At 45.8% G+C, this 72,089-nt stretch overlaps 1 protein-coding gene across 1 annotated transcript; it reads right to left on the bottom strand.

The window, feature by feature from the left end:
• Positions 1-14,167: 14,167 nt before the first annotated feature.
• On the bottom strand, positions 14,168-49,995 carry PPP2R1A (protein phosphatase 2 scaffold subunit Aalpha). The gene is made up of 15 exons (XM_010586589.3): positions 49,849-49,995; positions 33,234-33,324; positions 31,246-31,346; positions 26,921-27,153; positions 25,488-25,635; positions 25,221-25,376; positions 24,580-24,694; positions 24,394-24,464; positions 23,790-23,924; positions 20,308-20,481; positions 19,972-20,032; positions 19,042-19,196; positions 17,856-17,998; positions 14,746-14,837; positions 14,168-14,628 (listed from the first exon to the last, which is right to left on the bottom strand). The coding sequence occupies exons 1-15, from the start codon at positions 49,924-49,926 to the stop codon at positions 14,612-14,614; spliced, it is 1,770 nt and encodes a 589-aa protein (XP_010584891.1). The 5' UTR covers positions 49,927-49,995; the 3' UTR covers positions 14,168-14,611.
• Between the last annotated feature and the right edge of the window lie 22,094 nt (positions 49,996-72,089).

Raw genomic sequence — 72,089 nt, 5'->3', positions numbered from 1 at the left:
AAGGAGCCCTGGTAGAACAATCATTAAGTGCTCAGCTGCTAACTAAAAAGGTTGGCGATTTGAATCCACCCAGCTGCTCCACAAAAAAAAGACTTCATGATCTGCTCCCATAAAGACTACAGCCTAGAAAACCTGATGGGGCAGTTCTACTCTGTCACATGGGGTTGCTATGAGTCGACAGCACCCAACAACACAGATCCCATAATCCCGGACAGCATGTCTTTCTACATTGTCAGTACATACCTGGTGTCTTTAAAATATCTGCTAGCACATCTTTCAGTGCTTTCTTTTATTCAATTGCAGTCTAATTTGATCATTTTTACATGAAAACATTTTAAATATGCTAGTCTTTTCCCATAGAATCGTATTTCAAATGACTGCTCTTACTCTAGAGATGTGATCTACAAAATTTATAAGCAGCCCCTAGTGCCTATACTACCTGAAAGTGAATTTCCCCTCTGGGTTCACCCAGGCTACTTTATTATTCTGTGCAAACATAATTTTCTTCAGTTACTTTAATGACCTTGTCTTAGTTATCTAGTGTTGCTGTAACAGAAATACCACAAGTGGATGACTTTAATAAAGAGAAATTTATTCTCTCACAGTCTAGGAGGCTGGAAGTCCGGATTCAGGACACGCCAGCTCCAAGGGAAGGCTTTCTCTCTCCGTCGGCTCAGGAGGAAGGTCCTTGTCATCAATCTTCCCCCGTTTAGAGACATCTCAGCGCATGGGACACTGGGTCCAAAGGATGTGTGCGCTCCTGGCTCTCCTTGCTTGGTGGTAATTAAGTTCCCCTGTCTCTCTGCCTGCTTCTCTCTTTTATATCTGAAAAGAGATTGACTCAAGATAGAAACCAATCCTGTAGATTGAGTCCGGCCTCATTAACTTAACTGCCCCTAATTCTGCCTCATTAACATCATAGAGGTAGGATTTACAACACATAAGAAAATCACGTCAGATGACAAAATGGTGGACAATCACGCGATACTGGGAATCATGGCCTAGGCAAGTTGACATACATTTTTAGGGGACACAACTCAATCCATAACAGACTACTTTCCATGTTGTTTCATTTTTATGGAGTTTTCCTATAATTCCACGTTGCAACATTGAAGGAGCAAAGTGGGCTAATCCCAGCTTTACTGCTGAGTGGTAAGGATTAGCATGAACCCAATTTCCACCTGGAGGTGGATCTAGTCTTTACATTCCCACATCTCTATCCCCATCCATAACTGCTCCAAGGGGCACGCTCTGTCACTCCCAGCCACCAGGTCACATCATTCCTGGCTCCCTGGGGCCAGGTAATCTCAAATGAGGAAGCTTCTGTCCTTCTGTAGTGAAATGAGTTCCTTTACATGGCCTTCTGCCTAGGTTCTTCGGAAAGACAGCTTAAGAGATTTTCCCCCTAAACCCTGAGGAGTTACCCTTGCCTTACTTTTCTACCCCAAGGAGATTGTTACTTTTGTCCAGGCTGATTGACATTTCTTGTGTAAGAAGTAAACAACTTGACTTTTTGCCTGGCTGTGTGCTGCAGCGTGCCCTGTAATTTGTATGCACTTGCAGGGATTGGTCAATAGACTACACAAATAAGGTGACTGTATTTAAAAAAAATTTTTTTTTTTTTTTTTTATTACAGCCTGGGACCTATGGACCCCAAAAAGTAAGTCCTTGTCTTGCCCACGAGAAAAGTATTACTCGGGGAGACTTGGCTGACTTGTAAAAGGAAGGCCTTTATTAGAAAATAAAAGCACTACGCAGTGGGGCAGCGGCTGAGAGTATAGCACTCTAGCAGTGTACTCCCCTGCACAAGTCTTTGTCTTGAGCTTTTACTGCTCGCGTTTTTAAGATACGGAAGTGAGGTAATAGCGAATCAGCTGCTAGGATTTCAGATAATTCCTTTTTTGGTATAAGCAGTCTGACGTGGCTCTTCAGTTCCTGATCTGCTCGTGCACTCTGCTGGTAAGATGGAGCCTGTGACAAAGGCTTCTGGGAAGGTTGGCAGCACTTATTATGGGATGTTGTGCCTGCGTAGCCCCTCCTGTGGTGGGGATTGGATTTTTGTCTCCGGTACTTGCATCAGGCAGAAGTCATCTGTCGGTCACTTTGGTCGCCTTGCGTATGTCTGCGCATGCTCCAGGGACCAGGTGGGCCGGTCCTTCTGAAAAACATCTTACAAGGGAGAACATTGTTCTTTCCTTATCACACATTCCGGGATGGGGGTTTATGTCATTAGCGAAACACATAGTATTGTAAGCACGTTGCAAGTTGCAGGTGTTGCAGGGCTCCTTGCCTAGGGGCTCAGTCCCTGTTTCTTCCCTACCTCAACGATAGTCTACTATGCAAGTGAGGTATCCGTGGCCTACAGAGAGGGGCGTGGTCAGTTTGTGGCCCCTGCTGGGAGTGGCTAAGCCTTGAAATTGACAAGAAGTTGTGTATATATTCAGCCAATGCCACAGAGGTTGGGCAGGCAGAAAGAAGCCGGAAAAGAAGCAGCAGGAAGGAAGAAGAGAGAAGCAGCAGAAGGAAAGTGAGGAGGCTAGAAAGCTCCTAAATAAGCTGTAACATGGGTCAAGGGCTGTAACACAGAAGACAGCGGGAAGCTGGAAGGGATCCAGTGGCAGAGCCGGCAATGATGGACCCAGAAGAGGCCTCAGGCAGAGTCGGTGGTGACAGATAGCAAGGCCAGGAGGAGCCTGTCCTGAGGGGGCTGAGAAGAGGCTTTGGCGGTTAAGAATTGCTGAGAGAGCTGTCCTGCACTGAAGGAGGAGACTTCGCCTACATGCTTCCTGATCTAGATCCTGAGTTGTAGTCTTGATCCTGAGTCGTACCCTGTTCCTTAATAGTCTACCTAACTGTAAGTAGAGTTTATGAGTTTGGTAAGACATTGCATCGATTTGCTGAACCCAAACGGCATAGGGAAGAGTGCTGAGGGGAGGGAGAGTGGCCAGTGTCAGAGACGGAGTGGTACAGCCACTTGGAGAATGTGGACTTCTGGGATACATCTGTCCTCAGCTTCACAGGGATTGGCTTTGTGCTGATTCTTATATTTGAAGTTATTCATACACCTTCATACTGCCAAATAGGCAAATGTTGCCTTTCCCTGCCCCCTGTGGGTTCATTAATTCCTTGGAATGACTCAGAATTTACAGAGCGTCTATATACTAGGAGCCTTGGTGGTGCAGTGATTAAGTGATCGGTTGTTAACCAAAAGGTTGTCAGTTTGAACCCCTCAGCTGCTCCATGGGAAATAGATGTGGCAGTCTGCTTCCATAAAGATTTATGGCCTTGGAAATCCTATGGGTCAGTTCTCTGTCCTGCAGGGTCACTATGAGTTCAGAATCAATGGCAACGGGTTTGGATCTTTATACGAAGGAGCCCTGGTGGCAGAAATGAATAAGTGCTCAGTTCTAACTCGCCCAGCAGCTCCGCAGGAGAAAGTCCTGGCAATTGGCTTCCATAAAGATTAAAAAAAAAAAAAAAAAACCTGTGGCAATCAAGTCAATTCTGACTCATAGCAACCCTACAAGGACAGAATAGAGCTGCCCCATAGGGTTTCCAAGGAGCACCTGGTGAATTCAAACTGTTGATTTTTTGGTTAACAGTCTGAGCTCTTAACTACTGCGCCACCAGAGCTCCCCATAAAGAAACCCTATGGGGCAGTTCTACTCTCTCATAGGGTTGCCATGAGTTGAAAATCTACTACTGCACCCAAAAAAAAAGCGTTGCCTGGCTGTTTTAGAAAAACAAAGGCACCTTGATTCCTTAATTCTAAGGGCTGTCTTTCAGGAAACCAGAGACAAAGCCAAATTGAGCTCTTTGTCCCACACCCATCCAGTTAATTTCAGAGAAAAGAAAATTTTTTTTGCTGTTTAATTCAGTGGTTCTATTTTATTTCCATGGTCTGAAATTTCTTTCTCACTCAAGAAAAGATTGATTTCTAAATATTTATCCTATCTCTTTTTGTTGTGGAGCCGTGGTGGTGCAGTGGTTAAGAGCTACAATTGCTAAGGAGACTAAAGGGCACACCAGCCCAGGGGCAAGGACCAGAAGGCAGGAGGGGACAGGAAATCTGGAAACAGGTAGCCCAAGGTCGAGAAGGGGGAGTGTTGACATGTCGTGGGGTTGTTAATCAATGTTAACACAATATTTGTGCTGTTTGACGAGAAGCTAGTTTGTTCTGTAAACCTTCATCTAAAGTAGAATAAAACAAAAAAAGGGCTTCAACTGCTAACCAAAATTTCGGCAGTTCGAATCCACCAGCAGGTCCTTGGAAGCCCTATGGGGCAGTTCTGTACTGTCCTATAGGGTCGCTATGAGTCAGAATTGACTTGATTGCAATGGGTAGCTTGGTAGCTTTTTGTTGTAAACATAAGTTTTTTCTTTGAGAGAATTGCCCTAGGGGACCAAAACAAGATGCTTTTCCAAATTAGAGCACAAGTCTTCCTGAAACGTCAGTGTGTGATAATTAAGACAGTGGCAGTCTTTTTGTTTAATTTTCATAAAAGCTATTGTTAAGACAGTGGGTTTGGCTGTTTTGTAGATGGTCTGGGTTAGTTCTTTTATCAATGTCATGTTCATCTTCTGCAGCATCTTCATCGTCACCGTCTGAGATCTCATCTCCAGCCGCTACCACCGGATTGGGCACTTTCCACTGTACCAGGGGGCTAAGGAGCTCGGCCACTCTCTCCCTCATCTGAGCCACCCCTGACAACAGGTCAGCATTGTCCACGCCTCACTAAACACCTGCAGCCATTGCCACTGCCCGTCCTGCCCAAGATGCTCTCCTGATAGCTCTGTGGCAACCCTACCCACCCACCCACCCAGTGCTGTCGATTCTGACTCATAGTGACCCTAGAGGACAGAGTAGAACTGCCCCATAGAGTTTCCAAGGAGTGCCTGGTGGATTCAAACTGCTGACCTCTTGGTTAGCAGCCGTAGCACTTAACCACTACACCACCAGGGCTTCCAACTGGCAACCCTAAGAAAATTTAGTAAGTTAAATTGCAAGTGACACACACCAAGACATCATTATAATCTCCAGATTGCTTCTGGGCTACTTTATTATTGCCCAGGCTCTGAACTTCACCACTGCAACCATTAGGAAAACTTCACCTAGTCATTGCGTAGCAGTTGTCCAGTATTCCATTTACTATCGTTATTACTGTTTACCGTTCGTTATTGCTGCAGAACCTCTGTCTCTTTGCTAGCACTTTCTTGTAATGTGGCTATTTCACAGTTGTGCTTCAGACTATATGGAGCATGAGTGAAGAAGTGACAAAACAGTGTATAAAAACAGGATAATATATAAACTTCTGATAAGACTGAAGGATTTTGTATCTCTTATCCAGGGAAAGGAGCCCTGGTGGCGCAGTGGCTAAGAGCCTGGCTACTAACCAACAGGTCGGCAGTTCAAATCCACCAGGGGCTCCTTGGAAACCCTATGGGGGCAGTTCTACTCTGTAGGGTCGCTATGAGTGGGAATCAACGACGACAATGGGTTGATTCAGGTGGCAATGGGTTGATTCAGGGAAAGAAGCCCTGGCTGCACAAAGGTTAAGCGCTCAACTGCTCACCTAAAGGTCAGCGATTTGAGCCCACCAGTGGCTCAGCAGGAGAAAAGACCTAGAAACCTGCTACCGTAAAGATAACAGCCTAGAAAACCATGTGGGGCAGCTCTGACTCTGTCCTATAGGGTTGCTATGAGTGGAAATCAACTCCACAGCACCCAACAACAATGCGGGGAAAAAAGCAGAGCCTAGATACAATGGGCCATTGTACAAAGGGGAACAAAGAGGCTGACTGTTGGGAAACATGCAATGATTAGTGCAGACATGTTCACCAGCCCGAGTTTATCAAAAGACCCAAGTAAACTTGAAAGATGGAGGAGAGGGTGGAAAAACAGAGAAAGGTGTTCACCAGGGCAAGGCTGCTTTGCATGGCCTGGTCTCAGAGGAGGATCTTATGGCATTTTCCCCTGGGGGAGATTTGTGGAGTTCTGGTCCTGTCGGTCCATAAGACACCACATCACACACCCAAAGCCCCTGGGCCTGTTTTGTTAAAAAAAGGAACAGTTTCTGTAAAATACAAGAGTTTTATTCAGATTCAAAGATTTGCAAATCGGGGAGTGCCCAAATAGAAGTTCAAAATAGCGTTCTGAAGAAGGCGCATAAGCCCATGTCTTTTATACTCAATTTTGCAGAACTTTGTAGAGTTGGGAAGAGTCGGGGGGTACATTTGATTGGTTGACATTCAACATGCTCTTGTAAGAGCCATTTATCAAGAATTTCTATTGGCTGGGGTACTCAGGAAACCCTGGTGGCATAGTGGTTAAGAGATGCAGCTGCTAACCAGAAGATCTGAAGTTCGATTCCACCAGGTGCTCCTTGGAAACTCTACGGGGCAGTTCTACTCTGTCCTATAGGGTTGCTGTGAGTCGGAATTGACTCAACGGCAGTGGATTTGGTTTTGTTTTGTTTTGGGGTACTTAACCTTAGCCAGTTTCCTGCATTGGTTCCTTCTGTGTCCTGCAATCTTCTGGATGGACCACCTCAGAATGTTGCAGAACAAGTTACCTTGTTCGAGAGTATGGCCATGGGTTACCTACTCTAAAAAGCAGAAGCAGGAGCCTAGGGCAAAATGGAGTCCGATTCAAACCAGTGTCAGCCCACTTAGCTATGTCAAGCGCCTTAGTTTTAGAGTGCTCTTTCACAGTTCCTCATATGAAGCACACAGCTGGAGAGGGAAGGCTAAAGGAGAGGTTGGGAGGGGTATTTCCTCCAGACAGGAGGGCCGATGACAAGGCATGTGCTCAGGCTTCAGATGTTTTGATGAGACCCAGGGCTGGAGAGAGACAGGGACTTCCTTCCTGCTGCTCTTGGGTAACCACTTGTGGGTTGGAAAAGGAGAAGTGGCAGCAAGTCCACCTCCTCTCTCTCTCTGCCCTGACTCCTTGACAATTTGGGCCTCAACTTCCTACCTGGACCATCGTCTGGCCTCTTCCCTGTCCTCCTGACCTCCAGTTTGACCCCAGAAAGATCTTCCCAACACCCATACCAGACTTGGTCCCTGAGGGTCAAGTTCAAGCTCTTCACCCTGTTTTTTGGAGGCTCTTCAAGATCTGGCCCCTGTGAATTCCTCATGCTCACCTGAAACACTCCGTCTCTCTTGCCCCACCCTCTATATTGAATTATGGAGTCCCTGGATGGTTTAGTGGTTAAGTGCTTGGCTGCTAACTGAAATGTTGGCAGTTCAAACTCAACAGCTACTCCGAGGGAGAAAGATGTGGCAGTCTGCGTCCATGAAGATTACAGCCTAGGAAACCCTATGGGACAGCTCTATTCTGTCCTGAAGGGTGACTATCAACCGGAATGGACTGGACGGCATCAAGTTTGGTTAAGGGTTTATGTGTGGTGCAAACAGTTAAGCGCTGAATTACTAGAAAAAAGGTTGGTGGTTTGAACCCATTCAGAGCTGCCTTGGAAGACAGGGCTGGTGCTCTGCTTTTGGAATGTTAAAATCTTGAAAACCCTATGGAGCACAGTCTACTCTGCAGACATGGGGTGGCCATGAATTGGAATTGACTAGACGGCAGCTAACAACTATACTGGTTTCCCTGAAGAATGAGGAGGAGAAGGGGAACGCTCCCCAGGTAGAGGTTCAAGTTACATCAGAAGCCTGGAGATCTGCGGGAGGTTTGCAGGAACCAAGAGTGTTTTCCAGGGAGGAGGAGGTGGTGAGACTGGTAAGGCTTGAATCCTGGTTGTCAGGGAGACTAACATGCGTTTCACTCCCTCAACCCAGGCATCACCAAGTCCCAACCTCTCTCCTTGGGAATCTCTTACATTTCCCTTTTTACTAACCTCCCTCCCTCCACTGTTCAGCTTCATTCAAAGTTCTTCTCTCACTTCTCTCACTCATTCTTTCTGGTCTCCTGGCCTCACTGTGGTTTCTCTCTGTTCAATTGTGATACTCTCGCCCCTTTGCCAAAAACCCCTGTGGCTGCTTCTGCCTTCCAGGATAAAGTTTCAATCTTCATCTTAATCCAGAGATTTCATACATACTGTGATTCCTCCACGTTAGCAGCACGTTGCTTGGACCATGAAGGGTAGACCATTACATTGATTGCCCCCCAGTGAACCACACCTCTGGCCATTCACATCCTTGCATGTCCCCTCCCACACTGACTCTAGGCCTGGCTTTATGACTTCTTTGGCTTGTGATGCAGAGGCCTGAAAAGTGCTTGCATGCTGGGGCTTGTTTTCTTGGAAGCTCTATTTTGGAGCCCTGAGCCATCAGATAGAGAGTTCTTGCTACTCTGCTGGACAGGCTGCCCTACCAGGCCCTGGCTGAGGTGCCAGACATGTGAGTGAAGAAGCCATCTTCGAAGTTCCAACCCCAGTAGACACCGAATGGAGCAGAACTGTGCCCAGCCCAGAATTCTGGGAAACAATAAATTGCTATTAAGTCACTAAGTTAGGGGGGTGGTTTGTTACGTAGCAATCTATAGCTGGAACACTGTGGGTGCAGTGAATTACTTAATATGGCCCTTCTAGCCATGGGTTTTGTGGCTCCCACACAATGATTGGGTTAGAATATTCAAATAAGGTTCTTATGGCCCACCAAGAGGGTTAGACACCTTGTTGCTAATGCAAACAAAGTACGGGGAACCCTTGTGGGGGTGGGACCATACAAATTAGGTATATGAAACCCTTATGTGCATGGTCACTTTTGTCATCCCACTAGGCTTAAAAGAGAGCCAATCCCACTGCCATCACTACCATCAAGGAAAAAGAGCCAAGAGTGGAGCATATCCTTTGGACCCAGGATCCCTGTCCCAAGTCCCACCAAGTCCCTAGACCCAGAATACAAAGAAAGCAACACCGGAATATAGCACAAGATGGTGAGATGCAACAAAAAGCACGGCAGAGAAACAACAGCAGCAGACCCAGGAGACCTGCTTGAGATGGCAGTGGGCTTTCTGGCCCACAGAGTGAGAAAGCTGAGTGTCTCCAGGCAGAAGGCTTGCTGGTGGAGTGGGGTGTCTCTGGGCACTTACAGGTGGAGATAAAGAGCTTTGTAACACTTGTCTGAACAGGCCAGAGGCCAGGCTGAGAAGAGCCTGTCCTCTAGAGGCTGAGCACAAGGACCCAGGCCCAAGCAGGGTCCAGCCACAGAGGCCTGCCTGTGGGCATGGCCAGACAAGAAGCTGTCCTGATCAAAGAACTGAATCCTGAGTTGTACCTGTTACTTCACTAATAAACCCCATAACTGTGAGTATTGTCTGTGAGTTCTGTGAGGCCGTTATCAATGAAGTAATGAACCCAGAAGAGAACTAGAGAGTGCCGTGGGAGTGATGGCTGGTGATAGAATTGGTAAAAAGGGAGAAGAGGTTATGTCGGATTTTCCACCTCCTAGCAGTCAGCCTTGGGCTGATGATGGTGATTCTCTCCTCCCGTTGTGAAGTTAGACAAGGACCTCTGACACCACGCTGTGGTTTTTACAAACACTGAGAATAACTGTAAAAATGGTGCACAGGAACCATTTGACCTCCTTTCTCTTCCAAAAAGGGAAGGAGAATCAAGATCAACAGCCCAAGGCTGATTCCTGTAAGGCAGAGCTCAGACACGCCTCTTCTCTCCGCAATCTTTACCAATTCTGATACCAGCTGTCTTTTCTATGGCAGTCTCTGCTTCTTTGCTGGGTTCGATAATTTATTGCAATGGCCACACAGAACTCACAGACAATACTCCCAATTATGGGGTTTATTAGGGAAGTAACAGGTTACAGTTCAGGATCAGGAACTCAAGGTACACTTCTTCCATCAGGACAGGCTTTTTCAGCTGTGCTCGCAGGCACACCTCTCTTTGGCCCTAGCAGTCTATTCTGCTCAGTCAAGTGTTACAAAGCTCTTTTAGCCCTGCCATTAAGTCCCCAGAGCCACCCCAGGCACTCAGTGTTCTCACTTCGTGGGCCGGGAAGCCTGCTGCTCGGCCTCTCCTGCTACCGCTTCTCACCATCTTCAGGGTTACAACTTGCTCTCTCTCTTGGTCTCCTGGTTCAAAGAGCTTCTCAGCACAGGGAGCCCAGATCCAAAGAATGCGCTCTCTGCTCCTGACTGTTCTTCCTTGATGGTGGTGGAATCTTCTCCTTTCCACCTCTGGGATGGCTCATTTCAAGCCCAGTGGGATGAAAAAACTGACCAAAGCCCTTCGTGGGCCACAACTGCCCTATTTGCGCACTCCCACCCAAGCGATCCATTGCAACACAATAACTTACTTCAGTGTTCCTTCAACAATTATTGGGTGTCTACTGAGCTTGGGAAAGCCCTGTTGGCACAAAGGTTAAGCTCTCGGCTGCTAACCAAAAACGTCGGCAGTTCAAACCTGCAAGCTGCTCCATGGAGAAAAACGTGGCAGTCTGCTTCGGTAAAGATCACAGCCTTGGAAATCCTATGAGGCGGTTCTGTTCTGTCCTATAGGGTTGCTATGAATCAGAAGCAACTTGATGGCAAGGGTTTTTTTTTTTTTCCAGGTACTGGAACTCCAAATGAATGCTTTGTGGTGCGATGGATCACTTCGTGTGGCCTTTCTAGTAGCCATTGTTTTGTAACTCCCACTCAAGCAACTGGGAGAGACTGGGCGCTAGGGTAATTGTGGCCCACCAAAGGGATTGGTCAGTTTTGCTAACCCGCTGGGTTTGAAATAAGCCATCACAGAGGCAGGAAGGAGAGGATCCCACCACCACCAAGAAATAACAGCCAGCAGAAGAGAGCACTGTCTTTTGCACCTGGGATCCCTGCACTGAGCTTCTGGACCTAGGAGACAGAGAGCGAGCTGTAACCCTGAAGATGGCAAGAAGCGATGGCACAGAAGTGGTAGCAGGAGAGACTGGCAGGAGAGACCACGCAGTGGGCTTCGTGGCCCACTGTGAGAGAAAGCTGAGTGCCTTTAGGCAGAGGCAGAGGGCAAGGGAGAGAGGTGCGCCTACAAGCATGGCTGGGAAGAGGCTGTCCTGATGGAAGAACTGTATCCTGAGCATTTCTGAACGTGAATTGTAACCCATTAATTCCCTAATAAATCCCATAATCATGAGTATTGTCTGTGAGTTCTGTGTGGCCATTGCAATGAATTATTAAACCCAGCAGTGAAGTAGAGAGTATTGTGAGAAGGACAGCTGATGTCAGAATTGGTAAAGATGGCAGAGAGAGGAGTCATGTCTGACCTCTGCCTCATAAGAATCAGCCTTGGGCTGTTGGTCTTCATTCTCCTTCCCTCTTGTGAAGACAGAGGAGGTCAGACACCATCCCCCTGCCATTTTTACAACACTAAACAGTTAAAGTCTCCCAAGTAAAAGCAGGTGACCAATATACTGGCATGGTTCTCCACAGCATTAAGGACCCAGCCTCCTACCTTGTTCTGACTTGGCCTATACTCCTGAGACCATTTTATGGCCTGAGATGGCTGCACCTGCTCCAGCCATCTAGTCTACATTCCAGATGGCATGAAGGAAGGGAGGAGAGCATGCCTCCCCCCTTAAGAATACTTCCTAGAAGTTGTACATATGACTTCTGTTCACATCTTATCAGCCAGAATTTAGTCACAAGGCCACACCAAGCTTAAAAGGATGCTGGGAAATTGTCTTGTGCCTAGCTAAAAATAGGAGCTTCTGTACTAAAAATGAGGCCTGATGGTGCAATGGTTAAACGCTAAGCTGCTGACCAAATGGTTGGTGGTTCAAACCAACTTAGTGGCTCTCTGGGAGAAAAGACTTGGCATCTGTTCCCATAAAGTTTACAGCCTGGGAACCCTATGGGCCAGCTCTACTCTCTCATATAGGATCACAAGTTGCAGTGGACTCAACACACAACATACTAAGAACGGAGCACCTGGTTGGTGCAAACGGTTAAGTGTTTGGCTACTAACCAAAAGGCTGGGAGTTCAGATCCACCCAGGGGCACCTCGGAAGAAAGGCCTCGTGGTCTACTTTTGAAAAATCAACCATTGGAAACCCTGTGGAGCACTGTTTACTCTCAGACACATGGGGCTGCCACGAGTCAGAGTCGACTTTTATTTTTTTAATACTAAAAATGGGAGAATGGATATTAAGGGACAACCGCTACTGTTTTGCCAGTCCTTTATGCTCCCTGTTATGACTCTTAGTATTCTGACACCTTCTTGGGGGCAGGCCAAGTTCAAGTCCTCTCCCAGTACACAGGCACCAGTTTACAGGGGTTCTCGGGCCACTCAGAGCTAAGCCTGTCTGACCACTGACCAAGGGCCACACACCCTGCACATGTGATGTGCATGAACTCATTTAGTGCACACAGCCGGCCCTACAATCCAGATACTTCTGTTCTTCTCCATTTTTCAGAGTACAAATCTGAATTCAGAGAGATGGGTCACCTGCTTGAGGTCACACAGCTGAAGGAGCCAGGATCAGGACACAGGCAGTCTGGTGCTGTTGTGCTATGTATTTTTACATGGCTTTTCTAGCCACGGTCTTTTAAGTCCCACCAAATGATTGGGTAAAAACCAAAACAAACAACCCAGTGGCATCGAGTCGATTCCGACTCATAGTGACTCTATAGGACAGAGTAGAACTGCCCCATAGCGTTTCTAAGGAGCACCTGGTGGATTTGAACTGCCGACCCTTTGGTTAGCAGCCAGAGCACTTAACCACTACACCACCAGGTTTTCCAGTGATTGGGTGGAAATGCAAATAAGGTGTTTGTGGCACACCATGGGGAATGGACAGCTTAATAATGCAAATATGGTGCATGATACCTTGTGGGGGATGGGACCACACAAATAAGGCGTACAGAACCCTAACGGGGGAAACTGCCATCCTGCTAGGCTTGAAATGAGCCATTCCAGAAGTCAAAGAGGGGACCGCAGTACCAGAAGAGCCGGTAGCAAAGCACGTCCTTTGGACCCAGGCCCCCTGCACTGAGGACCTCCTAGACTGAGGAGACAGAGCTGTAACACGGGAGATAAAGACGGTGAGCAGCAGTGGCAGAGAGATGGTGGCAGCAGAACCAGAAGACCAGTCGAGATGGTGCAGTGGTGGCTACCGTAGACTCGCTTACCCACGGAGCGAGAGCTAAACACCTTTAGGCAAGAGGCTTCCTTGTGAAGTGGGGTGCCTCTGGGCATTTATCAGCAGAGGCAGAGTTTTATAACACTTGCCTGAGCAGGACAGAGGTCGGGATGAGGGGCCCAGTGGCTGAGGGAGAGGCTTGCCTGTGGGAACAACTGAAGAGGTGTCCTGATTGAAGAGGAACTATAGCCTGAGTTGTTCCTGATCTTGAATTGTAACCTGTTAACTTCCCTAATAAACCCCATAATTGTGAGTATGGTCTGTAGTTCCGTGTGGCCATTGCAACAAATTTTCAAACCCAGCAGAGGAGTAGAAGGTGCCATGAGAGGGACAGCTGGTATCAGAATTGGTAAAAAGATTGAAGAGATGAGGTCTTGCTGACCTCCACCCTCACAGGAATCAGCCTTGGGCAGCTGATCTCGATTCTTCTTCTCCCTTGTGAAGTTAGAGGAACTCAAAGGCCCTTGCCATGCCATTTTTACAGGCACCAAGGCATGGCTCTTAACCACCATATACATGGCCAGAGTCTGATAAGCCAAACTACAGTTTGGAAGGGAAAGGGCAAATGGAAAGGATGAGTCAGCCGGGGCTGGGGCCACATGGTAGACAAGGGCCCTGAGCAAGGTGAGCCCTCTATGCCGACTGCACTCCTGGTGGCTCCGTGTGAATCCTTATTCTCAGGGACATACTGGGGGGAACAGGCCCAGTAATTAGGTCTTCCCCAGAGAGAAGAACCAACAAATCTGTTTTGGAGGAAGTACAGTGAGAATGTTCCTTAGAAAACAAGGATGGTGAGACTCTGTCTCGCTTCCTTTGGACATGTCATCAGGAGGGATCAATCCCTACAGAAGAACATCCTGCTTGGCAGAAGGACATCCTGCTTGGCAGAGGATCAGCACAAAAGCAGGAGACCTTCAACAAGATGGACTGACACAACGAAATGGGCTGACAAAGTGGCTTCAACAATGGGCTCAAACAGCAACAACTGTGAAGATGGTGCAGGACCGGGCAACATTTTGTTCTGTTGTACGTGGAGTCACCATGAGTCAGAGAAAGACTATAACCATGGCCCTGACAATCAGCTACTTCTAGACCTTTATTTCTCTGTGAAAAGGAAAAAAAAAGGAATAAAATAAAACGACACAGTTGACACACACACACAAAAACCACTGACAGGGAGGAAGGGAGAGAGGGAGGTGAAGAAGTCGATGGGCAAGGGGGTCCTCAATACAGCAGCAGGAGCCAGTGACCTGGGATGCTCTTGTCTCTTCCTGGCTGGGCGGGGCCCTTGCCTCCAGGGTTGTGCCCCTGTCCCGCCTCCTGCTCACCCAGCACCTCGGGAGGTGGACAGTGAGAAGTCATCCCGGCTGGGAAGAGGGCGAGCCGTGCTGGGGGAAGGGGCCTGGGGTCAGACCATGCACGGGGAGTGACAGCCAAAGGCCCCCGACTGCCTCCCTGAGGGAGGGGCGTTGGGGGAGGTGGACACCAGAGGCCGGCGTTGGCTCCTCATCCAGCTTTAGGCCAGAGACAGAACTGGGGAACAGGAAGAGGCAGGAATCAGAAGCACATTCTTCCTCTTCTGCTCCCAGTCCCAGAGCCTGTCCTCGCAGATCCCCCTCCCGCAGGGTTCCTGGGGTCTCGACTCCTTACCAGTCAGAGCCTCCTGGGCAAAGTACTTGACGTCTACATCCTGGTCCTGGGTCAGCTTCTCCAGGATGGGCTTGACCTCACTCTGCAGCGTGCTGGAGGGGACAGGAAGAAGGAAAAGGGTGAGCCAACCAGGGCTGGGACAACACAGAAGGCAAGAGCCCTCATCAAGGAGATGTCCACAAATCCAAGCACAGTGACACACAAGGTGGGTAGAGCCTGTGATCCAGGACAGACACACCTGTGAATAGGAAGTCTCTGAGGTGTAGAATACAATTTTCTTGAGCGTCAGAAGCCTGACAAACCAGGACAGAGGTCTCTGGGGCCCAGAAGTGGAACACTAAATTAGTTTTGTCAATTTTTGAACTTGATATAAATGGAATCACAGTATGTTTTCTTGGGTCTGGCTTCTGTCATGTCTGTGAGAGTCACCTTGTTGTTAGGTGTCCTTGAGTGGATTTCCGACTCATCATGACCCTATATGACAGAGTAGAACTGTTGCGTAGGATTTTCTAGGCTGTTAACTTTACAGAAACAGATCTTGAGGTTTCTCCCACAGCTGAACCACCCATCTTTTAGTTAGCAGCCAAATGCTTAACCACTGTGCCACCAGGACTCCTTGTGAGAGTCACCTATGTTGTCGCATATAGCAGTAGCTCGGTTTTTTTCAAGGCTGAACACAGGATTCCACTGTATGAATAAACCAGTTTATCTACTGTTGACAAGCATTTGGATGTTTTCCATTTTATTACTGTTATTGTTAAGTGCTGTCAGGTTATTTCCAATTTATGGCAAACCCATTTACAACAGAATGAAACGCTGCCCAGTCCTGCGCCATTCTCACAATCGTTGTTTGAGCCCATTGTTGCAGCCACTGTGTCAATCCGTTTCCTTGAGGGTCGGGTCTTCCTCTTTTTTGCTGACCAGCTACTCTACCAAGCATGATGTCCTTCTCCAGGGACTGGTCCCTCTTGATAACATATCCAAAGTAAGATGAAGTCTTGCTATCCTTGCTTCTAAGCTACCGTGAACATTCTCTTGGCTAAATACCCAGGAAGGGAAGGCTGACTCATAGACTGTAGATATAATTCACTTCACTAGATTTTACCAGTTTTCAAAGTGACTGAAATAATTTGCAGCCTCATCCACAAAGTATGCGAGTTCCAGCTGTCCTATATTCTCACCAACACTTCTGCTGTTGAATCTTTTTTAAGTTTAGTCATTCTGGGGTAGCTCCCTGTGTGTCTGTGGGAGAGAAGGACCTGGTGATCTGCTCCCATGAAGAACACAGCCTAGGAAACCCTATGGGACAGTTCTACCCTGTCACATGGAGTCGAAACGGACTCCACAGCACCTAACAACAACAACAACAACGATGTTGAGCCCTTTTCTTATGCTTACTGGCCATTTGGAGTCCCTCTTCTTGAAGTGCCTGCTCAATTCTTTTTTTGCCCATCTCTTCCTTGGGGTTTCTTTGTCTTACTGATGTGCACGAAGTATCTTAGGTCTGATTCCTGTGTCAAATATATGTACGGTGACTATCTCCTCCTGCTCAGAGGCTTGTCTTTTCACTCAATGTTGTCTTTTGATGAAAAGGTCTTAATTTTACCGAAGGCCAATTTATCATTTCCTTTGGCTGGTGGTTTTTGTGCCCTATTTAACAAATCTGTGCCTACCCCAAGTCATGAGGATATTACATTCCCCTACATTTTCTTCCGGAAGTTTTATTTTTCATCTTCCTGATTCTGGTCTGTCATCTCAAATTAATTTTTGTTGACAGACGAAGAGGGGAGCCAAGGCTCTGTTGTTCCACAAGGATATCCAACTGAACCAGCACCATTCACGGGAAACACCTGCCCTTCCCCACTGAACTGCAGTGGTGCCTGCTGTTACATGTGTGGCGGGTCTGTTTCTCTGCCCTGGATTCTGTTCCACTGGGCTATCTGAGTGTCCTTGTGCCAATACTTGTGGCATTATATTAAGCCTTGGTAAGTATTTCAAGTAGGGTAAGTAGTATAAGTCTTCCAACCTTGTTCTTCTTTAGGGCTACCGTGGCTACTCCAGATCTCTGCACCGCCATGTTAACTCCAGAATCAACTTGTCAACTTTCCACTAAAAACCTGCTGCAACTGACTGGGACTGTTCTGAATCTATACATTAATTTAGGGAGTTATCCATCCATTAACATTACATTGGTCTTCTTTAATTTCTAAAAGAAGTATTATATAGTTTTCACTAAAGGTCTTATGTATCTTTTGTTAAATTCATCCCTGGGTATTTGCTGCTTTTTTATGCAACTATAAAGTTTATTTTTATATTTATGAATATATAAATATACTGGACAGCTTACTGTGCAAATAAGGTGTATATGACTCTTGCAGGGATTGGACAGTTTACTATGCAAATAAGGTAACTGGTCTACCGATGGGATTGGTCAGTTCATGGTCCTGGTGGGAGAGGCAAGCTTATAAAAGGGCCAATCCCACAAAGGTTGAGGGGGGACCTCACTACTATCAAGAAAAAGAACTGGGAGCGGAGCACATCCTTTGGACTTGGGTCCCTGTGCTCAGAACCTCCTAGACCCTGGAGACAGATGGCTGTAACATGGAAGTCAGAGGATCTCTGATGCTACTACTAGCTTACATATATATGTAACATATATCCACCACCACCACCAGTTGCTGTCGAATCAGTTCCAACTCATGGTGACTACATGGGTGTCAGAGTAGAACTGTGCTCCAAGGGTTTTCAGTGGCTGATTTTTTGTAAATAGACTGCCACCGCCAGGCCTTTCTTCTCAAGTGCCTCTGGGTAGACTTGAACCACCAATCTTCAATTAACAACAAGAGTATTAACTGTTTACACCGCCCAGGGACTGGCTGGGAACCATTTTCTAATGGTCTGTTCCTAGTATATGGAACTACTACCTCTCCCTCCCTTCCGTTTCATTCTGTGAGGTAGGCCATGTGAATTCTCATTCTACATCTGAGGAAACTAAGATCCAAGGAAAGAATCACAGGCCACGGGCAGTGTCTTCAAAGGTCATAGATTGAAGATCGGGATGAGCCCAGAACAAGACCCTGCTGGAATCCAGCAGAGTGTCCAGGCCTCACCTGTTGTCCAGGATGGGCCCAATCTTCTGGAGGGACTTGGCCACGTTGAAGCGGACGTTGGCGACAGGGTCCACAGCCATTCGCAGGACGGTGGGCAGCATGTGCTTGGTGGTGATGTCCTGCCCACAAACCTCAGACAGTACCTGCAGGCCAGTGAGTGGCAGAGGGGGATTATTCCAACTTCATGGCTTACTCCCCAGTTCCACCTTCCCCTGACCAGGTCACTTCAGTGATCATGAGCCCTGGGTGGGGGAACTGAGCAGCATGGCGGACTCTGAGCCAAGATGCCCCACCCTGGGGGAAGTTTACCCTCATGAAGTTCCCCTCTCCCTAAGGCCCCCCTAACACCCTCCTAACACGACACCCTCCCTGGGCTCTCCCAGTACCAACTGTCCTAGTCTCACGACCCCGACCTCAGAATTCTCTTGTTCTTCTGGAAAAGGAGCCCTGATTCCCACACCAAAGATTTCTCCTTTAGTACAATGGTCTTCAAAATTGGACACAGGAAAAAATGATCAGAACACTTATTTACGTTTACTTTTAAATTCCACCCTTCAATGTCTAGTTCTGTGTATGGTTTATATACACGTATAATAGTGCAAAAAGTAATTAGAATAATAATACCATCAACAGATAGGAGCACTTCCTATGTACCAGACACTGTTCTAGGTATCTTGCGTGTAGAACGAAACAAATCCTCACAACCTGAGGAGTTAGGTACTTGATGACCAGTAGAACATCTTACAGGGAAAAAACTAAAGCACTAAGCAGTTAGATCATTTTCCCAAGGTCCATGGCTAACACACGGCAGAGCCGGAATTAAAAGCTAAGTCTCTCGAACACGCACACATAATCATTACATTATAAATACACACACATACCTCACGGGGAAGGAGGTGTTCAAAAAAAAGTCAGGAGATGACTGAATGAACAGGTCAAGTCTCCCTAGTCCTGGGTCTCCCACCACTCAAGCCCCTACCCCCAGAGAGGTCCCATGACCCTAACTCTGGGAGCCCCAATCCCTAGCCGTCAGCTCCTCAGGGATGAGTCCCTGTGCCCCCAGGTCCCCACCATTTCCCCATCCCTAAGTCAGGTGTCTCTTCTTTGGGGACTCTCTGCCTTCCCTCCTCTCCCAGGAACTCCCCGTGCCCAAGGTTCAGGCAGGTGGGCAGGAAAGGGTGCTCACGTTGATGCAGAAGAGCGTAGTCATGCGGTGCAGGTAGTTGGGGTCCCCAGACATGGCCAAGACCTTGGGGATGATGGTGGCGTGGGCCCATTCCTTCCCAAACTTCTCCACCAGCTTCTTCAGGTTGCTGGTGGCCGCCTCGCGGATGGCATAAACTGTGTAAGGATGAGGGTGGGTAAATGGAATGGTGATTCCCAAGGTGAAGGACTGACGTGGACAGGGAGTTAACAGTTATACTCCCGACTGCCTACTGAGCAATCCCTGGGTGCCAGGCCACATGAGAGTCACTACCCTCCAGCCAAAGAGAAAAGCAGCACTCACTCTGTATGATAATATAATGTTTTTTTTCTCATGCAGTATCTTCTCAACAACTCCAGGAGGAAGACTTCCATTAAGGGCTTCATTTTATAGATGGCCAAACTGAGGCTCCAAGAAGTGATTTGCCCAAGCAAGTTATTTAGTACTTAGTACTTCGAATGGTGCCTGATACAGATAAATGTGACTTCTATTCTGACCACTCTTAGTGGGAAGGAAAAAAAAAAAGCAATTCTCACAGTGGTCGTGAGAGTCTGCAGAGAAAAGTCCTATGTTTCAAAGCCTGAATGTGGGACTGAAAGATGACAGCAACTAGCTCAGACTCACATAGCCCAGAGAAGGCACCACACCCAGGTCTGTCAGCTCAGTGGGAACTCAGACTCTCCACTATACCAGGCAGCCCCTGGTTGATCTGTTAACACCCTCCTCCTACCCTGCACTTCTCTAGGATTCCAAAAAAGCAAGTAGCTGGCCAGCGGGAACACCAAACGGGATGGAAAAGTGACCTCAGTCTCCTCCACCTCCATTTCCTCTCCCATCCCTGCAATGGCCCCGGCCAATCCATCCATCATTCCTGGAGCTCTATTCTCCTGCCTTCTTGCTGGGGGCACTCACCATGATCCACCAGCCAGGCCATGCACAAAGAGTTGAGCTTCTCATCAAAGAACTCTACCCCCTGCAGGAGAAAGGAGGGAAGGGATCATGGGGGAATGGGCAGCAAGCTGTCAGCGACACCCAAGGGAAACCCACCCACCCTAAACAGACGAGATGCTTCTCAGCTTTACCTAAAGTGCTCCTTTCCCTTCTCAGTGAGTTCCACTCATTTTTTAAGGCCCTTCCCTAGACTCCCCAGGTGATCCTCATGCTGCCAATGAGCCCCCCTGACCCTGCACCATGACTGATCCTGGTGTCTTGTTCTCCGGGGCAGTGGCCCTGGGCCTGCTCACTCACCAGCTGTCCAGCCAGCAGGGGCATGTACTCGATGATGGCCAGCCGCACCCGCCACTTGGCGTCCTCGGCCAGCTCCACGATGGCAGGGAGCAGGGACTGGGACAGCTGCCGGATGCCAATCACCTCATTCACGCAGTCCAGGTTGGAGATGATGTTCAGCCGCACCTCAGGGCACTGGGGGAAGGACAGGAGGGATCTGAGAAGATGCACCACACACGGCCACCGAGGACAGAGCCACAGGAAATTAGAAGACTCAGATAAACTTGGCATGCCGAGGTGCGGCAGATTCAAAGGGAGTCAGCACAGTATAAATCCATCTGTAATACCCATTCGAGAGGGAGCTTGCTTTCTTGAATGAATTAAAAATTAACTGGATTGAGGCATAATCTGACTTAAAATGATCTGAAGTAAGGCCGTAGAGAAATCGGAACCCTCACTCTCTGCTGGTGGGATTGCAGAATGGTGCAGCTGCTGTAGAAAGGTCTCGCAGTTCCTCAAGAAGTTAAGTACAGAATTCCTATACGATCCAACAACTCTACTTTTAGGTATATACCCCCCCAAAATTGAAAGCAGGAGTGCAGACACTTGTACACCAACGTTCACTGCAGCACTATTCACAACAGCCAAAAGGTGGAAACAGTCTCGACGTCCATCGACAAGAACATGGTTGAACAAAATGTGGCACACAAACACACACAATGGACTACTACTCAGCCATAAGGAGAAACGAAGGCCCAATGCGTGCCACAACATGGATGAACCTTGAAAACGTGCTCAGTGAAGTCACTCAGTTACAAAGGGACAACTATTATATGATCCCACTTATATGAAATATCTAGAATAGGCAAATGTACAGAGACTGAGATTTATTAGTGGGTAAATGGGTAGAAAGGAGGTAGGTGGAAACTGAGTTTCTGTTAATGGTGATGGAATAATTCGGAAACGCACAGGGTGATGATGGCTGCACAAGGTGATGAACGTAATCGATGCCACCGAATTACACATGTAAAAACTGCTGAAGTGGCAAATGTTTTGTTATATATATTTTTACCACAATAGAACAATTAAAAAAAAAATTTAAGTGTCTATAAAACCAGTTAGATTTCTTAAACTGCTTGAAGACACCTCCGGGCTGAGTCTAGCGGCACATGTCAGACACGGTGAAGGATTAAAGACATCCAGGGTGGCCAGTGTAAATGTTCTTGGCGGTGAATACTGGTAGGTCTGTCCTTTCCCTAAGGAAAAGGTTAGCACAACCCAATCTAAAAGCGGAAAAATGGCATGAGTGCCCACCACGTGGAATCTCATCTCTGGAGATGAGTGAGAACTGTGTACCCCAACAATTTAACGTGACATTTTTTTTTTAGTGAAATTGAAATGCAATGCTTGTTGTTACAGTGTTTCTTCCCACTTACTATCACACTGTGTGCCTGCCTGAGCACGAGAGAGGAGAAAGAGTGAGTGGCTGGTTGGTTGATTGATCTGAGCCTTTGTGAACACATAAGCTACACAAAAAAGTCACCCACCAGGCAGATGGTCCCACCATCTGCCCAGTCACCACCAAAGCAAAAACCAGGGAGCCTGCAAACCAGCCCCACACTACATGGTCCCTTCTGCCTCCTGAACAGGCTTGGATCCTCCCCTATTTCTATGGCCTCATCTCTGCCCCTTAGCCCCAGCCTCACCCCTCCCCCAGGCTGCTGCAGAACCTTCCGGTCTCCTTTCACTGGCATTCTCTGGTTGCCTCCCTTCCTTCTTTCACACTAGCCTCAGCGTTCCTTCCTACCATCTAGAACTCTTCCAGCTCCTCCACTGCCCCAGACTCAAGTCCCATCTCCCGACCTGGCGGTCACTCTAACAACCTCTCCAGCTGTCACTCAGCCTCTCCTCCTCTGTCCTCCAGGCAACCTGAACAGCTAGGTGTGGTCAGGTGACTGGCCCTGGTTAATGGGTGTCTGGGGTGTGAACGGATGGGATGAGTGCCCTCTTCTGGGTCCTGCCCTTAAGAGGACTAGGCCTGCTTGTCTGGTGCCTTTCTACTTCATATTGGCTGAGAGATGGCAAGAATAAGAGCAGCCACCTTGGACCCCTAGGAGGCCATGTGCTGAGGTCAACAGAGTTAACCCACCAGCGTAGTACCAACCCAGGAATCCCTGGGTGGCACAAATGATTAAGCACTTGACTACAAACCAGAAGGCTGGTAGTTCAAACCCACCCAGAGGTACCATGGAAAAAAGGCCTGGCAATCTCCTTCCCAAAGGTCACAGCCTTGAAAACCCTATGGAACACAGCTCTACTCTGCACATGTGGGGTTTCACCATGAATCAGAATCAGCTTGATGACAATGGGTTTGGTGTTGGTAGTACTACCCACCTCTGGACTGTTGTGTGAGAGTGAAATAATCCTCCCTCTTGTGTAAGCCACTAGATTCTACAGCCTCTACTACCAGGGCCAGTGCAGGAAGCGGAGGTAGAGGCAGCTGGAGTCACTCCATCCCCTTGGGTGCTGGCCACTGACCCAAAGACTGGAGGTTCAAGTCCACCAGAGGTGTCTCAGAAGAAAGGCCTGGCAATCTACTTCTGAAAAATCAGCCACTAAAAACCCCTATGGAGTACAGTTCTACTCTGACTCACATGGGGTCACTGTGAGTCAGAATCAACCTCAAAACAACTGGTTATTCCATCATTTTAGTGTGGACCCTGAAAACACATGAACCCATGCATCCATCCATCACAGCACCTACAGCATTACTGGAATCACAGGATTGTCTGCCTGTCTCTCTCCACCGCTTGCCTTTGAAGGTCTATGAGAATCAAAACTGTCTTATTTTTTGCTGTCTTAATGTCCAGGAAAGAGCCTTGGTGGTACAACGGTTAAACACTTGATGGCTAACCAAAAAGTCAGTAGTTTGAACTCACCTAGTGGCTCTGTGGGAGTAAAAACCCACCAATTTGCTCCTGTAAAGATTTATAGCCTAAGAAACCTTATGTGGTACTTCTACTTTGTCCTATAGGGTCGCTATGGGTCAGAATTGGCTCGACGGCACCCAAAAATAACAACAACATCCAGGAAAGGATCCCTGGCACGCACGGTTTGTGCTAGATTGCTAAAGATTGGCGGTTCAAACCCACACAGTGGTACCACAGAAGAATGGCCTGGCAATCTGCTTCCTAAGGATTACAGCCAAGAAAACCCTAGGGAGCAGTTCTACTCTGTAACACACGGGGTCCCCATAAGTCTGAATCAACTCAACGGCAACTAACAACAACGTCCAGGAAAAAGATGAGCACAGAGAAGTGCATGCAAAACTGGTGCACGAATGAATGAATGAACACGTCGACAGTTGTGCCCACAAACATTCAACTCATCAGAGAACTGCGTGTCCACTGAGATCCCAGGAGACTCCTGACCAGTCGGGGCCAGCAGCTGACCCTTGTGTCAGATCCCTAAACCCAAAGCTCGGAGCCTTGCCAGCCCCTTACCTCATCCTTCAGCTGGGCCAGGAAGAGGGGCAGGAGGTGCTCAATGGTGTTGTCTTTGCCCAGGATGGGAGACAGGCCCATGATGACCGAGGCCAGGGCTGACTTGACGTGTTGGTTGGCGTCTGACACCAGCTCCTGGTGGGGAGAAGGAAGCGGGGCAGCCACACGGGTCAGAGCAACCCTGCAGTAGCAAGAGCCAAGTAGACAAATCCTCACAAGCCCTGGGGCAACAGCTTGCTTCTGCCCATCCACTCACGGAGCTACTGGCTTAGAGCACAATGGGCACTGTAGTTCTCACATACCCTGCCTGTTCAGAGTTAAATGATCTTTACTCCCAGCAGCCCCTACCCTAGTCCCAGAGCTCTGTGAATGAACCAAGTCAATGACCTCTCAGGCGGAAGTACTCCTACCTCCAAGATCAGCCCCACGTCTCAGATTTTGCCTGCAGTCAGGACCCTAACTGCTTCAAATCCAAGAGCCGCCTGGTCCTAAGAGGCTGGGAAGCTAACGTGCATCTGTGTGGCTGCCCCTAAAGCCCAATTTCTATTCCTTCTTCTCCACAGGCTTAGAACTGCTCCATTACTCCCACCAAACTCCCTGTTACCTTGATGCAGGGCAGGATCTGGGTCATGATCACGTTCTCCCGGCAGTCAGCAGAGAGATTTTCGCAGAACTCTAAGGGTGGGGAAGAGAGGCAGGGGTAGGTAAGCCCTGATGTCCTCGTTCCATCCTGAACCCTCTGACACCTGCCCACCCACTTGCTTGATGTGTTCTGGTTGCCAGCACCAACCTTTGACCTTGTGGGAGGCGGCGGCCCTCACCTCGGCCTCACAGTCCTTCATCAGGTTCTGGAAGGCAGGGACCAGGTCCGTCTTGGTGATCTCAGGGCCCACTGCTTTCTGGAGCTGCAGACAGGAAAAGGGAAGAGTGGGGAGAGTAAGAGGGTTTGGCAGGGACTTATGACGTATTTGAGTTACGATGACCTGTACTTATGACCGTCCTTTTTTTGGTATACATCTTACCATTATTAACATGTAGAATGTTGCATAATTTGCTGATGTTATCATTATCTGTAATTTTATATGTAATGTTTCCAATCCCCAAAGACAAATAAAGATGGGATTTATAATGGTACTGATAATAAAAAGCAATGGTAATGAAACTTAAAAAACAAGGTATTCGACTTACGTTAGAACCAACTTACGATGGAGTCCTTGGAACAGAGCCCATCGTAAGTTGGCGACTACCTGTACTCTGGGTTAATGAGGCCAAGATCAAATGGAAGGCAACAAAATTAAGAGGAACAGCACGGGCCTGGGAATCACTGCTGAGATCTACTCCTATCCTAGTTCCACATTGTGGCCCTGCCCCTTCCGTCTGAGGGCCTCAGTTTCCCTATCTGTGGGATCATGTAGATGGTCCCTCGCATACCTCGGTGAACTTGTCGGCCACCATGTAGCGGACACGCCAGGACTTGTCCTCAGCAGCCTGGCGCAGGGTGGGCATCACCAGAGCCTCCAGGTCCTCCTGGGGCAGGAGCTGGGCAATGTTCACGCACGCCTCCACTGCCAGCAGCCGCACCGAGTCCTGGGCAGAGGATTGGAGCAGGGAGAAGGCAGCGGAGCCCTGTTAGGCTCTGGACTTCCCTTCTGAATGCAGGTCCACAGCGGCCGGGGAAAGGGGTGGGGAAGAGCCCACCTGCTCGTCAGAGGCTAGGTTGGAGAACATGGGGATGATCTCGCTCTTGACGTTGTCCAGCTCCAGCACCTTGGCAAACTCCCCCAGCTTGGAGGCTGCGGCCCGCCGCACCATGGGGGTGTCATCTGAACACAGGTTCCGGAAGTACCTGGGGGTGGGGATGGGGTTCAGGAGGAATCCCTGGGGATCCCATGAGGCTGTAACTTTGAGGCAGGCATCGCTGTGGAGGCAGAGAGCACATACTGCAGCTATTCAGGTGGGCCGGTTGACCTTGGGCAAGTGACGGCCCCTTTCTGAGTCTTCATAGCCCTATAAGAAGAGCTGATCATAAGAGTACCTGCCCCACAGGGCTGTTGTGAGATCTGAACGAGACAATGTGCATGAGGCACTTAGCAGCCTGTCGGCATATAAGCCTACCATGAATAGTAGGTTCTGACGGTATCGTTATTACCATATTTGTTGTTGCTGTTAGTTGCCATGCAGCTGCCCCATGTGTGCAGACAAGAGCTGCTCCATAGGGTCTTTAAGGCTGTGACCTTTCGGAAGCACATCGTCAGGCCTGTCTTCCGAGGCACCTCTTGGTAGGTTCAAACTACCAACCTTTTGGCTAGCAGCTGAGCACTTAACCATGTTCACCACCTAGTGACTCCTATATTGTTATTATATAAAACTCCTTAACTAAGAAGCTGGTCTGGGGCCACCAAAAGGTTTTACTTCTCAGCAGTGACTGCTTCAGTCAGAGAAGTATGGAGGCCATCACAGGCATTAAGCACATGTGTACAGCTATAAACCAGTATTCTGGGGTGAGTATCTTTAGCTCACTGCCTGGCCATGATACTCAGTGTTGGTGGGGTTGGTTGATGGATGGAAGCCCAGTGGGAAGGGAAGAAAGGCAATCATGCTAACAGGAAATTTTACTCCAATTAACTCTTCATTGACTCTTCCAGAAGGCAAGTCTTGCATAAAGGAGATTTATGCAATTTGGGGTACCAAGCCAAAGGAGGGGTGTCACGTGGAGTGGAGGAAGAGGATAAAGGCTATGATGCTCTATCTGCAGAAGGTTCTGGGTCTGGGGCAGACCCAGAATAACATCAGACATCATTTGCTGGATGTGCCTGCATGTTAGATTCTGTTCTAAGCACTTCACTGTGATAATTCTCTTCTATCTTTACAATCACCACCAGGAGGAAGGTACTACCATTGTGCCTGTTTCCTACACAAGCAAATGGCAGAGCCAGGGCACACCCAGCCATATTGAGACCATGCTTTTGCCCACTTGGCAGCACAGCCTCTATCACGGCAGTGAAGGAGGAGTGGGCGCTGGGAGAGCTTGGGGGGTTTTGAGCCCAGGGTTGGCCCAAAGGGGGCTGAGGCTTTTGCAAAGGGAATCAAGTTAAGGGGGACGGATTAGGGCTTCCAAGGTGAGAACTCACTGTCGAAGTTCTGCCTTGACCGCACTGGACACTCGGGGGTAGCAGACAGAGAAGAGGCCACAGGCAGAGGTGCGGGAGGTGAACCAGTCGCCACCCGCCAGCCGCTTCACCAGCGGCACGAAGTGGGCCTCCAGGTCCGACGGTGAATGTTCGTGTGAGATGGCCCGCAAGGACTCCACTGCCTTGTCTCGCACCACCGTCTCCTCCACCGTGGCCAGCGACTCCAGGGGTGGCTATGGCACAAAGCACAAGGTCGTCCAACAGCTCCCTCCCCACCGCGCCAGCCCTGGAGCCAACCCTGGCCCTCTTCCCAGAAACCTCCTCTGATGACCCACTTCAGCCTCCATTCAGCAGGCTTCCCTAAAGCCGCTGGTTCTTATTCAGGGGTCCTTGAAACGGCTTCGGTGGGGTCCGTAAACCTCAGAATCACATGTCATTTTCTGAGGAGAGTGCTACACCCTTCATCAGTTTCTAAAAGTGCAACAATAACAACCAAACCAGTTGCCTGTGAGTTAACTCTAACTCATGGCGGCCCCCTGGGTGCAGAGTAGAAATGTGCACCACTGGGTTTTCAGGGCTGTGACCTTTCAGAAGTAGATCACCAGGCCTTTCTTCTGAGGCACTCTGGGTGGACTCGAACCTCCAACCTTTTGGTTAGCAACCAAGCGCCTTAGCCACCTGCCCCACCCAGGGACTGCACTGGAGTGGCGAAGGTTTTTAAACCTGGGGACCATGAGTCCCCCAGAGAATCCAGAGATGGGCTCCAGGTACAGGGGTGAGGGGAAAGGGCTGTGAATCTCCTAAAATTACATGCACTTTTAGGCGAGTTTTCATCAGATTCTCAAAGGGATTCACAGTCCCAAAAGAGTAGGCCTAGCACCGAAGCTACTTGGGTCCCCGTGTAATTCCATCGCTGCTACAGAGAACAGGTGCAGGAATCCAGGTCCCATGGCTGAGTCCTTGCCCAGTGTTTGTGGACAGAATGAACCGTACAATGGCCGTTTTCCATTTCTCATAACTTGATGAAATCCTGGCTAACTGCTACCTCCTCCAGGAAGCCTTCCTCAACAACTTCCTCATTCAATCTAAATCAGGTTAGGTGCCCCCTCTGCATTCTAAGAGCCCTTTCTGATTTCCTATTTTACAGCTCTGATTAACCTGTGTAGCAACCAGGAGCCCCTTGAATACAGTACGGAGGAGTGATTATTAAGAATCGGGAGCCTAGGTTCAAATCTTGGCTTTATCTCTTACCAGCTTGGGCAACTCCCTTAAACCAGCCAGTACCTTGATTTCCTAACCTGTGAAATGGGGCTAACACCATGTTATGGATTGAACTGTGTGGCCCCCCCTCCGAAACATGCTGGAATTCTAATCCCTATAGCTGTGGATGTAATCTCATTTGAGAAAAGGGTTTTCTTTGTTATGTTAACAAGGTCATATCAGTGTAAAGTGTGTCTTGAACCTACTCATTTCTGAGTGATATAAAGAGATTAGACACAGAAGCAAGGAAGCATAAACAGGGGAAGACAGATGGCCGAGAACTGAGAGAACACCTGGTCTAGAGAAGCTGGAAGAGACAAGGATTTTCTCCCAGAGTCGACAGAGCCTTAACCTACAGCCGGCACACCACATTTGGATTTTTAATCTCCTGAATTGTGAGAAAATAAATTTCTGTTCGTTAAAGGCCACTCACTTGTAGTATTTGTGTTACAGCAGCACCAGGAAGCTAAGACACACTAGTACCTGCCTCTCAGGGTTAGTCCAAGGACTCACCAGGTTAATATGCTTAAGGCACCTGGAATTGGCCCGGTGCACTCCTGGTGCTGGGTACCAGCTGTTCTGATCTGAACCCCTTGAGGTTCCCAGCACTCAGGCAGGCGCTCACAGTAGGCCTCGGATGTGTCTGCTCGCTGACATGGACATCAGCAATGCGTCCACAAGGTCACACGCAGCTGCTTTCCAAAAGGAAGTGTGGGATGAATGGCTTCCCCCCTTGTCAACACTCTGTGGGAGAAGAAACCCTGACCTGGTGGAGTAAGGAGCCCTGGGTTCCAGCCCCAGGTCCACAGCAAAACCCCAACCCTGTCTATGGGCCCTGAGGCCCCTTGCTGACACCTCAGGGTTTCTAACAATGTTTTGTGCCTCTGAGTCCTCAGAGAAGATGCTGAAAGCTATGAATTTTCTCCTCAAAAGAACTGACAAATGCCAAGGGTTACGACAGTTTCATGGAGTTCAAGGTACCCCTTCCAGGCTGATCCATGGACCTCAGTTTTCATGTTAAGTAGCCGTGTTCTGTGTAAAATGTACGAAATGATCTCATTTACATAAAACCTTTTGTCTACATACATACATATCACACATACACAGATGAAAGCTGAGATACCAAATTTGATGGTAATTATCAAGTTTCCTTAAACTTACTAGGAAAAAAAACACTATATTTGCTCAAATCTAAGACAGCAATAATGATAAGAAGCACTGTTATTTTATATACCGCTAAAGGAAAAATAAACCAGTTGCTGTCGATTCTGACTCATGGTGACCCCATGTGTGTGAGAGTAGAACTGTCTCCACAGAGTTTTCAAAGGCTGACTTTTTAGAAGTAAATCGCTACGGATTGGCGCTTCTTCCAAGGCACCTCTGGGCAAAAGGCTGCTGATGATGTCTGCAAAATACCATCAAGTACAGATGCAACCTGATTTCAGACATGACAAAGTATAAAAGTGTGTCTTTAAAGACAGTGAAACACAGAATTGTTAACAACAAACAAAAGAAACCCAGAAGGCGGTGGCAGTGTCCTGGGACTCTAAGGAACAGTGAAAACCAAGAGACGGGGAACCTCTATGCTCTTTCATCCCAGCTCACAGGACTGGGGCATTTCCCTGATGAAATGGGAGCCCACCCCCGACCCAGTCCCAATCAGCAGTTACCATATGAGGATCTGACCAATTTTTGAATCTGCAGCCTTAGCTTACACAGGGAGGCACAGGCCGGCAGTAGGGTGGGGGCCTGGGATAGAGGCACAAGACCCAGAACTCACTTACTATGTGACCTTGGGCAAGACCCTTAACCTCTCTGAGCCCCAAGTGACTTGTCTATAAAAAGGGAACCCTCACCAGTGAACTAGATGGTGTCCAGCTACCATCAGTGACTGCCCTGACAGGGAACACAACAAAGAGTCCCTGATGGAACAGGAGAAAAGTGTGGCGCAGAACTCAAATTCACGTACAAAGGCCAGACTTAATGGTCTGACTGAGACTAGAGGGACCTAGAAGACATGGCCCTCGGGTTCTCTGTTAACCCAGAACTAAAAGCTTTCCCGAAGCCAACTCTTCAGATACAAGATTAGACTGGACTATAAAACATAAAAAAATACTCATGAAGAGTATGCTTCTTAGTTCAAGTAGATGCTTGAGACTAAATGGGCAGCTCCTGGCCAGAGTCGGGATGAGAAGGTAGAAAGGAACAGGAGCTGGTTGAGTGGACACAGGAAACCCAGGGTGGAAAGAGGGAGTGTGCTTTCACATTATAGGGATAGCAACTAGGGTCACATAACAATATATGTATAAATTTTTATATGAGAAACTAACTTGAGCTGTAAGCTTTCACCTAAAGCACAATTAAAAAAAAAAAGTGAACCCTCAAAGACACGATGTCATAATAACAACAATAATAAGAACTGCAGCTAACATTTTGGCGCTTATTCCGTGCTAAGCACTGTGCTAAGGGCTTTTTAAGTCAATGATAAAGGCAGGTTTTAACGCTCCCATTTTACAGATGAGGAAAGCGAAGCACAGAGAGGTAAAGTCGCTTAGCGAATAAGTGGTAGAGCCTGACCAGCCTGACTCCAGACCCAAAACTCTGTAGGTAAGGTGCCAGGTGGGGCCTGGCACTGGTCAGGCAGGTGCCCAGTAAATGGTAAGGATGCCAACTGTATTTCTGGTATTGTTACAATGTCTCTAGTGACTCACTGGAGTCCCTGGGTGGCACAGTTAATGAACTCAGCTGCTAACCAAAAGGTTAGGTTTGAGTTCACCCAGAGGCACCTGGGAAGAAAGGTCTGGTTAGCAGAATAACCAGAACAACCAGCCACTAACAACCCTAAGGAGCACAGTTTTACTCCAACACACGCGGGGCTGCCGTGAGTCAGAACCGACTCTACAGGAACTGGTCACTGACTCACGGGAGTAAAGCGGGTGTCAAGGCCCGACTGTTCCACGCGGGTGCCTCCCAGCCTCCCCTCCATTCTCCCCTCCCGCCCCTGGCTGGTAGAACCACGGGTACGACCCCGAGGGGAAGGCCCTTCCCCGCTCCCCCAGACTCACCAGCAGGCAGTGCACGTACTCTGGGCCTCCCACCAGGGTGGTGAAGGTTCCCAGCTGTTCTGCCAGGGCCAAGAGGACCTCATCCTCATCGTAGATAGTGTCTGTGGGAACCAAGACAGACTCCGTTACAGACCCGCCGACCTCCGACTCACCCCTCGGTAAGCCAAGCTTGGGAAAAGCAGGCTCTCCCTGCTTCCGCAAACTGTCTCTCCTTACTGGGATGGAAGCTCCGGGAGGACAGGGGTTTTGTGTGACTTGGTCTCATCTCCAGATGAATGCACAGCACATAGTGGGTGTGCAGTACATAGTTACAGAATAAATATGCATTTAAACGACCGACTGAAAGGAATGCTTTAAACGAACGGTAAATTACCTTGAAGGAACCCAGATCTTTTAAATAGGAAATTCTCCTCTTTGCTGAACTTGAAGAAACTCCACGGCCATGACTAAAGGCAGATCTCACACTACTCTCCGCTGTCTCGGAACAAGGCCGGGCAAACCTGGATTTCTAAGGATACTTTTCTTTTGTGTTTACACCTGAGTCCAGCTGCTGTCGAGTCGATTCTGATTCACGGTGACCCCGTGCATTTCAGAGCAGAACTGTGCTCCACAGAGTTTCCAGTCGCTGATTTTTCAGAAGTAGACCGTCAGGCCTTTCTTCTGAGGCACTTCCAGGTGGATTCAAACTGTCAACCTTTCAGTTAGTAAGTAGCCAAGCAAGCGCTTAACCGTCTGCGCCACCCAGAGACTTCTGAGTCTTTAAATGGCAGGCTACTTCACAGGCTCATTGCAGACATGTAAGTGATTTGACTCACTTTGGAACCTACTGTGCCTCACATATTATAGCCAGAAATCTCTGACACTGGTCTCTTCAACCTTGTGGGGGACCAAAACAGAAATAACCGAACAAGTTGCACAGAGTTGATACTCACTCACGGCGACCCCACGTGTGTAGGGCAGAACTACTCCATAGAGTTTCCAGGGCTGTGACCTTTCGTAAGCAGGTCACCAGGCCTTTCTTCTGAAGCCTCTGGATGGGTTTGAACACTCAACTGTGTGCGCCAGTCAGGCACTTCTCATTGAGGGACATTATGCAGTCATTTTCCCCTCATAAAACTGATTCTGAAACGTTCTGTAGTTCTGTATGTGTGAGCTCAGAGAGGGCTTTTAGCTTGTTCTGCCTAAAACAGTTATCGTCTTTTCTGAAAGACACAGTGTATCTGCCCTTTGCTATTCTGAACATTTTACAGCACCTTGAAGCCCAAAGCAAAGATAATCTGACATCACTTGTGACTCCAATGGCTCAAAGAAATCCTTCTCTGAATCAACTCCTATTCAATCTTATCGCTCCCACACTACTCTGGTGCCCCACAGTTCCTAAATTATCAATATTATATGCAATTACGTTACATAATAAAATAACGCTGGGAGGAGCAAATGGTTAAACACTTGACTACTAGCCAAAAGGCTGGCGGTTCGAAGCCACCCAGAGGCGTCTCAGAAGATAGGCCTGGCAATCTGCTTCCAAAGGGTCACAGCCTTGAAAACCTTATGGAGCAGTTCTACCCTGCACACATGGGGTCACCAAAAGTCAGAGTCAACTAACGCCACAACCAGCAACTCACTGCATCTTCACAACTACCCTCGTATGTATCACACCAATTGTTCCCATTTTACAGCTGAGGAAAATGAAGCAGCACTCCGAGGCTGGGACTTGAACACAGGCCCACTGATGCCAGGGTCTTTGCTCTGAGCCACTGTTTCTTTCCTGACAGTCTGCCTCTGCCCTTCTCTCGCAACACAAAATCTGCATGTGCATAAGGTTTACTTTTCTACATCTCACATCCCTACCCCCCAGCAGGTATCTACAATGGTTGCCCTGCTGCCACCTATTGTATCAAATCCAACCCACCATTACCCAGCTCCCCCTGCGCCTCTCCCTATGTTCTGTCCTGTCTCCACCTGGGCCCCAGGAGTCTACCTGGTACCTGTAAGGAAGGGCAGGAGCTCGCTGCGGGTCCTTTCAACACCAAGGGCCAAGGCGATGGTGGACAGCTTCTTGATGCTGTTGAGGCGAAGCTAATGAGAAAACAAGAAAAAGAAGAGAGAATATTAGAAAATATATTAGAAAACTCAGACTGTGGGGGTTTCAGCAGTTCTGGACTCAGTCGGCTCCTGGAAACCCTGTTACGTAAGTGTGGAGATTCTAAATACAGTAAAACCTGCAAAAGCCGGTACCTGTGTACCTGTCATAGAATGAAAACGCAAATATTTTCCACTAAGGGAAAAGTGGTAAGGCTGCACCTTGTCAAAGGTGGAAAACCTGAGAGACACAGAAACACAACGGAGCCTCGGGTCTCACAGGTTTCGCTGTAGTAACTCGGCACACGTCTACCAAGTGACTCTGTGACCTGAGTGAGCGATTAGGTAACAATAACGGCACTAGGAGCAGCAGCACAAAAGCATCCTCTGGGTCTTCACAAGCCGGCACCTACTAAGACGCGCTTTCCCCGACCCCTCTGTCTAAAACTGCACCCTACTTCCCCACCCGTCTTCTCTACTTTGTCTTCCCCCTTGCACTCAGCACCATCTAATGTACTATCTGGAGTCCCTGGGTGGCGGAAGCGGTAAAACGTTGGGCTGCTAACTGAAAAGGTTGGTGGTATGAATCCACCCAGAGATGGCACGGTTTAAGAAAGGCCCGACAATCTACTTCCAAAATCAGCCACTGAAAACCCTATGCAGTCATTCTACTGTGACACACATGGGGGAACCAGGATTCGGAACAACTCAACGGCAAGTAGTTTTTAATACATAGTCTCCGACTTACAATGGGGCTCTGTTCCAACGACTCCATTGTAAGTGGGTTCTGACGTATGTTGAATTTTTTTTTTTTTTTTACGTTTTCATTACTGCCTTTTATTATCAGTATCTTTGTAAACCCAATCTTTACTTGCTTTTCATGGTTGGAAACATTACATATAAACTTACAGATATGATGACATCAGCAAATTACACACTGCAACACTGTGTACAGTGCATATTACTAATGATAAGTGCCAAAAAAAAAAAGAACAGTCATAAGTGCAGTTCCTCGTAACTCGAATACTTTGTAAATCAGGGACTACCTGTGCTGTCTAAAAGCTGTTACCATCGAGTCGATTCCAACTCACAGCGACCCTACAGAACAGAGTAGAACTGCCCCATAGGGTTCCCAAGGCTGGAATCTTTACAGAAGCAGACTGTTACACCTTTCTCCTGCGCAGTGGCTTCCAGTTAGCAGCTGAGTGCTTAACCACTGCGCCACGAGGGCTATTAAAGCACTTCAGTAGCAGCAGCCACATTAGAGCTTCCTCTGTAAGGTCCAAGGCTGAGCACTCACATGCTTGATGTCACTTAATCCTTACAACAACCCTGTGAGGTCGGAGCTAGTACAGAATTCCCAGTTTACAGAGGGGGAAGCAGGCTCAGGGAGCAGAAGTCCCTTTTCAGTGTCATGCAGCTGAGAAGGGATGGAGTGGGGATTTAAACACAGGACTGTCACCTAATAGTGATAACCAATATCAGAGTATTTTCTTAAAGCAGGAGCAGCATAAGCAGTAGTAATGATACCATTGGTGCAATGGGTTGAACTGCTGTTGTCACAGCAATCCTACAGGACAGAGCAGGACTGCTCTATAGGGCTTTCTAGGCTGTAATCTTCACGGAAGCAGACTGTCACATCTTTCTCCTGAGGAGCGGCTGGTGGGTTTGAACCACTGACCTTTCAGTTAGCAGCTGAGGGTCTAATCACTGCGCCACCAGGGCTCCTAGGTGCAGCATTAGCAGTAGCCATAACATTATTGATGTGAACAGTTGAATTCTGGCGGGGCTCCTAGGTGCAGCATTAGCAGTAGCCATAACATTATTGATGTGAACAGTTGAATTTTTTTTTTCCTAGGTGCAGCATTAGCAGTAGCCATAACATTATTGATGTGAACAGTTGAATAGTGGCCTCCCAAAGCCATGTCTAAATCCTAACCGCCAGTACCTGTACACATGACCTTATTTAGACGTAAGGTCTTTGCAGATGTGATTAGGTTAAGGATCTGAAGACGAGATCATCCTAGAACTAGGGTGGGCCCTAAATCTAATGACTGTCCTTATAAGAGACAAAAAAGGAAAAGACAGACACGCAGACGGAAAACCATATGAAGATGGAGGCAGAGACTGAGGTGCTGTGCCTACAAGCCAAGGAACGCTAAGAACCGCCAGCAGCCACCTGAAGCTAGAAGGAGGCAGGGAACGAATTCTCCCTCAGTGTCCAGAAGAAACCAACCCTACCAACACTTTGATTTCAGACTTCTGGCCTCCAGGACTACGGGAGAATAAATTTCTGTGGTCTTAAGCCACTAAGCTTGTGGTAATTTGTAGCAACAGCCCTAAAACACAAATATAGCTGGCTGACATACATAAGAGGTTTCGTGCTAAGCGTTTACATGTCAGGGCTTCATTTGGTCCTCTCAGTCCTAGGGAAGTAAGCACAACTAATGCCCTCTTTTCACCACTGAGGAAACTGAGGCTCAGGGAGGTAAAGACATCTGCCTATGCAAACACTGAAGGAGCTGGGATCCCAACCCAGGAGCAGTGATTCTAGAGCCAACTGTGAAACCCAGCCGCTGTCTTGTTTCTCCATGGCAGGGCCTCTCCTAGCTAGCTCCCAGCAGGGCTGCCAAAATGAAATGAGATCATGCATGTGAGAGTGGGAGGAAACGCCCCTGTGGGTTAGTGACTGATGGTCACAAGGTGGCGGGGAATCCTCTTCCTGGAAGGAGAACAGGAAGGAACTCTCTCACAGCTTGTTCTTTTCCTGGAGCCCACACACCTGGGATGAGGCCTGGAAGTGACCTGGATTCTAAATTAGGTCATCTGGTCCAGTGGTTGAAGAATGTCTCTGGGGTTACAGGCAATGATGAGACTCTGAGGAGATGCTACGGTGGCCTCTCCTCAGAAAAAATGCACGCACCATATTTTTCATACAATGTCAGTGGGTTTTTGGACCATGTGGGCTTCAGGGAAGGAGCCCTGGTTGCACAGTGATTAAGGCCTCGGCTGGTAACCAAAAGGTTGGCGATTAGAATCCACCGCAGCTCCAAGGGTGAAAGATATGGCAGTCTGCTTCCATAAAGATTACAGCCTTGGAAACCCTATGGTGCAGTTCTACTCTGTCCTATAGGGTGGCTATGACCTGGAATCGACTTGTTTGGTTTTTGGGGCTTTCGGGCTTCAGAGGGGCTAAAAAGCTCACCTCCCCTGGTAGTAAAAAGAACCTTGAGATGAAGAATCACAAGGTCTGCAACTTATTTTCAAAATGGTTCAGGCAAAAAATAAACTGTATAGAGAGACTGATCTACAGAAACAGGTAAAATGCCAGACAGTACAAAAGCAGCTATGTGTTTATGTAAACAAATGGGTGTGGCTGGTGTTCCAATAAAACTTTATTTGCAGAAACAGGCTGTGGGCTGAATTTAGCCCACAGGCCATACTTTGCTGGCTGTTGTACTAGTCTTTCGATTTTCCACATGTTTGAAAATGTTCATAACAAAATATTGAAAAGGTTGACCAAGCTGCCAGTTTATCTCCTCTTTGTCACCACCTCCAAGCTGGATCTTTGTGTTCTTTTCTCAGCTGGGCTACAGGGAAATGAACACCTATGCCAGGACCACAACAGGTGAGCAGCAGCCCTGAGGACAATGAAGTGGCAGCAGAGGATGGTGATAAAAAAAGACCATTAACAATAGCAACTAACATTTATTGATTTCTCACTATGTGCTAGGCAGGATTCAAGTTCTTGAGGTAGAAAATTAACACATTCAATCCTTACAACTATGCTCTGAGCCAGGTATTGCTACTATAATCTCCATTTCAAAGGTGTGGACACTTATGTGCAGAGAAGCTGTCACTTGCTGGAAAGCAGCAGAGCCAGAATGGGAACCCAGGCCGCCTAACTCTTAACTACAACATCATACTGTCATTAGGAAAGATCCCCAAGGGAGGGCTCATGAGAATTTGGGTGTCTCTCATGGTGGAGGGCCCCCTTCCTTCCACTGACACCTGTGGAGATTGTAGTCTTGATTTCATTAAGAATGCCTGCTGGTTTCTTCAGTGCCAATGGCACTGTAAGGTCTCCAGGTAGCACAAACAGTTTGTGCTTGTCCACTAACCTAAAAGTTGGCAGTTTGAACCTACCCAGTGGCACTGTGGAAAAAAGGTCTGGCAATTCGCTTCCATAAAAATCACAGTTAAGAAAACCCTATGGAGCGAGTTCAACTCTGTAACACATGGGGTCGCCATCAGTTGGAATTAACTCAACGAAATAGGTTTTCTGTTTTTATCTTTTTTGGGGGGGGGGCGGTGAGTTGGGTGTGCCACGAACCCCCAGCAGGTCTAATAATGACTGCAATTTTGAAATGGTGAACGTAAACAACACAAGATATCTGCGACAGATATCATGAACACATCCATGATTTCTACTGGTGCCAGGTTTTGCTAATAACATTTATAATATGCTATTGTAATACCAAAAAGGTCCCTGGTGGCACAGTGGCTAAGTGCTCAGCTGCTGACTAAAAGGTCCGTGGTTAGAACCCACCAGCCACTCCATGGGAGAAAGATGTGACAATGTGCGTTCGTAAAGATCACAGACTTGGAAACTCTTTGGGGGCAGTTCTACTGTCACATTAGGTCACTATGAGTCAGAATCGACTCGACTACAATGGGTTTTGGTTTACTATAATACTGAGGAGCCTGGGTGGTGCAAGCAGTTTGCAATAACTGCTAACCCAAAGGTCGGCAGTTCGAATCCACCCAGCAGCACCACACAAGAAAGGCCTGATGGACTGCTTCTGTAAAGATTACAGCCGAGAAAAACGTATGGGGCAGTTCTACTCTGTAACACACGGGGTCACCATGAGTTGGGGACAACTTAACAGCAGCAGAGAACAAATTGTATTACTACAATTCGTAACAGAAGGAAAGTTAAATTTCAGTTAAAGATTAGTGAAAATAAAGAAGTTATTTTTTTTTTCCCATCCAAATCACTGGTTAAGAGCTCCTGTATTCGGCCATAAACCCATGGGCTATACTACCTCTTATAACTCCCAGGTTTCAGCTGTGCACATGCCCTTTTGGAAAAGACCTTCCCAATCTCCACTGCATCCAGATATCAGCAGGTAACTAATACCTGGCTAGCGAAATGCAAGTGGAAATGGTTTCATGGATTGAAGTGTGTCTGTCAAAAATATGTGTCCACTTGGCTGGCCCAGGGATTCCCAGTATTGTGTGACCATCCACCATTTTGTCATCTGATGTGACTTTCCTATATGTTGTAAATCCTATCTTCATGATGTTGATGAGATGGGATTAGCGGCAGTTATACTAATGAGGGGGGACTCAATCTGTAAGATCGAATTTTATCTTGAGCCAACCTCTTTTGAGATAAAAGACAGAAATGGGCAGAGACATGCGGATCTCATACTACCGAGAAACGAGGGCTAGGAGAATACCGAATCCTTTGGACCCAGGGTTTCTGTGCTGAGAAGCTCCTTGACCAGGACAAGATTGATGACAAGGGCCTTTCCCCAGAGCCAACAGAGAGAAAAGGCCTCTCCCTGGGGCTGACACCCTGAATCTGGACTTGTAGCCTACTAGACTGTGAGAGAATAAATTTGTTTGTGAAAGCCATCCACTTGTGGTATATTTCTATTATAGCAGCACTCGATGACTAAGACAAATGGTATGCACGACTTCTAGGAAATGTCCTTATGGGTGGACAGAGTGTACACCTTTCTTCCCTCCTTCTTGTCTGGAATGGGGTTATTATGGCTGGGGCATCAACACCCCTTTTGAGGCCTTGAGGTAATCTAGGGTAGAGGGTAGAGGAGAAGGATGGTGAACTTGCAAGGAGAGAACAATGGTAAGAGTCGGACGCTAACACCATGCAGTGTCATGTCAGCTTTAGTCTGTCATCGGACTTTTTGACCATGAGTCAGAAATACATTTTGAGTTCATTAGGTCCCTGTGATTTAAAATTTTCCTGTTACTTATAGCCTAACTTAATCCCAACTAATTTAGCAAGTGACCTAGTCCTGGACAAAGACCTGTAAGGGCAAATCTGCCTAGCAGCTCCCAGGAAAGAGTCCTTTAAGTCGGAGGACAAGAAGAACTCTGCCCTGGGCTGGCTCCTGCTTTCAATGTGGTTCCACAAGCACCTAGGACAGGAGATGCTGTAGCAATCTTGTAACCACGCAACGCAAGTCAAAGAATGGCATAAAAAAACCAGCTGCTGAGGAGTGGACTCATTGCAACCCCACGTGTGTCAGAGTAGAACTGTGCTCTGCTGGGCTTTCGATGGCTGATTTTTGGGAAGTTGGTCGCCAGGCCTTTCTTCGGAGGCATCTCTGGGGACCTGAACGGCCAAGCTCTTAGTTAGGAGCGATCCCTGTGACTATCTGCACCACCCAGGGACTCCAAAGACTACCCTGACTCAATTCTTTGATATTCTCAAGCTGCGGGACTTGTTATTTGAGAAAAAAAGAACCTGTAGTTGTGTAAATGACTGCTGGTTGGTTCTCTGTAACATTCCTAACTGGTGGAACAGCTACTGCTGTCAACAAGAAACCTTTACTGTCTCTTGATTGTGTCATATCCCTAAAAGACTTCCCTGCACACTGTCCCCCACATGCCCCCTACCAAGTACCCACTGCATTACACATACATGGTCCCATGACAGCACTTATCACCCTGGACTGGGATGGTCTGTCCCCCAGCAGGCCTCAGCACAGAGCTTAGTGCCTGGGAGAATTAACAAAGAAGCCCCCTCCCACTGCTAAATCCACCTACAGAAATGCTCTCCTCGTTTGAAGACCCAGCTCACACTCAATCCATGCAGCCTTCTCTGACAGGAGCATGGGAAGTGTGATCCCACAGGCAGTAGCTTTGCTTCACAATCTGAATACCATCCAGAGTCTCACTATGGCCTAAGGCCCAGTGTGATCCGGGCCTTGGCTACCAATCCATTTTTGTCCCTCTCACTCCCCCTTGCTCCCTGTGCTCCTGTCATTAGAGTTTCCTTGATATAGATATACAGGTAGATATAGCGCTAGGAAGGGGAAAAAAGCCACACATTCCTGCCCCAAGTCTCTGCACTTACTGTTTCCTCGGCCTGGGACACTCTTCCTGAAGACACGTCAGGGCTCCTCCTACCTCATTTTGTTCAGGTCTCTGCTCATTCATCACCACAGGACTAACCAACCAGCTGTCATCAAGTGGATCTGACTCACAGCATCCCCATGTGTGTCAGAGTAGAAACGCACCCTGTAGGGTTTTCAATGTCTGGTTTTTCAGAAGTAGATTGCCAGGTCTTTTTTCCGAGGCACCTCTGGGTAAACTTGAACCTCCAACCTTTTGGTTAGCAGCCAAATGCATTAACCATTTGCACCCTGGGACTCTACCACATGACTATCCTAAGTAAAACAGTATGCGCTTCCCCCCTTTATCTCTTGCTAAAAAACAAAACCCAGTGTACTTGCTACACAACATAATTCTTATCACTTCCCGACATATATTTCTGTGGTTGTTTCTCCTTCCTCACTAGAATTCAGGTTCTGTAAGGGCAGGGACTCTGTCTTCTTCACTCTGTGCCCCAAGAAACTAGGACAGTCCCTGGCACATAATAAATGCTCAATAAATATTTGTCATATTAATTTTTGTAAAATAAATAAATATAGCTAATATGAACCCACTGTGGATTACAACTCATAGCAGCTCTGTAATTATAGACAGCAAAACTGCCTCATAGGGCTCCCAAGGCTGTAATCTTTACGGGAGCAGACTGCCACATCTTTCTCCATTGATCTTTCCGTCAGCAGCTGGGGCCAGACCCCTCTTTGTTGTGGGGGACCATCCTGTGCACTGTAGGATACTGAACAGCATCCCTGGCCTCTATCATCAGATGCCAGTAGTACTCTCTGACAATCCTGACAATCGAAAATGCCAGCAGACATTGCATGCCAGAGTAGAACTGTGCGCCACACAGTTTTCAAAATGGCTGATTTTTCGGAAGTAAATCTCTAGAACTTTCTTTCAATGTGCCTCTGGGTAGACTCAAACCTTTAACCTTTTGGTTAACAGCTGAGCACTTAACTGTTTGCACCACCCAGGGTCTGTTCCAGGTAAACTCTGAAATAGTTTTTAAAAATGCCCTAAGCACTTAGGAGTACGTAGCAAGGTGTATATTAAGTTTTGTATGAAAGACTAACTTCATTTGTAAACTTTCACTTAAAACACACACATACGCATACACACCACACACACAAAAAGAGCGTTCAGATATAAAAGGCCATTCCATCAGCCTGAGACCGGAAGAACTAGATGGTGCCCAGCTACCACCAATGACTGCCCTGACAGGAAACACAACAGAGAATCCCTGATGGAGCAGGAGAAAAGTGGGATGCAGACCTCAAATTCTAGTTAGAAAAACAAAACAAAACAGACTTAACGGTCTGACTGAGAATGGAGGGATCCCAAAGGTCATGGCCCCTGGACTCTCTGTTAGTCAAAAACTAAAACCATTCCTGAAGTGAATTCTTCAGACAAAGATTAGACTGGACTATAAGACATAAAATAATACCAGTGAGGAGTGTGCTTCTTAGCTCAAGTAGACACATGAGACTATGTAGGCAGCTACTGTCTGGAGGCAACATAAGAAGACAGAAGGGTACAGAAGATGGTTGTATGGCCACGGCAAATACAGGGTGGAGAGAAGGAGTGTGCTGTTACATTGTAGGGAGAGCAACTAGGGTCACACAACAATGTGTAAGTTTTTGTATGAGAAACTGACTTGAACTGTAAACTTTTACTTAAATCACAATTAAAAAAAAAAATGCCCTAAGCTCTTCTGACAGACTAACTCATTGCCTTCTGAGTTCAGTGACTCTGTAGGGCACAGTAGAACTGCCCAGAGGGTTTCCAAGGCTATAGGGCAGACTGCCGCATCTTTCTCCCGCAGAGCAGCTGGCGAGTTCCTGCAGCCGACCTTTTGGTTAGCAGCTGAGCACTTAACCACTGCACAACCGGGGCCTCTCTTTGACAGACTAAGCCTTCCTTATTTTACCATTACCACCACTGCTATTGGCTGACATTTACTGAACACTTACAATGTAACAAGCCACTGGGTGTCAGAAACAGTTAAGTACTCAACAACTAGAGGAAAGGCTGGAGGTTCAAACCCACCCAGAAGCACCTTGGAAGAACAGTTTGGAGGTCTGCTTTCAAAAGGCAACAGCCTTGAAAACCCTATGGAGCACAGTTCTATTCTGCTCACATGAGGTCACCAAAAGTCGGAACCAACTTGATGGCAACTAACAACAACAATATTTAATCCTCACAACAACCCTACAAGTTGCTAAATTACAAAATTATCCCCATTTTACTGATAAGAAAACTGAAGCATAGAATATAATTAACACAGAAACCCAACCTCTCAATCAGTGGACCCCATTATAAGAAACACAGTGCCCCAAGCACCCCTGAGGTACTGCAATCTGGTCTCTGCCTCTTACTGCCTGGGTGGCCTTAGACAAGGGATGCACTCTCTCTGTACCTCCATTTCCTCAAGTATAAAATCACAAACTATTATCATCATTGAATAAGGTCACTGTTTACCGACTACCTACTCCGGGACAGTAACTAACTATGAATAATAGCCAACATAAAACTAATATCCAGACTGTGAAGATAACTCATATCCCCACTTCATCATTCTGACACCAGACACCCACATGGCACTTTCTCTCTCTGACCCTAACCACCTAGCGCTGGGTATCAGTCTCCACAAGTTAGGACTCTGTCCTTCCAGCCCCTGCCAAATAGGCAAACACCAGTTTTTCTGCTGGTTCTCGCTGCCCCGGTGGGTTTGATAATTCGCTAGAATGACTCACAGAACTCACAGAAACTGTTACCTATAGTTACAGTTACTCATTTATTTTAACCAGAAAGGATACAAACGAAGACATGCACCAGGCAAGGTCTGGGAGAATTTCTGGCACGGGACCTCCATTGTCCCCAGGAATGTTCCACCCTCTCTCATGTGCATGGATGTTCCCACTGATCCAGAAGACCCCAGAGACAGCCCTCCAAGGCCCAGCGTGCCCCAGTCACCGGGACCTCAATGCATATGCATGACTGGGGCCTTAATGCACAGTTATGATCGATCCAATTAATGAACATGCCTGACTACATTAGGCCCCCCTTACTTTCCAGGTGTGGGGTCTGTGCAGCCCCTACTTCCACCTGTTTTGGAAAACAAAGGCATCTTGATTGCTGAGGTTATTTTCAGAAACCTGAGTCAAAGAACCAAACCAAATTCTTGTCTCACACTAATCCTGCTGGATTCACTGCATCTTCACAACCTGGTAGATGCCAATTCTTCATCACTATCCCCATTTTACAGACGAGGAATGTGGGCCCAAACAGAGGGAGGAACTGGTCCCAGGACACACAGGGAACAAACTGGCAGAGCTGGGATTCAAACCTCAGCCATCCTTGCCTTGTACCCTGTACATCACCCACCACACTGCATCCAACCCATCAGCAAACCCCATCAGCCTTCCTTAAGGACACATCCCAAATCCACCACCTCTCCCTACCTGCATGCTAACAATGGTCCTGGGTGTTCAGCAGTGGCATCCCAATCAGTCCCTCTGCTCCTGCCCAGCCCCTGCTCAGCAGCGAGGGATCCCTTCAGAATTAAGTAAGAACACGCCAGTCCTCTACTCTCAAAGCCTTGCAATTGATGTCCCCATCTCACCAAAGTCTTCACCCTGGCCTACACCCCTCACATGATCTTTTCTGACCTAGTCCTCATCTCCCAGTGAATGCACTGCTCCAGCCACACTGGCCTTTTTGCTGTTCTTTGCATGCTTCCCACCTCAGAGCCTTTCCACCAACAGTTGCCTCCCTCTTCCCCCATCTCTTCATTCTCCCTCCTCTCATTCAAGTCCTTGCTCCGTATCACTTCTTCAGCAAAGCCTTCCCTAAGGGCCCTATCTAAGACAGCATACAGAGATACAGAGATGGTTCAAATCAGGGTTTTTTTTTTTTTTTTTTGCAGGAAAGTGCCAGAGTACAAATACTGTAGGTTTTAAGGACCAGACAGCCTCTTTTAAAGCTGTTTAAGCACCACAGACAATATGTAAACAAATGGGTGTGTCTGTGTTTCTATAAAATTCTATTTACAAAACAGGTTAAGGGCCCACTGCTTGCCAATCCCTGGTTTACATATAGTAAACCCAGTAGACAAGGTCCTTCACCTTCATCTTCTAACTTCAACAGCTCATTCCTTTGACTCCAAGCCCAACGGCCTTCAGGCAGCTCCCAGAACACACTCTGCGTATTCCTGCCTCAGGACCTTTGCGCCTGGGATGCTATTCTGCAAGTACTCACAGGGCCTGCTCCCTCCCCTTCACTTCTCTGTTCAAAAGTCACCTTCTCAGTGTGGTCTTCCTCACCATTCTATCTAAAATTATAACTTACTCTCAGGCCCTCCCTATTCTCCATCCTTGCTCTATTTCCCTTCATATCACATATCACCATCTACCACCCTCTACATTGTATTTGTTCGTTTCTTCTCAGCCTCTAGAAGATCCAGGACACAGGTTTTTGCCTGTTTGTTCCCTGTTGTACCCCACCACCCAGAGCAATACCTAGTATACAACAGGTGCTCTGTACATATCTGAATGAGCAGTTCACCTTCAGCGACTTCAAAATGCAATAATATTAAGTGCTAAAAACAATCAAAACTCACTGGAATTTGAACATAAGATTGATTCTGAGTAGATATTCTATATGCATACAGGGAGGCCATTTTGATTCGAGAAAAAGCTCCAAGAAACTAGGTACAATAGGGCTTACAAAGAGGGAGAAATAGAGAAGTTCAACCATTGGCTCATCTTAACACGACTGATAAACCCTGCCCTCCCAATTTTATTGAGATCAACTAATGTGAGGTTATTTCTGGCCTGGCAGCTAATAATTTAGCTCTCCGCTGTGGGGACCAGGGTCTCAAGGAACATCTAGCTCAAGTGGCATAATACAATTTGTGAAGAAAATGTTCTACATTGTACTTTGGTGAGTAGTGTCTGGGGTCTTAAAAGCTTGTGAGCAGCCATCTAAGATACTTCACTGGTCCCACCCCGTTTGGAGCAAGGGAGAATAAAGAAACCAAAGACACAAAGGAAAGATTAGTCCAAAGGGCTAAAGGACCACAACTACCACAGCCTCCACCAGACTGAGTCCAGTACAAATAGATGGAGCCCAGCTACCACCACCGACTGCTCTGACAGGGATCACAATAGAGGGTCCCAGACAGGGCTGAAGAAAAATCTGGAAATTATAACTCACAAAAAAAAAAGACCAGACTTACTGATCTGACAGACTGGAGAAACCCCGAAAGTATGGTCCCCGGACACCCTTTTAGCTCAGTAATGAAGTAACTCCTGAGATTCACCGTCCAAAGATTAGACAGGCCCAAAAAACAAAAGAAGACTAAATGGGTACACCAGCCCAGGGGAAAGGACGAGGAGGTAGGAGGGGACAAAAAAGCTGGTAACGGGGAACCTAAGGTCAAGAAGGGGGCAGTGTTGATGGGTTGTGGGGCTGGCAACCAATGTCACAAAACAATACATATATTAACTGCTCAATGAGAAGCTAGTTTTTTCTCTAAAACCTTCATCTAAAGTACAATAAAATGATAATAATAATTTAGCCATCCACCCACCTGGAAGCCCTGGTGGCACAGTGGTTAAGAGCTTGGCTGCTAAGCAAAAGGTCAGCAGTTCGAACCCACTAGCTGCTCCTTGGAAACCCTATGGGGCAGTTCTACTCTGTCCTACAGGGTCTCTATGAGTCAGAATCCACCAGAGGGCAAGGGGTTTGGTTTTGGATCCACCCACCTGCAGCCAGGAGGCTTTTTAAGATTTAAATTAAGAGACAGTGATTTGGGACTATCCTTTTCCAGCAGGATAAGACAAACTGACAGTTCTATACAGCAGTTTCTGGCAGGCTTTTGTAGTTTGCATCAGGCTTCTTATGATTAATATTTGGTTTTGTGGTTAAGGAAAACCTTAGAATTAAACTGTTATTAATTTTCCTATTCAACCGAAGTAACAAAAGAATAAACAAAAATGAAGTTAAATTACTTGAAAACGTGAGAAAGCACTTCACTACCATCCTGTCTCCTCCCAGTTTCCCCCCAATCTCTACTTTCCAGCCACTGTGACGATGGTAGGCAGAATAATCTCGCCACCAAAACGTCCACGTCTTAATCCTCTGAACCTGTGAACATGTTATCTCAGGTGGTAAAAGGGACTTTGCAGATGTGATCACAGTGGGGTGACTGTTCTGGATTTTCTGGGTAGACCCAGCTAATCACGTGGATCTTTAAAATCAGAGAACCTTTCCTGGCTGGGGTCAGAGAGAGATGTGACTATGGAAGAAGGGTAAGAGATACAACGTTGCGGGCCTGAAGATGGGGAAAGGGGCTATGATCCAAGGAACGTAGGCACAGTCTAAAAGACGGAAAAAGGGCACAGAAATGGATTCTCCCCTAGAGCCTCTGTGCAATAACAAATTTGTATTGTTTAAGCCACTAAGAAGGAGCCATGGTGGCACAACAGTTAAAGCACTCAGCTGCTGAATGACAGGTCAGCAGTTTGAAACTGCCAGCTGCTCTGCGGGAGAAAAGATCTGGTCATCTGCTTCTATAAAGATTATAGCCTAGAAAACCCTATGGGGCAATTCTACTCTGTCACATAGGGTTGCCATGAGTCGAAATCAACTCAGTGGCACACACCGACAACCATCCACCCACTAAGTTAGGCCATTTGTTACAGCAGCAATAGAACTGGAATAAAGAAAAGAAACCTAAAAATACCAAGCTCCTTTGCGCCTCCAGGCTTTCCCAGAAGGCAGCCCCCCTCAACCTCAGTACTACAGACATTTTGGGCTGGACAGCTCTGTTGTGGAAGGCTATGCTGTGCATTGCAGGATGTTTAGCAGCATCTCTGATCTCTCCCACTAGGTGCTAGTAGGACTCCTCCAGTTGTGACAACCCAAAATGTTTCCAGGCATTGAAAAATGTCCCCTTAGGGGCAAAATCACCCTGGGTTGAGAACTATTGCCATTAAATGTCTTTTCTTGGAAGGCTCTTCACCTTCTCTTGAGCTTCACAGCCTCAGAGAGGCCTTCCTGCATCTCCTAAAATGGATCGCCCCCACCCCACTTTGTACGGATCCTGTCCTCTGCCCAGAGAGCCTCATGGCTCTTTACCTTGCCTCCATTGGGTCTTTGCTCTAATGTCTCCTCAGCAGGGCCACCTTAAGTACTCTTCTAAAAATCGCACCCCATCTCTCCTTATTTTTCTCCATGCTACTTATCCCCTTCTAACGTACTATACATTTTCCTTACTGTCTTGTTTATTGTCACTACATTTTAAGCTCTGAGAAGCTGGGAATTTTTGTGTCTTTTTCCCTGCTGTATCCCTGTGCCTAGAACAGTGCCCCGTAGAAGAGTAGAGGCCCAACAGATATTTACTAGTTCGCTAACCCAACTTGTTTGTTTCCTTCCCACCACTTCTCACACGATGTTCACATGCTTCACACCTGTCTCCTGCATAGCAGCTGGTGCCACCTATATTCCCAGCACCACACTTGATACACGTTATTATTGTTGTTAGTTGCCTTGGAGTTGATTTCGACTCATGGTGACTCCACGTGTGTCAGAGTAGAACTGCTTTCAAGGCTGTGACTTTTCAGAAGCAGATTGCCAGGCCAGGCCAGGCCTGTCTTCCAAAGCACCTGTGAGTGGGTTCATACTGTCCACCTTTTGGCTAGCAGTTGAGCGCTTTAACCACCTCCGCCACCCAGGTACTCCTATCTGATACATTAAAAAAAAAAAAAAAACCACTGCTGTGGAGTCAATTTTGACTCATAGCAACCCTATAGGACAGAGTAGAACTGCCCCATAGGGTTTCCGAGGTTGTAATGTTTAAGGAAACAGACTGCGGTGTCTTTCTTCCGAGCCAGCACCAACCTTTCACCAACCTTTGGGTGAACAGGTGACCTGTTGCCGAGCGCTTTAACCACTGTGCCTGCCACCAAGGCTCCTTACCAGATACATGGCAAGTGTTTATCGAACAACTCAATTCATAGAACACCCCTACGAACTAGGTAATTATCTCCATTGGACAGAAGAGGAAACCAAGGCTTAGCGAGATTAACTAACTTGCTCCTGTCAATTGGTAGGGGGGAGGAGCCAGGAATACAAGCAGAGCCTGTCTGACTCCAGAACAAGAGTCTGGAGCCTCGGAGCCTGAGCGCCGCTTTCCAAGTGGACCCCTTTCCCTCAATTTTACGAATGGGAAATTGAGGCCCAAAAGGAAGACGGGACATCTTCAATCACCACTTCCAATAATTACAGCTAACATTTATTGGGCCCTTACAATAGGCCAAGCTTTACTTGCATTACTAACTTATTCAGTTCTCTCAACCACCCAAGGAGACCAGGACTATCATTAGGCCACGATTATGGCAAACAGAGGTTTAGAAGGGTGTGGTAATGTGCGAAGGTCACACAACTGGAGGGAAGTGGACATGGGAAGGGCACTCAGGTTACTAACCACGAAGCCGTGTTGTTAACTTGCATCAACTTTATTCTGACTCATGGCGACGCCATGTGCGCACAGTAGAACTGCTCCATAGGGTTTTCAAGGCTAAGACCTTTGGGAGGCGGAACGCCAGTCCTTTCTTCAGAGATGCCTTAACTCTTCTCAATTCCTCCCCAGACGGGCTCACGGCTCTGGGCCCCCCTATTCCCATACGCCTCGCTCATCACAAAAATGTAGCACGTTTAGGAAACTGCGCATCCCCCATCCAATGGGAAAACTGGGGGGAGAAGAGAGCGGGTTTCTACAAAATTCGCTTCTAAAATTGGCTAGTTCACTCCTTAGAGGATTGTTTTTCCGTGCCCCTCCTCTTCGGGGGTCTACATCAACATTGGAAGGGGGAACGCAGGAATTGGGAAGAAAGCCTTCAGCCATCGGTACCATTTGGGTAGAGCTGATCCCCTAGCACTGCGGCCCAGATGCCCAAACCCAGGAAAGAGTAAACCTACCCGGGACCCAGCCAAACAGGAGGCCCCTCCCCCACGGAACTAGTCACGCGCCCAGCCCATCCCCAAGGGACCATTTGGGCCACAGCCAATCTCTCCCCCACCCAGGTGGCAGACCCCCCCTCCCCGCGTGGCCTTGGCCTCCCACCCCCGGAGCCGCCGCGCGCACTTGGCAGGCCTGGGACCCTTCGGCCCGCGCTCCCGCCCTCCGCTGTGTCGACACCCAATCCAGAACACTGTCTCATCGGGTTCAGGGAACCGGAGACATAAGAACTGGGCGCTGATTGGCCGGCGTCCCCTTCCGCCACTCCCAGCGAACACTGAGCCTTGTCCGCGAGGATCGCCCGCGCCCCTACGTCCCCCTTCCCGTCTTCCCCGAGTCCCCTGTAGCTTCGGGACCTGAACATCCTCGTTGCGGAGCTCGTCTATGAGCACCGCGATGGGGTACAGCGAGTCGTCGCCGTCGGCCGCCGCCATCTTCGCTCTGTCCCGTTCTTGTCAGACTGCGGCCAGCGCCGGGCTGAAACCGGGATGGGGAGGGGCGGGGCTGGGAGGAGGAGGAAAGACGGGCGTGGGGGCGCCCGAGCCACTTTACAGGGGCTGCCCTACGGTCATTGGCCGTGCTACGGCAGGCCAAGTCTGCGTCTCGTTGGTCCGGGCAAATAAAGTCCCGCCTACTGTCCATTTGCCATTGGTCGAATGGACGAGATTGGACTTGAAGAAGCCTTGGAGAGTGGGAAGGAAACGGAAGTATGCGGTATCCTAGCGACCAGGATTGTGCCCACCTACGTTGCCGCTAACAACGGCAGAGACGAACAGTTGATTCTAGCCAATGAGAGACGGGATTGGGAGGAGGCGAAGCCTGTCCTTCGGCGAGTCCGGGAGGAGGGTTCTGCGCGTGCGTCGCTAGGGATGAATTACGTCATGGGGTGACCCGGATAGTCTGAGGGATTTGTGAGGCGGTGGCCGGGCTGGTTGGCGGCAGACTCTCTTGGACTTTTTTGCGGGAGAAGGAGGGGGGGAGAGAAAGGGTCCTTGATTTATGTCCGGGGAAACCGAAGGTCAGGGAAGGGTGGCGACCTGCCTTGCTCCCTGGATAAAACGCAAGCCTCGCGGGCTGGTATTTAAATTAAAAACTGTTGTGGTTTTGAATAGGTATTACTGTGTTTACGTTCCCCTCTCGTTTTTACCCTCCAGCAGTTCTGGAAAATTAGAGCCATCTATGCACATCTTGCACATCTTGGAGCTCTGGTAACACAGTGGTTAAGAGCTCAGGCTACTAAGCAAAAGGTTGGCAGTTCAGATCCACCTGTCGCTCCTTGGAAATCCTTTGGGGCAGTTCCACCCTGTCCTACAGAGTCACCATGAGTTGAAACTGACTAGATGGCAACGGGTTTGGTTTGGGTGCACATCTTGCTTTTCCATGCCAACAAGCCTTTGCTTGAGCTGTACTTTCTACTTGGAGTGCACTGTACATAAATGTCTTCTCTTTCCTTGGTGTCGCAAATGGTTTGTGCTCGATTACTAACCTAAAGGTTGGCACTTCAAATCCACCCAGTGGTGCCTTGGAAAAAAGTCCTGTCCATCTATTTCTGTAACGATTAAACAAACGAAAACCCATTGTGTTGCGTTGAGTTGATTCTGACTCATAGTGACCCTATAGTACAGAGTGGAGCTGCCTGATAGGGTTTCCAAGGCTCTCAGTCTTTAAAGAAGCAGATTGCCACATCTTTCTCCTGTGGAGCAGCTGGTGGGTTTGAACAGCCAAGCTTTCAGTTAACAGGCAGGCATTTAACCGCTGCGCCACCAGAGCTCCTTCTGTAAAGATTTACAAGAAAACCCTATGGAACACAGTTCTACTCTGTAACACAAGGGGTCACCAAGGGCCTTCCCTGCTTTCCCTGCCTTCTTCAGGTTCAGTCCTCCGGCCCTCCAGAGCCAAAGAACATCCCTCTCTCAAAATTCTCATCCCTAGAGTGAGCTGTGCCTTTGTATTGCAATCTGCCTCCTCCATAGAATGGGAGCAGGGTTTGGTCAGATTCGGATCTGTTCCCAACCTCTCTCTGAACAGCCCTGCACGTGAAATCCTGGGACCACCCTTACTGAGGGTCCTGCTGGAGGGGATAGGAAGGCCTGAAATGACCCTTCCCGCTTTATTACTCTCACTTGAAGGGCTGGGCTGAGCTAGGGCCCCTTGACAGGTATGAATATCCCGAGTATCTTTTCCAAACAGCCATACCATGCCAGTCAGGAAACTAATCCTTGGGGAGGGGTACATATTTCAGCCCCTGCCCTTCATATACCCAGGCTTCCCCACTGAAGCCCATTGAAGCCATGGATCTTCTTACCTAAGGATGCCTGCCCTGATGTCAGACTGCTTGGGATCTTGGGCTGGGGTCCTTTTAACCTTTAGGTGCCTAGGAAAAACCTTCCTGTCCAGTCCATTCAGACTCATGGAAACCCCATATGTTACAAGTAGAACTGCTTCACGGGTTTTCAAGGCTGTAATTTTTACAGGAAGCAGATTTCCAGGCTTTCTTCTGCAGCATCACTGGGTAGGTTCAAACCTCCAACTTTTAGGTTAGTAGTTGAGCACAAACGCTTTGTGCCACACAGGGATTTTCAAAGGCCTATAACACTTTTTTCCCCCCAGAGACAAAAAGAAGAAATTTTTGGTTCCAAAATGCCAAAACAAAGCCACAAACTTTAATAAGTATTTAAGAACTACCTATACAATTAAAATATCAATGCAATGATAATAATTGTAGTAAAATGAAGCCCTGGTGGCATAGTGGTTAAGGGCTAGGCTGGTAACCAAAAGGTTGGCAGTTCAAATCCACCAGCTGCTCCTTGGAAACCCTATGGAGTAGTTCTGCTCTGTCCTATAGGGTCAATATGAGTCAGAATCAACTCGACGGCAACAACAAAATGTACTCTATGAATTAATTCATTTAATGCTCAAAACAGATCTATGACATAAGGTGGTATCATTATCATCCAAATGAAAGGATGCTTGCAGCTGTTTCTTCTCATGACTTGTGCCACATCAGCAAATGAAGGTCCCAAAAGCTTGACTCCATTCACATCATTAAGATTGACTCTACTTTGAGGAGGCATCTCTTTCCCAGTCGTCTTTTGAGTGTCTTCCAACCTGAGGGGCTCATCTTCTGGCACTGTATCAGACAATGTTCCGCTGGTATTCACAAGGCTTTTTCTGGCTAATTTTTTCAAAAGCAGGCTGCCAGGTCCTTCTTCCTAGTCTGTCTTAATGTGAAAGCTCAGCTGAAACCCGTCTGCCATGGGCGATCCTGCTGGTATTTGAATACCAGTGGCACAGCTTCCAGCATTACAGCAGCACGCAAACCCCCACAGTAAGACAAACTGACAGACCATCAGTTGCTCATATGCAAGTGCAAGTTGAAGCTGAAGAAAGCTAGAACAAGTTCACAAGAGCCAAAGTAGGACTTTGAGTATATCCCACCTGAATTTAGAGACCATCTCAAGAATAGATTTGATGCATTGAGTATAACAATGATTATAAGGATGGTGCAGGACCAGGCAGTATTTCACTCTGTGGTACACAGGGTCACTATGAGTTGGAACCAATGTGACGGCACCTAACAACAACAACAACAACATTGAACTGTAATGACCGAAGACCAGATGAGTTGTGGAATGACATCAAGGAAATCATACATGAAGAAAGCAAGAAGTCATTTAAAAGACAAGAAAGTAAGAAAAGACCAAAATAGATGTCAGAAGAGACTTTGAAACTTGTACTTGAACATTGAGTAGCTAAAGCAAATGAAAGAAATGATAAGGTAAAAGAGCTGAACAGAAGTTTTCAAAGGGCGGCCCAAGAAGACAAAGTAAAGTATTATAATGACATGTTCAAAGACCTGAAGTTAGAACCAAAAGGTAAGAACACACCCAGCATTTCTCAAGCTGAGAGAACTGAAGAAAAAATTCAAGCCTCGAATTGCAATATTGAAGGATTCTACAGCGAAAATTTTAAACAGCCCAGGAAGCATCAAAAGAAGATGGAAAGAATACACAGAGTCACTGTACCAAAAAGAATTGGTCGACAGTCACACATTTCGGGAGGTAGCGTATGATCAAGAACCAATGGTACTGAAGGAAGAAGTCCAAGCTGCACTGAAGGCATTGGTGAAAAAAAGGCTCCAGGAATTGACAGAATACCAACTGAGATGTTTCACCAAATGGATGCAGCACTGAAAGTACTCACTCATCTATGCCAAGAAATTTGGAAGACAGCTACCTGGCCAATGATTGGAGGAGATTCATATTTATGCCTATTCCAAAGAAAGGTGATCCCACTGAATGCAGAAATTATCAAACCATATTCTTAATATCACACACAAGTAAAATTTTGCTAAAGATCATTCAAAAGCGGCTGCAGTAGTATATCAACAAGGAACCGCCAAAAATTCAAGCCTGATTCAGAAGAGGACCAGGGATATCATTGCTGATGTCAGATGGATCCTAGCTGAAAGCAGAGAATACAAGAAAGATGTTTTACCAGTGTTTTATTGACTATGCAAAGGCATCCCACTGTGTGGATCATAACAAATTATGGATAACACTGCGAAGAATGGGAATCCCAGAGTACTTAATTGTGCTCATGAGGAACCTGTACACAGATCAGGAAGCAGTTATTGGAACAGAACAAGGGAATACTGTGTGACTTAAGGAAAGGTGTGCATCAGGGTTGAATCCTTTCACCATATCTATTCAATCTGTGTGCTGAACAAATAATCTGGGAAGCTGGACTATATGAAGAAGAACGTGCCATCCGGATTAGAGGAAGACTCAAATTAACAACCTGCATTATGCAGATGACATGACCTTGCTTGCTGAAAGTGAAGAGGACTTGAAGCACTTACTGATGAAGATCAAAGACCACGGGCTTCAGTATGGATTACACCTCAGCGTAAAGAAAACAAAAATCCTCACAACTGGACCAATAAGCAACATCGTGGAAAGCAGAGAAAAAATTGAAGTTGTCAAGGATTTCATTTTATTTGGATCCCCAATCAACACCCATGGAAGCAGTAGTCAAGAAATCAAAAGACCTAGTGCATTGGGCTGCAAAAGACCTCTTTAAAGTGTTAAAAAGCAAAGATGTTGCTTTAAGGACTAAGGTGCCCCTGAACCAAGCCATAGTGTTTTCAATCACCTCATATGCATCCAAAAGCTGGACAATGAATAAGGAAGACAAAAGAATTATTATGATGTTGGTGAAGAATATTGAATATACCATGGACTGCCAGAAGAACAAACAAATCTGTCTCAGAAGAAGTACAGCCAGAATGTTCCTTAGAAGCAAGGATAATAGAGGGTTGGTGAAAAAGAGGAAGACCCTCAACAAGATCGACTGACTCAGTGGCTGCAACGATAGGCTCAAGCCTGATAGCAATTGTGAGGATGGAGCAGGACCGGGCAGTTTTTCATTCTGTTGCACGTACAGTTGCTGTGGGACAGAACCTACTCAACGGCACCTAACAACAACATCATTACTAGCCACACTCTGTGGATGAGAAAACTGAAACATAGAGAGGTTGAGGAATTTGTCCAAGGTCACACAGATGGTAATAGTTGGGCTGGGATTTGAACCTGGGCAGTCTTACTCCAAAGACCTGCTTAACTAAAACTCACTTTTATATCATAATAGAAAAATCACATTTAATGGGATATTTGGGATTACTTTATTATGTCTGAGCTCATGTGTTATGGATAACATTGCAAAGAATGGGAATTCCAGGACGCTTAGTTGTGCTCATGCAGAACCTGTACATAGACCAAGAGGCAGTCATTGGAACAGAACAAGGGGATACTGTGTGGTTTAAAATAGGAAGGGTGCGTGTCAGGGTTGTATCCTTTTGGCATGCTTATTCAATCTGTATGCTAAGTGAATCCAAGAAGCTGGACTATATAAAGAAGAACTCAGCATCAGTATTGGAGGAAGACTCATTAACAACCTGAGATATTCAGATGACACGACCTTGCTTGTTGAAAGTGAAGATGACTTGAAGCACTTATTGATGAAGATCAAAGACCACAGCCTTCAGTATGGATTACACCTCAACATAAAGAAAGCAAAACCACTCACAACTGGACCAATAAGCAACATCATGATAAACAGAAGAAATATTGACACTGTCTAGGATTTCATTTTACTTAGATCCACAATCAACACCTATGGAAGCAATAATTAAGAAATCAGACAACACATTGCATTGGGCGAATCTGCTGCAAAAGACCTCTTTAAAATGTTAAAAAGCGAAATGTCATTTTGAGGACAAAGGTGCACGTCTTAGTTATTTAGTGCTGCTATAACAGAAATACTACAAGTGGATGGCTTTAACAAACAAGTTTATTCTATCATAGTGTAGCAGGCTAGAAGTCCGATTTCAAAGCTTCAGCTCCAGAAGAAGTCCTTCTCGGTCTGCTCTGGAAGAAGGTCCGTGTCATCAATCTTCCTTTAGTCTAGGAGCCTCTCAGTGCAGGGATCCCGGGTCCAAAGGATGCCCTCTGCTCCTGGCACTACTTTCTTGGTGGTGTGAACTTCCCTTGTCTCTCTGCTTGCTTCTCTCTTCCACACCTCAAAAGAGATTACTCAAGACACAACCCAGTCTCGCAGAGTGAGTCCTGCCTCACCAACATAACTGCCTCCAATCCTGCCTCATTAACACCACAGAGGTAGGATTCCCAACACACAGAAAAATCACATCAGAAGACAAAATGATGGACAATAACACATTACTGGGAATCATGAGCCCGCAGAGCTGGCACAAATTTTTGGTGACACAACTCAACCCATAACATTTCACCCTTTGGCCCCCAAAGACTTACGTCCTTGCCGCATGTAAAACACATTCACCCCATCATTTCAGTGCAAACATCTTAAATCAACTTCAAGTCCAAAATCCAAAAATTCCTCTTCATCTGTAAAATCTAGAATATAAGTTATCTGCTTCCAAAGTACAATGGTGTAACAGCCACAAGCTAGACATTTCCATTACAAATGAGAGAAAATGGAGGAAGATAAGGGATAACAGGCACCAAGCAAGTCAGTAGAACACATTGCAGTAGCTCTCAAGGCTTGAAAATAATCCTGTGTTCTCTGAGACCATTTAGGCAGTGGCCCTGCCCTCCAGACTCTGGGTGATGGCCACCATCTCCAGATTCTGAGTGGAGGCCTCTTGACCCTGGGCTTCAGCTTTGTCTTCCAGGCCCACTGGAGTGGCAACTCTGCTACCTCACATTTGGGTGGCTCCATTCTCCTAGTCCACCTGAGTATCAAACCTACCCCCTCCACCCCACAGGCCCATTCTTCTGCCCCTTGAGCATGACAGCCCTGTCCCCTCAGATTTGGCCAGCGGATTCAGTCCCCACCTACTGGCACTTGAACAGAAGCCACACACTCCAGAACTGAGTTGGTGAAGATCTGACTCTTTGAAACCTAGGAAGCTGTGGCTCCAGTCTTTGAAGCCCCAGAGGCCATGACTCCACCCTTTGAGAACCCTGAGGTTGTGACCTGTTCTACGGTAGAAACATCACAAAGTTTAGTAAAGCAAAAAGAAAGGCTTTATTCAGCATATATTCAAAGAGGCAAAAGTAAGAAATGGACAAGCGTGCTGTCAGAGCCATGTCTGTCCCAGTCCAAGAGATGTTACAGAATCATCAGTATATATCAACATTACAAATAGGCAAAACCATTGAAACCTTCACCTTTTTACAGATTGGCTAAGAACTGTTAAGTCACCCTCATTCTACATTTTGAATTGTCTTTCTTAATAATCATTGGTACCGGTTTTAGTGACGACAGTCAGGAGGGTCTTCATTGGTCCCACAAATCTTACTATTCACTAAATGCTAATAGAAAAAGATAACAGTGGAAAGTATGTGGGGTTTTGTGCTGTTTATGATTTATATGTGAAAGATTCCCTAAAAGATGTTTTCTAAGATTGTCCTATCATCTTTATAACTCAGTTGATGTGTCCTTGTAAGTTCAGCTCCAGCTAGGTTACATTTTTTATATTCAAGGCCAGGGAATAATGGCTCCAATATTATCTCCTAACTCATTCCCTCCTTTCGATTGGAGATAACACACCAATGATCAATATCCGGACTTAATCCGGCTCCTACATGGTAGCCGTGGCAGGTTCTTTAAACTCACGTTGCTGGTTTTTCACTGGATATTATCTGGTTCTTCACCAGGATCTTAAACAAGAGCAACGTTAGCAGAGTCAGTGTATGTCAACATTTTAGCCTGAGGCCTTCTTATGTGTGTAAGACAATAATCTGTTGCCTTTACGTTGATTCTGATGCATACAGACTCTATAGGACAAGGTAGAGCTGCCTCACAGTTTCCAAGGAGCCGCTGGTGAATCGAAACTGCTGACTTTTGGTTAGCAACCAAGCTCTTGACCACAGAGCCACAAGAGGTCCATGTAAGACAATAGAAGACAGATTTTATTATGCCTAGTGCTCTCAGGATGTAGACAAAGAACATTACTATTTCTTGCAATAATGATCTAGCCCACGTACTTATTCTTGATGGTTACCAATCAGATAAATCTGGTGCTTGTAATGGTGTTATACTATGTAACCAAGTAGCTAGCTGTCTAATTCTATGTATACCCTGTTGTACTTCTCCTGTGTTATTTATCCAAATGAAACAAGATGTATTTACTACAGCACAGACTACACTTTCTTGGGCTAGTAAAAAAAACCTATTAGCTCATGATGCCTTGGCTTAATGAGGTCAGAGATTGTTGTTATGCTTCCATCCCATTACCAACTTCATCTGCTATTTGTCCCACAGTGATTGACAAATTTTTTAAAGATTTGTCCAATTCAACTATGCCATAAATAGGAATTAGAGCTATCAACCCCACTCTGAGTGTTGGACCAATGAGTTTTATTTTGACTCTCGTTTCATAATGTGTAACAAATTTAACATTACCTTTCCAATATTTACTAGCATCATTACTATGAATATCAAAAGGTAACCCTAAAGTTCCCAAAGTGCATTGCCCACACATTCATCAGAAATCTAAATAAGAGATTTCTCACATAAATTCACTGTCAGTTGGAAAGTGACCATCTAAACTAGTATAGTAGGATCCACCACACAAAAACATATCCATAAGGAGCATGCAAAGTTTGTCTAGAGGAAACAGGAGGTATAGAAAATTTTACATATGACAACCAAATTTTCATTAGAGAATATGTGATTGTCAAGATAATACAGGATGGACTTCTCCTGTTGAGGTGTAGAAAATTTTACATGTGACAACCAAGTTTCTGTGAGAGAATACATGACTGTCAAGATAATACAGGATGAACCTCTCCTGTTGGAAGTCTTCAGTTAATCTATTTAAAACATATTAAATGTTCTTCCCAAGGGAAAGCTGTCCCTCCTTGGTTTATCTATTAACAGTCATGGGTCACTTTCTCAGAAGCAGAAGTGGAGCCTAAGACAAAATGGAGTCTGAGCCATGAGATCTATCCCCTCCAAGAACTTGGTTTCTTTGAGATACATGATTTTCTTAAACATAGTTCCCAGTCTGACCTTTGGAGTCAGTTTCCCAAAACAGACTGAATTCTTCAAAAAAAAAAAAAAAAGCACAATGTCCAGAGTAAAATGATCTTACCAGTTAGTCTGGACCATTGTTTGACTCAAAGGTGGCTTCGGGAACCAGTTTTTTCCTCAAAGCTTGAGTTTCCAAGGGGCACCCAAAGTCAATAGATTTTGTGGGTTATTCCAACCTCCATGAAAGCCAAAAATCTGGATTCCAGGAGAATTACAACTCTTTCTTCATTCCTTCTTTTGGATCATAAGCCTGCTGTAGAATCTTTGATTCAAAGTGTTCAATAATGGTAGTCGAGCATCATCTGGATTTGAAGATCTCAGGCTCCATACAGCGAGCCTGGAGGTAAAATAGAAACACTAACAATAATATTAGGCCAACTGTCTGGAATAACCAACAAAACCATGACCCTAAGGTTCTTGAACCAAGGAAACAAATCTTAGGCAGTGTTTGTTTATACCTAAGTAGCCTAAGTGACTGCTTTTCATGTGCCCCAGCAGAAACCACATTCTGCGAAACCCCAGATTGCATATTAATAGAAACACAGCAACGTTTATCTATTAAGACAAGAACTGCTCCTTGAGAGACTAATAGGAGATTTAATACTATTCTAATTTGTAAAATCATAGCTCCAACTTCAGACACTCCTCTGGTTAAGATATTTACAACTCTGCTATGTTTATCAACAGAAATTTCTAGTTCAAGAGTTAAAAGATCTAAATCCATTAGTCAGATAACTTAAAAAACCCGAAAGGAAAATGATTTCTTATATCCAGAAAGTAGGACCTTAAAATATCAGCAATATTCCCACATAAAACCCTTTAGCAATCCTTTAGTTTACTCAGTCTTATGTAGTTAATTTCTGTTCCATGTGATTTTGGATCAGCTGCAGTCTGTGAACCCATCAGCTTCTACATACAAGTTCTGGAAGTCTTAATTCAGTCTACCTACAGCCTTTCGCACAAAATTCAATATAGCCTATCTTTTTGTTGAGATATTTTGGTCAAATGTGTGCTATAAATGATATTGTTTGATAATTTCTGCATTCTGTTGGATCCACTTTCTTTGGAATGGGTACAAATACGGATCTCTTCCAGTCAACTGGCCAGGCAGCTGTCTTCCAAATTTCTTTGCATAGAAGAGTGAGCACCTCCAGTGCTGCATCCATTTGTTAAAACATCTCAGTTGGTATTCCGTCAATTCCTGGAGACTTGTTTATCGCCAATGCCATCAGTGCAGCTTGGACTTCTTCCTTCAGCACCATCGGTTCTTGATTATATACTACCCCTGAAATGGTTGAACATTGGCCAGTTCTTTTTGGTACAGTGACTCTGTGTATTTCTTCCATCTTCTTTTGATGGTTCCTGAGTCATTTAATATTTCCCCCATAAAATCCTTCAATATTGCAACTCAAGGCTTCAATTTTTTCTTCAGTTCTTTCAGCTTGAGAAATGCCAAGTATATTTTTCCCTTTTGGTTTTCTACCTCCAGGTCTTTGAACATTGCATTATATTACTTTATCTTCTTGAGCCACCCTTTGAAATCTTCTGTCCGACTCTTTTACTTCATCATTTCTTCCTTTTGCTTTAGCTACACTACGTTTGACAGAAAGTTTCAGAGTCTCTTCTGACTTCCCTTTTTGTTTTTTTCTTTCTTTCCTGTCTTTTAAATGACCTCTTGCTTTCTTCACATATGATGTCCTTGATGTCATTCCACAACTGGTCTGGTCTTCAGACATTAGTGTTCAATGCATCAAAACTATTCTTGAAATGGTCTCTAAATTCAGGTGGAATATACTCAAAACTGTACTTTGACGCTCCTGGACTTATTCTAATTTTCTTCAATTTCAGCTTCAAATTGCATATGAGCACTTCATAGTCTGTTCTACAGTTGGTCTTTGGCCTTGTTCTGACTGATGATATTGAGCTTTTCCATCATCTCTTTCCACGGATGTAGTCAATTTGATTCTTGTGTATTCCATTTGTTGAGGTCCATGTGTATAGTAGTTGCTTATGTTGCTGAAAAAAGGTATTTGCAAAGAAGAAGTCATTGGTCTTGCAAAATTCTGTCATGTGATCTCTGGGATCGTGTCTATCACCAAGGCCATATTTTCCAACTATCAATCCTTCTTTATTTCCAACTTTCGAATTCCAGTCACCAGTAGTTATTAATGCATCTTGAATGCATGTTTGATCAATTTCAGACTGCAGAACTTATCCACAAGTGGATGTTATTAACAAAGAGAAATTTATTCTCTTACAGCTTAGGAGTCTAGAAGTCTGAATTCAGGGCACCAGCTCCTGGGGAAGCCCTTCTCTCCCTGTTGATTCTGGGGGAAGGTCTTTGTCATCAATCTTGCCTTGGTCTCAGAGCTTTCCAGAGCAGGGGCTGTAAGGACACACTCAGCTCCCGGCATTTCCTTCTTGGTGGCATGAGGTCTCTCTCTATTTGTTCGATTCTCTCTCCTATATCTTGAAAGATATTGACTCAAGATGCAATCTAAACCTGAAGATTGAGTCCTGCCTCATTAACATCATAAAAAACAAACCCACTGCCATTGAGTAGAGAGTGGATTCCAACTCATAGTGACCCTATAGGAGAGAGTAGAACTGCCCCCTTGAGTTTCCAAGGAGCACCTGATAGATTCTAACTACTGATCTTTTGGTTAGCAGCCGTAGTACTTAATCACTATGCCACTAGGGTTTTCTATTAACATCACAGAGGTTAGGATTTCACATCAGATAGGATAATCACATCAGATCATAAAATGCAGGACAACCACATAATACTGGCAATCATGGCCTAGCCAAGTTGACACACTTTTGGATGGAAACAATTCAAACCAGAACAGAAGCAGACTGCCAGATCATCCTCCCGTGGAGCAGCCGGTAGGTTTTAATCACTAACCTTTTGGGCTAGTAGCTGAGTGTTTAACCACTGCACCACCAGGGCTCTTCTGTACAGATTACAGTCAAGAAAACCCTATGAAGCAGTTCTACTATGTAACATATAGGGTCATCATGAGTCAGAATTGACTTGTTGGCAATGGCTTTTCTTATCTGAACTTTTACAAGAAGCAAATAATGATTTTGTAATTAAAGCAAAATTGAACAAAGTAAAAAGAAAACCTGTGAACTCATGGTTTACATTAAAAATATGAGCCAATCTTTTGCTGTAAATACTATGCTGATATCAGCTTAACGTTGGGTGTATTGCTGTTGTTCTCTCTCTCTCTTTATATATACATGTACATATATAAACATATACATATATGTGTGTGTGTATATATATGCCAAACCAAACCCTTCTTTTGATTTTTCCCAGATATTTAAAAATGTAAAAACCATCCTTCATTTGTGGGTGACAGAAAAGAGGTGGCAGGGACCTTGACAAAATGGTTGAGTAACACCTCCAAAAATCCTCTTCTCCAAAAAAGCAACAAGGACGCTGGCAAAAAGTTATCAGAATCAAATTTTCCAGAACTTTGGAAGTTAACCAAAGATTTGCATCAATTCAGGGATCAGAATGAAGAAAAATGATTAGAGTTTCTGAGAAACGTGGGACACCATACAGCACACCAATATACGCGTAATGGGTGTGCCAGAAGGAGAGGAGAGAAGTGAAGGAACAGAAAAAAGATTCAAAGAAATAATGGTGGCAGACTTCCAAATTTCATTTAAAAAAAAACTTAATGTATGGATCCAAGGAGCTGAAAAAACTCCAAGAAAAAAAATCCAAAGTGATTCACACAAAGACACATCGTAGTAAAAATGATGAAACAAATGAAAAGAGAAAACCTTAGAAGCAGCATGAAAAAAATGACTCATCACTTACAAGGGAACCCTAGTAAGATTAACACCTGACTTCTCAACAGAAACCATGGAGGTCAGAAGGTAGGTGTGTAATATATTTGAAGTGTTCAAAGAAAAAAAAAAAAAACTGTCAACCAAGAATCCTATACCCAACAAAATTACCTCTCAGAAATGAAGGCAAAATAAAGATATTCCTAGACAAATAAAGACTGAAATAATAAATGGAACAACCAAAATAGAAATAATGACAATGTTCATGCATTGTGAAGAATGTGACCAACATCACAGAGCAGTTTGTGTAAAAAGTGTTGAAAGGGGAACTAAACTGCTGTGTAAACCTTCACCAAAAACACAATAAAATATTATTAAAAAAGAAAAAAAGACAACAGAGAATACATTGCTTGCTGACTCACTTTATAAGAAATATTAAAGGAAATTCTTCAGTCTGAAAACAAAAGACCCAGACAGTAATTCAACTTCACACAAAATAAAAAGAGTACTAGTAAAGCTAGTTTTATAATTAAAAAAAGAAAGAGTAAAAGCACATTTCTTCCCTTTTCTACTCTTAAATGGTTTTAAAAATTCTGGACACTAAGGTTTCAGGTTTGCTTCTCTGGTTGGCAATACTCTGTGCATTTTTTCACACAATGTTGCTGGGAAGAGTGAATACTGTCCATGACTTCACCAGAGAGGAAATTGTGCTATTTGTGATACATATGTGTTATGTCTTTTTTTTATTCCTCTATTCAACCATTTTATCCTGGTTGCACAGTGGTTAAGAGCTACATCTGCTAACCAAAATCTTGGCAGTTTGAATCCACCAGGCACTCCTTAGAAACTCTATGGGGCTGTTTTACTCTGTCCTATAGTGTTGCTATGAGTTGGAATCGAATCGATGGCAATGGGTTTGGTTTTTGGTTGGTTCTATTACAATCTATTGTACAATTTACTGTTTACCTGAGATCAGAAGCTCAACTTGTCTTATTTATCACTCTCTTGTAATGTGAATCTTTCATACTTGTGCATCGAGTGCTGAGGGGAAGATGAGTGAGTAAACAACAGGTTATCATACAAATTCATACAGTTTACACATTTCTTATGTGATTAGGGGACCCTTTCCTCCTTATCCAGGCAAAGCAGGTCCTGGAGACACTGGAGTCATGGCTCATGAGAACAAATGGGCTGACAGTTCGGAAACATGCAGCAGCTAGTGCAGCCGTGTTCTCCAGCCACCAATTGGGCTTATCAGCAAGAACCAAACAACATTGAAAGATGGTGGAGAAGGTATAAAAACACACAAACGTGCTCACCAGGAGAAGGATAGATTTGGTAGCTCTGGACTCAGGACAGGATCTGGAGGAGACAGTGTTCCTATGAATGTGTTGGACCTGCTTCTTGTGTCGGTACAGAATGAAGACCATGGAGGCACTGGTCCAGATCATGAACCCCAAACCTACAACATCAGGGACAAATAACAATGCTGCATACAAGGAGTCTCTGGTTTTGTTGTGACAAACAGAAGAACAGTGTCCCAAATCTTTTCTGGATGTGATATTTATGTTGCTCTGTTTGCTAATCATAAACATAGAAAAAATGATATTTATCAACATTTGCAGGATCCAGCACATGAGAATAGAGGGACCAATGTACCTGGGAGCTTTCCCCTTAAGCTCTGCCCTGGTGTTCCTGGGGCTGATGGTGATGTCCTGGACGAAACTCAAAAGGCAGGTGATGGCAAGCGAGACACCCCGGTCCACTTTGGAAGTATAGGCAAAAAGCTTGCATGCAATATCATTGAAAAAATCTTTCCACCCAAAAGATACCATTGTCTGGGGGATTCCTCTAGAGAGGATGACCATGGAATTGGCTACAAATAGGTGCATAAGAATAATATCTGTGGGCCTTAACCTGCAGCCAGTGAAGTAAAGGAAGGTATAACGATAAAGAAGAGAGAAATTCCCCAGGATTCCAATTATAATCTGGATAAGTAGACAATTCCTATTTCCAAATCCCTGACAGCCATTCTGATAGCTCTCAGCGACTGATATTTGTCTTCTGAGTCAGAGGGTCCTGCATGGGAATATGAGGTGTGGGCCATATGTATCACGTCAACTGAAATCCAATATTCTCCACTTATTACTAATTCCCACTCAGCAATAATTTCTTCTTCTCCCATTACAAAGCTTACAAAAGTTGAATGTATAACCCTTAAACATCGCTTATAATATAGGAATCACTGCAATGAGGGATATACGTGTGGTATCTTTATTCTTCACAGATTTATGAGGCTCAAAATAGTGTTACCCTTTTATTTTACGAGATGAGGAGAATTTAGGCATAGAGAGGTTAACTGTTTTGTCTAACTTCATCAACTTAAATAAAGGTAGATTGGAGACTTCACGCTGACTGGGCTGGTAACAACAGTGCATTTAACCACCATGCTATACTAAAATGCTATATAGGTGTGTTCTTCAAATAAAAATAGATCTAAATTTAGTTTTGTTTATACATCCTACATTTCATTTTAGATTGGTGGGATGTTTAATAATTTTAGTTACATACTAACTTAATTTGGTGTATAATAATTTATTCTATAGGTCAATATCAATTATGAATTAAGCTTTAGATTTCTTCATGAAATGTAGATGTGCTGACTGCAAGAGAATACCATGACAAAGTTGCCTCCTGACCAATTTGACTTAATGAAAGCAAGAATGGCTAGGTATTAGGATAGAAACAAAAAGATGCATTTGTGTTTTGCCAGGAACAAAAGGTCATTGTCACCTATCGCAATAATTACTAAACAATCTCATACCATGCCCTAAACTATGGGACATGAAACACAAATACATGATGAAATACTTTAGTGTAGAAATGAAATTACTAAAAATTTCAGATCATATACTTGTCTATTTATTAACACCTGAGTTAAGTAAAGGTGTTAGAAATGAGCCAACATTTTCGAGAGATATTAATATATTAGAGACCTATGCAACCTGAAATCTTAAGGCAAGAAATTTTGTGTATTGTATAAATTAAAATAGTAAATGTTTGAATTAATGTCTGACTATTTTGAATCAGGGGCACTATCACAAGATACATTTGCATCTGACAAGTGTTGTGTGAAAATTAAAAACTTTCCTTTCCTTAAATGCTGCTTCCCGCCCTTTAAGAAGGAAAACAAATTCACCAAAATCAACACACGATGGATGTTCCCATCAGAGACACAATTATTATCTCCATTATGCACTTCAAACCCCCAGAGTTTAAAAAAACATTTCTAATCAAGGAATTGAATTTTATTCTTCACAAATTTATGAGGCTCAAAATAGTGTAACCTTTTTATTTTAAGAGATGAGGAGAACTTAGGCATAGAGAGGTTAACTGTTTTGTCTAACTTCGTCAACTTAAATAAAGGTAGATTGGAGACTTCAAGCTGACTGGGCTGGTAATAATAGTGCATTTAACCACCATGCACTATGAAATGGTTGAATAGAGGAATAAAAAATTTTAAATTTTACTGAATTTATGCACCAACCACTAGGGCCAAAGATGAAGAAATAGAAGATTTTTATCAGCTGCTGCAGTCTGAAATTGATCGAACATGCAAACAAGATGCATTGATAATTACTGGCACTTGGAATGCGAAAGTTGGAAACAAAGAAGAAGGATCAGTAGTTGGAAAATACGGCCTTGGCAATAGAAACAATGCCGGAGATCGAATGATAGAATTTTGAAAGACCAACGACTTCTTCATTGCAATTACCTTCTTTCACCAACATAAACGGTGACTATACACATGGACCTCGCCAGATGGAACACACAGAAATCAAATTGACTACATCTGTGGAAAGAGATGGTGGAAAAGCTCAATATCATCAGTCAGAACAAAGCCAGGGGCTGACTGTGGAACAGACCATCAATTGCTCATATGCAAGTTCAAGCTGAAACTGAAGAAAATCAGAGCAAGTCCACGAGAGCCAAAATATGACCTTGAGTACATCCCACCTGAATTTAGAGACCATCTCAAGAATAGATTTGACTCATTGAACACTAGTGACCACAGACCAGATGAGTTGTGGAATGACATCAAGGACATCATCCATGAAGAAAGAAAGAGGTTGCTGAAAAGACAGGAAAGAAAGAAAAGACCAAGATGGATGTCAGAGGAGACTCTGAAACTTGCTCTTGAGCATCGAGCAGCTAAAGCAAAAGGAAAAATTGATGAAGTAAAAGAACTGAACAGAAGATTTCAAAGGGCCTCTCGAGAAGATAAAGTATTATAATGACATGTGCAAAGAGCTGGAGATGGAAAACCAAAAGGGAAGAACACGCTCGGCGCTTCCCGAGCTGAAAGAACTGAAGAAAAAATTCAAGCCTCGAGATGCAATAGTGAAGGATTCCATGGGGAAAATATTAAACGACGCAGGAAGCATCAAAAGAAGATGGAAGGAATACACAGAGTCATTATACCAAAAAGAATTAGTCTATATTCAACCATTTCAAGAGGTGGCATATGATCAGGAACCGATGGTAACTGAAGGAAGAAGTCCAAGCTGCTCTGAAGGCATTGGCAAAAAACAAGGTTCCAGGAATTGATGGAATATCAACTGAGATGTTTCAACAAACAGATGCAGCGCTGGAGGTGCTCACTCGTCTATGCCAAGAAATATGGAAGACAGCTTCCTGGCCAACTGACTGGATGAGATCCATATTTATGCCTATTCCCAAGAAAGGTGATCCAACTGAATGTGGAAATTATAGAACAATATCATTAATATCACATGCAAGAAAAATTTTGCTGAAGATCATTCAAAAACAGCTGCAGCAGTATATCAACAGGGAGCTGCCAGAAATTCAGGCTGGTTTCAGAAGAGGACGTGGAACCAGGGATATCATTGCTGATGTCAGATGGATCCTGGTTGAAAGCAGAGAATACCAGAAGGATGTTTACCTGTGTTTTATTGACTATGCAAAGGCATTCGACTGTGTGGATCATAACAAACTATGGATAACCTTGCAAAGAACACTTAGTTGTGCTCATGAGGAACCTTTACATAGATCAAGAGGCAGTTGTTCGGACAGAACAAGAGGATACTAACCCAGTGCCGTCTGATTGGTTTAAAGTCAGGAAAGGTGTGCGTCAGGGTTGTATTCTTTCACCATACCTATTTAATCTGTATGCTGAAGAAATAATATGAGAAGCTGGACTATATGAAGAAGAACGGGGCATCAGGATTAGAGGAAGACTCATTAACTACCTGCGTTATGCAGATGACACAACCTTGCTTGCTGAAAGTGAAGAGGACTTGAAGCACTTACTAATGAAGATCAAAGACCACAGCCTTCAGTATGGATTACACCTCAACACACAGAAAACAAAAATCCTCAGAACTGGACCAATAAGCAACATCATGATAAATGGAGAAAAGATTGAAATTGTCAAGGATTTCATTTTCCTTGGATCCACAATCAACCCCCATGGAAGCAGCAGTCAAGAAATAAAAAAAGACGCATTGCATTGGGCAAATCTGCTGCAAAGGACCTCTTCAAAGTGTTGAAGAGCAAAGATCTCACCCTGAAGACTAAGGTGTGCCTGACCCAAGCCATGGTGTTTTCAATTACATCATATGCATGTGAAAGCTGGACAATGAATAAGGAAGATGGAAGAAGAGTTGATGCCTTTGAATTGTGGTGTTGGTGAAGAATATTGAATATACCATGGACTGCCAAAAGAACGAACAAATCTGTCTTGGAAGAATTGTAGCCAGAATGCTCCTTAGAGGCAAGGATGGCGAGACTGTGTCTTACATACTTTGGACATGTCGTCAGGAGGGATCAGTCCCTGAGAAGGACATCATGCTTGGCAGAGTACAGGGTCAGCGGAAAAGAGGAAGACCCTCAACGAGGTGGATTGACACAGTGGCTGCAACAATGAGCTCAAGCATAACAATGATTGTAAGGATGTCTCAGGACCGGGCAGTGTTTCGTTCTGTTGTGCATAGGGTTGCTATGAGCCGGAACCGACTCGACGGCACGTAACAACAACAACAATCAAGGAACTGCCCTTCAGGTACAGATCTGAGCAGGATTCAATGATTCCCGTAGCTTTAGCTGACTCTTCTTTGCAAGCACGGAGGCATTATTACAAACACAAGTCTAGAAATCCTGAAAATTTGGTCTATGAATCCCATAGGATAACTTGAACAGCACACTGATTCTAGAACTATAGTCATTAACCACATTAAAAATCAGGTTTCCTTATCACTTGGATTAAACCCAACAGTCACAGTCAGTGAGGATTCCATAAAAGCATGTTAGGAGCCATGGGGAAGTAGTGTAGCATCTAGGACCCCCATCTCTCTTTGCCAGCTCACCTTATACCTCATGAAATATTCCTCCTTCATGTGTGGCTTTGACACTAGGCCAGCTGCAAACTCAGAAGAATGCCTTTTTCTGACGTGGTCACTTATCCAGACTCCTGATACACCTCCTTCCTTCACAGCCTCTGTCTCCCAGATTGAAATAGAAAATACTCATCGACTCCTTCCCACTGTGTTGACGGTGGACTTAGTGTGACGATCACAGCAGACAGTACATGTGTGCGAGGAAGGTAGCCAGACCCTGAGATATGGGTTAGTGATTCTGTGACCTCACCTTTCCACAGAACCACAATTATCATTTCACCAGAATTACAATGGCAGCTCAGACTTGGGGACCAGAGAATACTCCTGAAAATGTTTTCTCCTGGCTGCTAATCACCAAAAACAAAAGTTTCTAGATAGAATCTCCGAAGGACCATTGGAGTGTTTTGGAGACTCTTCATTTTCCATGATCTCTGGAGGTAGACAGGGTCTCACATGGATGGAGTAGGAAATGCTGAGGTCTTACATGTGAGGGACTGGCAGCGAGATATGTGTGTCTCCCTGGAGCTCTCCTTTCCTGAGAAGTTCTATTACACATAATATGATGTTTTTTGCTGTTAAGACAATTCTGACTAATGGTGAGTAGAACTTCTCCATAGAGTTTTCAAGAATACGACCTTCCGTAAGTGTAAAAACACAGGCCTTTCTCTCGCAGTGCCTCTGGGTGGACTCAAACCTCCAACTCTTTTTAGCAGCCAAGCTCTTTGATCATTTGGACCACCCACTGACTCCAAAATACCCCTAACCAAAAAATACCATTAAGAGCTCCTCAAATGGAACATACAGTAGAGAAGAGCAGCTTAAAGTTGGGGTGAACACTCGGCAGTTATTTCTCCATTCATTTGGGATACTATGTGTCACAGACTGCCTTGTGTCCTCCCAAAATATGTGTTGGGATGCTAAGGCCTATAGCTATGGATGTAATCCCAGCTGGGAATAGTGTTTTCTTTGTTAAGTTAGTGAGACCCTACAGATGAAGGATGCTTCTTAAACCTATATGGTCTCATTAACCCAGCATGATTTTTAGATATAGAAAGAGATGATGAGACACAGAGAGAAGCAAGCTAGGGCAAGTGGTGGAAGATAGATGCCACATAAAGATTGATGTAATCTCGCATGTGACCTGGTCTGATTTCAAGAGGAGGGATGATACTCAAGATCAGCATAAAGTGATTCTTTTGAGGTGGAGGTCAGAGATACCTCCAACTGTCCAACTACTTCACTATTTCTGACACCGGCTGTTGCCCTTCATGGCACTCTCTACCTCTCTGTTGGGTACAATAACTTGTTGTTATGGCCACGTGTAACACACAGACCATACTCACAATTATGTGGTTTATTATGGAAGTAACAGGATACAACTCAGGAGAGAGGATACAATTCTTCAATCAGGACAGCTTCCAACCAAGACAGATCTCAACTACTTCTGGGCTGTGCCAATCATTTAGTCTTCTTTGGCTGGGCCTGCCGCAGGGCCTTCTCTCAGCTGTACCCCTTACCATGACTTCCCTTGGCTGTGCCCGCTACTGGGGCTTTTCTAGGCTGCACTGACTGCTTGGTCTGCTCTTGGCTGTACTAACTGCTGGACCTGCTCTCAGCTATAGTCATTGCTGGGCTTTCTCTCAGTCTCTGCCCTGCTCAGGTACGTGTATCAGCACTTTAGATTCACTGACAAGTGTTCAGAGGCACCCTACTCTACAAGCAAGTCTCCTTCCTGAAGGCGCTCAGCTTTCTCTCACTCTGTGGATCAGCAAGCTTACTGCAGCTGCCTCACACCAGCCTCCTGGTTCCCTCTGCCGTTTCTCTGCTGCTGGGCAATGCTGTGGTTGCCACTGTTTCTCACTGTCTCACCCATCTCCTGTGTTACAGCTCTTTCCCTGTTGTATCTACGAGGTTCTCAGTGTGAGAACCCTGAACACGAAGGACTCACTCTGCTCCAGGCTCTTCCTGATTTTAGTCAGGTTCTCTTCAGTCTCTGTGATATTTGTCTTTATGTTCAATTCAAGGCATGGTTCTTCTACCAGGACTACTGTGGTCCAGGGAATTACTATAATGGCCCTTTTACCCATAGTCTTTGTAACTCCCACCAAATGGCTGGATGGGATTATGCAAATAAGATGCTTGTGGCCTGGGTAGGGGATTGGATAGTTTGCTAATAATGTAAATATGTTGAATGACACCATTGTGGGGGTGGGACCATGCCAATAAGATGCATGGAACACTAACAAGAGTTTTTGCCACCCCATTAGGCTTAAAGAAGACATGGGGACTGAGAGAGAGTAACTGTAACATGGAAGACAGAAAAGATGGTGGACTGCAGTAGCAACAGCAGTAGTAGCAGGAGATGGAACACGGAGACTGGTGTGAGATGGCTACTGTGGAGCTTGCTGACCAACGAAGCTAAGAGTTTTAACAGTGGCCCAAGAGGCCCCAGGCAGTGACCGGTGACAGAAAGCCTCCAGCAGGGCTTGGCTGCAGCAAGTTCCCAGCAGGGCCTGGAGCAGGGAGGTTAGAAGAAGCTGTCCTGATCAAGGAACTGTGTCCTAGTCATTCCTGTTACATCAAAGTTGGCCCCAGTCATGAGTATTATGCCATTACTTCCTGTCATGGATAGAATTGTGTCCCCAGAAATGTCTTCCAAGATGGCTAGGCCATTATTCCCAGTATTGTGTGATTGTCCACTGTGTTGGAATCCAATGTGATTTTCCTATGTGTTGTTAATCCTATTTCTATGATGTTAATGAAATGGAATTAATGTAGTTCTGTTAATGAGGCAGGCTCAACCT

Source organism: Loxodonta africana, chromosome 11 (assembly GCF_030014295.1).
Source record: "Loxodonta africana isolate mLoxAfr1 chromosome 11, mLoxAfr1.hap2, whole genome shotgun sequence".
Taxonomy (NCBI): Eukaryota; Metazoa; Chordata; class Mammalia; order Proboscidea; family Elephantidae; genus Loxodonta; species Loxodonta africana.
Note: the sequence above shows the minus strand (reverse complement) of the source record. Positions and strands in the feature narration are given on the sequence as shown.

Bases quoted from the DNA above. Each gene is read 5' to 3' on its own strand.
- PPP2R1A (XM_010586589.3), bottom strand. From the start codon at position 49,926: ATGGCGGCGGCCGACGGCGACGACTCGCTGTACCCCATCGCGGTGCTC. The intron at 20,033-20,307 runs GTGAGTGAGCAG...TTTCTCCTGCAG, and splicing joins CCCTGCTGGCTGGACAGCTG to GGGGTAGAGTTCTTTGATGA. The intron at 17,999-19,041 runs GTGAGCACCCTT...ACTGGCCTGCAG, and splicing joins CTACGCTCTTCTGCATCAAC to GTACTGTCTGAGGTTTGTGG.